Genomic DNA, 72,089 nt, shown 5'->3' with positions numbered 1-72,089 from the left:
TATATAATATCACTCAGTTATATAAGTTTTCTTTTATGTAAAATTTAACTATACAAAGATTTATTAGATCTTTATATACAAAGATTAACAATTGATCTTTTTAATTGTGGTAAAAGAAACAAATTCTCTCTTTCTTAAGAAAGAATTCACATTAATGAGAGAAGTGACTTTACATGTGCTTATAAGTGGTTCGTCTATTCCTTATATTACTAATTAGTTTTATGGTGGAACTGTTAGAGTAGAACCTCAACTTTCTTTATAGTATCAGAGCTGATTATCCCACGTGTGAAGTCCAATGGCTACACGTACTCTACGTCACCCGAGTTGTATTGTCCACATGTTAAGCTTGAAATTTCACAAGTGAGAAAGCGTGTTAAGAATCAAACTCACATTGATGAAAGCAGGGATTTTTCATTTCATCAAACCTTTTGAAAGCCATTGAAAGTCAAGGGCCCAAGCACACACCCAACCATGTGGCCTATATAAAACAATTCGCGGCTCTCAATTCGTTTCCCTTTCGTTAATTATTTCCATTTCATTAAACCTCTTGAAAGCCATTAAAAGCCAGGGGTACCTAACAATGGGCTACATAAAAGGTCGAAGGGAACCAACTAATGCATGAGAATATATGTGATTAGAAAGCATTGTAAACACTAGTCTCTCCTTTCTCTAAAAAGTTTCCCATTTTCTGTAACGACCCGTCCCTAATTATTACATTTTTTTTTTTACTATTAAGGTGAATTTACGAAAATGGCCTTCGAGGCATCTTCTCAAGGTAGGACCTATTCCGTTGTTCATATCTTTTATAATAATTCTTTCACATTATTCTTGATTAGTTGTATGCTCTGAACACGATTCTGCTTTGTGATGTGATATAAAATAGCACACAAACTTAAACCCTCATTTTGATAGTTGTAGTATATGGAATTATGGATCGTTCTAGGTTGAGGACCATGAGGGCTGCTAATCTACACTAATTAGACTCAAAAACATAAAACTAAGCTAAACTAACTCAAAACAAACTAAACTATCTCAAATAACTCAAAACGAGCACTAAGGGGTGATTTGGACGAAAATCTAACTAAATTGACTCAAAACATGAAAAGGGGGTTTGTTTGGACAAAAATTGACTTAAAACTAATAAGTTGCAGAACTAAGTAAAGGTTGCACGAAATTAAGATGACTTAAGGGGTGAAAGGCTAGGTAGAGGGTCATTCTCCACACATGACACATATGCATACAAATCGATTTCCAGTTATTATTCCTATAAACCATGAATGACAATACTCCAAGTTAACCGTGAACTGCACAAATTAACCATTAGATTTTCCTAAATTCATTGAATTGGACTCAGCGATGCAAACAAATTATTCTTATCAAGTTCCCTATATGAACTGCATGATAGAAATACATATCAAAGATCATTAAGTTCGGTGAAAATCATAAGCATTGACATGGCATTCGTAACTATGAACTGCATGATACTCCTACCAGGAATTTACTTAACGCGATCATGACTAGCAACCTCCACTACTTGTAAATATAAGTTCATAACTATTAGGTGAAATTCCCTTATATTTTAGCATCAAATTGAAAACCAAATTAAAACAAACATTGAACTAAAATTAAGGATAGAATACACCTAGAAACGCTCCAGCAATCCCAAAGGCTTTGGATGGCAGGCGCGGCTCCAAACTCTCATTCCTTACAAAGCTATACTTTTCGGGGAGATGTTTGAGAAATAGAATTGAAAGTTACTGATCCCTACGGGGACAACAACCAGAAGCATTCCTTGATTACATGACTATGAGAATTTTTTTGGTAGCCTCTTGGAAGATAAGTGAAAACTCTTTTTATTAGAGGCTCAAATAAAGAATTCAATGAGTGTTTGGTGGAAAAATTCCATCAAAGTACTTATGCAACCATTAAAAACCCGCTGATTCTTTAGCTTGGCAACAAAACCTCACTTCTATACATGAATATATTTTGGATATCTATGTCCAGATTTCTTATCAAATTGAAGAAGAGTGTGACAAGAGATGCTCCATTACAGATTCATGAGAAGGAAAAGTCTATAGTTAAAATTAATGTGTGCCTGTGTATTGTGCATATAGAGTACAATGTTTGTACAAATACAACATATGCACCCATACCTTTAAAGTGTTTTCACCTTTGGCCCAGCTTCTTTCCAAAAAGAGATACTCAGAAAACCACATTGACCACCCTATGACCTGCATGTATAAAGGCATTCCATTTGGTGACAAGGAGTAAACCCTCAAAAACAAGGCAAATGGTAATGCTTAAGTATGATGGGGCCACAAGACAATGTTTGTGGAAAAACCAAAATCACCAATTAATTCATGAAATATGGATTAAATCAAATAAGAACAATAAAAATAAAAAATCTGTACTATTAGAATAAGATCTGAAATTAAATATTGATAGTCCCAACTGGTAATAACTAATGGCCTTAACAGACTAGCAAACTCTAAATTTTTAAATCTTAACTAAGCTGTTAAGGTTCTAAATTACTCTCATTTGATTAAAGATATATATATATATATACACCGCCCTCCAATTTTCTTGCGGATGCTGCTCCAGAATCCGAACCATTTGTTGTTTTTAGTCTCCATTCAAGAATCATCTCTGTCAAATCAGCCAAATCAAAAACCACCTAACCACTTGATTATCATTTACAATCAATTGGGGTTTACCAGAAACATTGTGTTGGTTTATTTATTTGATCATGATTAGATGCCTTAATAATCAATGCTTAGGCTAAGTTTCCCCAGCCATTTCTGTACATTCAATGATCTACAGGATGATTCTTAAATGGATTGTATAGAAGATAGACAGTTCAGATACTGAACCACATACAGAGTGGGCCCCCAAGGGAACCAACTTTTTGCATTCTTCCATGCAAGGGCCTTGTATATATGGAATATTCTCGTCACGACAAAGTGGCAAATCAATACAAGATGCTTCTGTTGGCAAACTACGATCTAGGCCAAACATTCAAGCAAGAATCAACGTAATCAATGGTCCTGATTCACATTCTATCAAGAATGCATTGCCATAGTTTCTGACAAGAGAATATTCCCGCATATATGAATGCACGTACACGTACACAGATATTATGAACTTAACAGCTGGTGCCTTATAGCTTCATCTACACATTCTGACAAGGCATCTTAGGGTGGAACATACCGGAAGGAACTTTGATGATTTCTTCATTACAGCTAAGGTGCTGCCAAGGCAACCTGACCGCTGCACAAGTAAATTTCATTTAAAAAATCAGTATAAAGAGAATACAACTCCATATGGAACCAAAAATCTAAATTGAAACAGTGGTCTTCTTTTACAAGTACATGTGAATAAGTCTTCAATGTAACTTTTGTGTGCCTCTATGAGTATAAGTAATACAAAAAGCCAAAAACTAAATAAGTATGGGCATTATTTTTTATAAATATACACATTATTTGTCTGGTTAAATGTATTTGTGCATGCATCTGATTAAAGCATGATATATAAACTTTGTACCTGAGCCAGGACCCATCCAACAAGCCAATCAATATCACTTCTATGATTGCATATGACAAGTGCATGTTCTTTACCTAGAAAATAGAAAACATGAATTTAAATAAGTTATCCTGCATAATTTTGAAAAGAGCAATACATACATAGTCCTAATGACAAAGAAACATCAAACAAAAGAGAAGGTTTAATCCTTACCCATTAAACGAAAGGTTTCAGGGTCTGTGTACACTTGGATCTGCAACAAAAAGGGTTAACTAAATCATGACTCAAATTTTCATCTCAAGACACTTAAAGTAAATATTACACCAGGTCATAAGCATTGTCCTTCATTTTATTACTATGATTTAAAGTACTAGGCCTTCCTTTAGCATTTGCTACGCATTTCAGGGGGTTATACAAGCTTATCAGAAGAAAATTTGATATACATGTTTTACTTTCCTCTTTCAGAATTACACCTTCTAGTCTTTCTTGTGGTAACAATAATTGCCGTGAATCTTTCAAAACCCAGAAATAACTTTGACCATTGGTCCATAAGGGTTGTAGCGAAAAATATTTGGTTGAAAAAATACATAGTTAGAAGCTGGCATAATAAGTGGGAATGCACCTAAAAGTGCTCAGTGTACAATAAATCAACTGCATTTAAGGAAGTTAGAGAAATCAAAATATTCACAATCACAAGATATGGGGGATATAACTGGTACCTTGACACCCGCCCACCAATCAATGAGCCAAACGAGTTCGAGCCACAACAATTCTGCCACCACTCTGTTGATCCTTCTGTATGTATTCTTAGACAGCGGCCGAACAAGAATGAAGCAAATCCCCTGAAACAACAGACCAATTAGGCTAAATTGACTAAAACCTCAAAAGAAAAAGTGTGTGAATGGACACACACACACACACACATGTGCATAAATGTACACATACAATTGTATGTGCTAAAAGAACAGAAAGAGATAACAAAAGTAAACTCCAAAATCTCAAATTGGAACTCAGTAAACGAAATGAGCTCAAAGGGTTTGGTGGCATGTAAGATTAAAATAAACATTTTTAAGCTTCGTTTCTTTTCCGAAACGTTCTCCACAATCAAACGAAGCTTGCAGGTTAAAGTACAAAGTCGAAAGAAAACCTAGATTCACAGGCAAGCTTATAGGCATACCCTACCCAAACAACCCACTTGAGAAACAGCAAACCCATGAAACTTAAACGAAAAGAAGCAAAACCCTCGTGGAATTCACGCAGAAATTGAAGAAATCGATGGCAGAAGACACAAAACTGAGCTAAAACAAAACCAAATCTAGGCAATAAGCAAATGAAATCCAGAACCCATGAATGCAAAGAGGCAGAAGAAGGTGCACCTGAATGAGATTGACTACGAGGCCTGATACAAAGAAGAGCAGGCCCAGTGGAACGATGACAGCTGCAGCTGCAATCGCCATGGCGCCCAAAACCCCACAGAGAGAAACGAATCGATTTCTCCACAAATTTCAAAACTTCCTAGTGCCCAAGAGCAACGAAACGAAAATTTTCAAATCAAAGTTGAATTAAATCAGGAACTCAAACGTATTGGACGCACGAGCGAGCCTACGCGGCAGTATATCTGGAACGAACTCAGGCACTGGCTGTGACCGCGCAACGTGTTTGTGAAAATGCGCGAGCGAGAGCGAGAGAGAGAGAGCCGTTGTTGATATACAATTCAAGGGAATGGGGACATTGTGTGAGAAATGGGCTTTTTCTGGATTCGACAGAAAACTGTAAATATAAATTAATTTTGCTGACTTCCTTTCCTTGGGCTGATCACCAAGCGCATCCTCTTGTCGGCATCACACGGTTGGTTCACGTCGGCTTCAATCTGAATGTTGATGGGGATGGTGGGTCCAATGGCCCACATCTATGTCTGTGTTAATCCCAAACGTTCAAATAGGTTTGCCTTGTCACCAAATAAGTTGAACTCCTAAATAGTGTCGGGATATTAATTTGTAAGAGAGGTGCTTGGGAAATACATAAAAGATTTTGGGTTCTTTTCTCTCCGTTGTGGGAGTCGTCCCTTGTGAGTTTCTGCTCTCTCCCTTGTGTGGGAGTGATATTCATACAGTACTTCTGCTTAATTGTTCGAACTGTTCCTTCTGCTGGGATCAGTGATTCGCTTCCTGATTTCTCGTTGGAGTTGGTACTTCCCTTTCTTGGGACAATTCGGGGGTGGAAAGGCCTGGGGACAGGCCGATTATGGAGGAGTTTTGGGACTTGTCCCATCTAGTCTTTACTTGGATTCTAATCTTTGGGTGGGGGGGGGGGGGGGTAAAGGGTATTTAGTGACACACTTTAAACAGAAGGTTGATGGAACTAAGTGTAGGAAGCAGAGTAGTGAATCTAAACATTTAAGAGCAGTTATTGCTATGGTAGAGAGTTTACCTACCATGATAGATACGGATTGAATATTGATCTCTTTCTCAAGATCAGTCAAAGGTGCTTGTTTTAAGTGCACAAGTGAAAGAACTTAACAACAGGAGTTTCAACGAAAAGGTATCCATCTTCCTGTCTTAATCAACACTCTATACAATCAAATCATGAGTAATGTTCAAGAAGATAATCGAGTTAGGGAGCAAGCGGCGGTGGAGGAGTTGGTAGTGCATCTAGAAGAATCGTTGGAATTAACAACTATGGATTAGGGTGTTAAATTGGTGGGGGTTGTGTTAAATGAAAGGTCCCTGAATAAGTGCGGGGTCCGAAACATACTGTGATCTGCTTGGAAAGACTGGGGAGAGGTGCAAATCAAATGGGTGAAAGACAACATCTTTATTATAATTGTTCTAGATGAGAGCTCATAAAGGAAAATCTTATCCCAAGTTCTATAGGCAGTGATGAAGAAAAAATTTTCAATTAGAAGGTGGCCTCAGGAATTAGCTTTGGAGGAAGTTCACTGGGAACTGGTCATGTTATGGGTTCAGATTAGAGGTGTTCCGTTATGTCTTAGTACAGAATCGAACATAAAGAGGATGGCGAAAGAGATAAGGCAGTTGGAGGAGTTGGAAGATCCATCTTTGGCCCGTGGTTTTTTGCGAGTACGTGTGGTATTTGATACTACCAAGCCTCTCATCACAGGATGTTGGTTGCCCAGGAAGCAGAATCAGGACACCTGGATTGAATTTAGGTATGAAAGACTTTAGGATTTCTGTTATAAGTGTGGAAGAATTAGGCATATGAACACGAAGTGTTCCTTTGAACTTGAAATGGGTGGAGGTGCTGGTTTTGGGGAATGGACTAAAGCCGCTCCGATTCGGGAAACACAGGAAAATTGGAGACCTACTCAAAGTAGCCATAGTGAAAAGCGGATGGTTGGTATGATGATGATGGTAGAAAGGGGTGGAGGATCGCAGTGCGTGGGGGACACGAAGGTGAACTCCAGTGGGGAAAGTGATGCTCCAAGTGAGGGACCCATACGCATTGATGCAGCTCGTAGTCCAAGTGCGATGCAGACTTAGGGACAGATTGGAGGATCTAGTAGCATGGGTCAGAAAATGGGGTTTTTTCAATGGGTTGTGGAAGAAAACATGCAAGTTGTCAATCGCCAGTTGGTTTGGGGGTATGGCTTATTGGGCCCTCAAATTTTTAGCTCAATGGGAATGCAAAGCCCGTTGAAATTGGGCCCATCAGGGAATTCAACTAAGATCGATAAGTTTCCACTTTCAGTAAGTGGCGGGTCCAATGTTGGGCTAGTTTTGGTGGCGGAACTTGAAGCCTAGGAACAAATTAATAATAACTCGATTGATACTTGTAGTAATATGAAGGAAGTTATTGTGCAGGACGTCCCTGCTCAATTGTCTAATGTTCCTTGAGAAGTTTCCAGACATATGCGAAATTTGGAGCTGAAACACACAGATTTGGCTCTTTCAGCCCAGAAGAAGATTAAAAAAGGTGATAGTGGTGCATCGAAAAGGGGCAAGGAGCGATTCCGGAATCTCAGTGTTCAGGAAATGTGCTTGGAGGGAAAGCGAGCTATCTATGCGGAGGAAGATTTACATGAGGTTCCTGTTGAATGCCAAGAATACTGGGAGTATCTTGTGGGAATTGGGGAGCATGACAAGAGAGTTATTCAGGCACGGAAGGCGGAAGGTTCCTCCCTAGGCGGTGACGGCTGGCATTCAACAGCCGCAAGGCATCCGTGACGTGGATTTGTATTAAGCATACGTAAACCTTGGGCACCATAGTCGTTTTGTTAATTAGTATTTCAAAGGATGATTACATGGGGAAGAGGATCATCTCCAGACCCAATCTCTCCGTATCCTCCGGATCCCCCTTCTTTTTATGTTTTCTTTGCAGTTTTTCTTCTGCTTCCTCGTCTCTTTCAATTATTCTTCTTCAATTCTAAGTTTTCTTCTTCACCATTTCTTTTGATTTTAGGGAAACTTCAGAACCACGAGTCGTCAATGACTATTATGGCGTTGTCGATAACTAACTTCGGGAAGGCCATGACGCCCATTCCGGGCCGACGCCGACTCTGAGGAAGCACGACTCTGGGGAAGCCACAATGCTAACTCAGCTCTTAAAGAAGAAGGATCAGGAGGATCTGTTGGGATTGGGTCCGGAGAGGATCCTTTCCCATGATATGGAATAATTTTCTAGCCTTTTAGGTCAGAATTTGTTAGGTTGTACAATATTAAAATATATAGTCGTTTAGTACAATAGTTTAGTGATATTTTTCTTCATTTACAAGTATGAGATTTTAAGTGTAGCTCTTTCCAAGTTCTATACTGATAAGTGAGGACACATGACAACATTGTATGAAATATATGCCATGTTAGCAAAACAGTTGGGATTTGTTAAAGATTAGATATTTTGGATAAGATTTGTTAAGCTAAGAAATATTAAGGATCAATTGATTGCTGCTAATGAGTCTGTTTCTGATAATAATTTTGTGGTGGCTGCATTATCTAGTTTACCTAAAGAATATTCAACTATACAAACGGTGATTCTTACTAGAGATACTTCTATCACTCTAAAGGAGTTTCGAGAGTAGTTATTGTGTGTTGAAAGGGAAGCTGACTCCATGGTTAATAGTTTAACTCATAACTTTTCTGGATTGTATATGCGAGGTTTATCTTCTCAATCTGCAAATTCTCAAGGTTCCTCTAGTAATTCTGATGATATTCCTCTTAATACTGGTGAGACAATTACTTGATTATCTAATAGGGGTTCTACTTTAAGTTTACCATTTTAGTCTCCAGGTTCTATTGCAATGCCTTTTTCAGTCACAGGGTTCTTTCTTAGCCGTTCCATATCCATCTAGTGGTCCAATGTATTCTCCTGCTCAGTATTCTCCAAATTTGTATGTCATGCCACAATCTCCACCTCATGTGTATCCTGACTTTACCAATATGTATGGCGTCATAGGTAGTGGGAATGCTCCTAGGCTATTCAATAATTCTAATTCTAGACTGAGGCCTTTCTTTGGACAGAAGTCTAATGGAGGGTATAAAGGTTCTAATTTTGGTAATGGTAGAGGACAGTCATCTGGTACTAAGTCAAATGGCAATAATTGGCAACCTTGGTCAGGAAATACAGATACTAGAACTTATATTGACACACCCCGACCAAAATCAAGGTGTGTTGGTCGTCACGGGAGGGTGACGTAGCCATGTGCACAGTGCAAAAGTAAAAGATAATAATAAATGTACAAATAAATAAAAACCAAACTACTAAATAAACTAGTTAAAGTAACACACTAGTGTGAGACTAAGTGGGATAAACATAATCAGAGCACAGAATGCCTAAGTGCAGTCCAGAATAATGAATACTAATTACACAACACCCAAATGTGATCCTACATTTGTGATGTTCTGTCAGAACCACCGTCAAGTCCTCGTGAACCACCAAAGCTGCTTCTAACTAGAACTTGGAGGGGCGCAAAACAGAAAGTGTGAGTGGGCAAAAACAAAGCTTTTCAAAATCATTTCATTATCAAAAGTTCTAACCCCTCGCCGTAAAACCTGTATAGTTTCCCAGAAAATAGAATATACACATATATCGAAAACATGTTCAGAAATATGCCATGTCGAATGCCTCCACATAAAATGTAAGTAACCCAGGTAATGTCAATCAATACAAGTAACATGTCAGCCGGAGTCACCTAACGTGACCTGTACGGCTGAATCTAGAGCTCAAATCCTCAACTCACTAACTATACCTGCACACGAGTCGGAACCACCTAAAGTGGTCTGTACGATAGGACTGGGTGTAAATAAATACGCTCAAGTGCTACAATCACATGAAGACTGGGAGAATAATCGCGGGTCACCTACGAGTCGGAACCACCTATAGTGGTATGTACGACAGGACTGTGCACCTAACTTGGATCCAAGATGAGCATATGGTGTGGAAGGTGAACATCACGTGAAGTATTGTGCCCTACTCTGGGCAGGAGCACTAACACCAGGGGTGCAGGTTATGAGCTCTCTATGCATCTCACATAACCACTAATTCACAATCATAAACCATAAACTTACCTGACACTTACCTGTGCGTTCGCAGCACTAAACATACATATATACAACTACAAATGCATAAATAAATAGGCAAACGCTATGCATAGCATTTAAAACATATAAACATTCCATTTCATTTTCTGGGAAAAACCACAAGTATATAGGTATATACGGAAAACCAAAAGCCCACTCACTGGTATGTGGAAGGGTCGTAGCCCCTAAGCCTCGAGTGACTGCGCTCATCCTCAGGATAGGTCTCACCTATATGCGAAACAACTATAAAATCGTCAATTTAAAGCACATAACCAAAATTAGGTAATAACTTCTCATACAATGCTCAAATGGGGTGTGTGAATACACCAACGTGATCTACTCAACCTCACAAACATCCCCATATTTTTAAAATAATTTTCCAAGACCCCACGCGCCGCCACGCGACGGCAAGTGCACGGACCTACGTGCCCCCTACGCGCGGCCACGTGTCAGTCACACTGACGGCGTCAGTTAACGCCGTCAGGAATATTCCGTTAAACCCTAACAGATTCCGTTAAATCTGACTGATTGCCTCAGAATATTCTGTCCAAATTGATGGAATATTCCGTCATCTTCTCTGGCGAGTTGCTGGTCGCCGGAAACCTGGAAAAAACTTCAAACCCTTCGTTCTCACTCGTTTCTTCACCAAATTTCATGAAACCAGTACCAAATTGAAGCTCTTAACTTGTAGAAAATTTCCTTACCTATTTAAAGCCCCAAAGATCACGAGATGTTGTCAGAGAAATTCAAGAAAAATAGGCCAAACTTGCAACTCACGATCCCGACGTTCAATTCCACCAAACGAACCACCCCAAGCTTCCTAAGGACCTCACTAAGCTTCCTAAAAGCTTCAAATTCCCTGAAAGTCAATAATTCACATGTGTATGAACAGTGACCAAATCGGAGATTCCTGGTTCGACGTGAAATCGAATGATTCCTTACTTGAAATTGGTATGGTTAAACTCGTATGATCCTCACGAACACAAAGGTACCATTTTCCATTTCGATCCGTCACGTTTGCAAGGGTTTTGAGTCCCGTCCGTACAAGTAAGAAGGAGAGAGAGAGAGAAAGAGAGAGAGAGAGAGAGAGAGAGAGTCAGCGATAGAAAGGGCACGGGAGAAGATGATGTGGGTGTAGGTGTGTGGTCCAGATGTAACCAACAAAACCACAAAACAATCACCCCAAAATGACAAATACTCACCAAAGGTAAAATTGTCATTTCACACCTACGGTACGAATAATTCGGGACGGGCTGTCACACATATTGTTCCAGAATGCCAAATTTGTTCCAAAAGAGGTCATACAACTCCTAAGTGCTAGAAGAGGTCTACTAATTCTAATCAAGTTGGACAAGTAGTTGAGCATCAAATACGTGGGAAACAAGTTCATAATGCCTTGGATTGTCATCATTGGAACAACTTTTCTTATCAAGGCACAACTCCTACACCATCTTTAACATCTATGCAAGCTCAAGGTTGATGCGAGATTTATACGCACACAAATTAAACCCTATTTGTGACAATTGTAGTAATGATGTAAGTAGGGATCGTTCTAACCGGGGATTAACTAGGGGTGCTAATCTACTTTGAATTGACTTGAAAACACAAAAACTAAATGTAAAGACTCTTAACAAGACTACTATGACTCAGAATAGCTTTGAAATACTCAAACTGCCTAAAACAATCAAATTGACTCAAACAGAAACTAGAACTTGATTTAGACGAATTTGAAAGTGTTTATGACTCCAAATGCTTAAAGACACAAAAATAAAACAAATACGAATGATTAAGACTCAACGAAATATGGGGGAAATGTGTTTGGACGATATTAAATTAAATGGACAGAATATAATTAAGGGCAAAATGTAAATATGAATGTGATGAAAATATGGATGATGGAATAGCCAAGGGGTTCTTCTCCACACATGTTACACTTGCATACAAGATTGATTTTCAGTTGGTCTTTCGATAAGTTATGAAACTCAACACCCCGGGTTAATTAGGTCCGCTTAAATTAACCGTCAAGTTCTCCTTAAGTTAATGAATTGGATGGGTTAGCGCAACGCAATTCACCACATTCTCCAAAAGTCCTTTACGTGAAAAGCACAATAAAGATACAATCAAAGATCATTAAGCATTATGAAAACTATAAGTGTTGATGAGGCATTCGTTACTATTGATGAGCATGAAACTCGTGCCAAGAATTCATTTAACGCGATTGTTTATAAGCAACCTCCACTACTTGTGAATATAAGTTCATAACTATTAGGTGAAACTCACTTATATTCTAGCGTCGTATTCATGCATGAAAATTAAGCGTGCACTCTCAATAAACATACATAAATAAGTTATCAATCAAACGGTTAAACAAATTGAATCCACAACTTATGAAATTCCAACCAAAGATAATCAATTCATATTGCAAGCATAAACATGTATTTCGAATCACCCCCTAGCTAAAGGGGGTTTAGTTCCTCATACGTACAAGACAAAGAGAATTGAAATTAAACATTGAAATCAAAGAAACACCTAAACATTCCAACAACTCAAACTTGAATTGTATGAACGTTTAGGTCCTCTTCTCTTCCTCTTTGTTGTGGCACAAAGTCTAAGGAAATGTTTAGGGCTTTAGGTGTATGGAGGAATGGATGTGTGGTGGTAGGATAGTGTTTTGGAGGGATGAAATGGAGGAGAAAAACTGCAGAAAATGGAAGGGGATGCACGGCAAAGAATGGGGAATTTTGTGTTGGTGTGTTGTGTGTTGTGTTATGGTGAATGGAATCAATTGCATGAATGCATTGCATGGTTTTATAGGGAGAGAATGGATGGGAGAACATGTGAATGGCAGCTAGGAATGATTAAAGAAAGGAATGCATGTGAAATGACAACTAGATTGGTTGGTGGAAATCTGAAAATGCAAATGGGAATGCTGGAAATGCTAGGTACCCCACGGCAAGGAATGATTTGGTGTGCATGTGGCTGATTTTTTTCTTGGGAAAGCATGTGAGTGAAGGGTTAAAGATGCATGTGGATGAATTATAGAATGGGAAAGCTTGTGAGTGACAACTAGGGTGAATGGTGGTTGCAATGATGAAGTGTGATGGCTGAAAATGGGATGGATATGCTAGGTACCCCACGGCAAGGAATGGGTTTATGTTCATGTGGCTGAAATTGGTGGGTTATGCATGGGTTAGGCCCTTTTTTTTATGTCCTAAGGTGCAGACAAGGCCTTCAATTTCATCCAACACTTGGGCTCCAAGCATAAGCTATCCATCCTTAGCCCAATAGTGCTCCAAAAGGCCCCAAAATGCTCCACAATGCATCCTTTCGTCAAACACGTCTTATGATCCTGAAAACACACAAAAGAAGCATAAAGGACTAAAATAACTAAAGAAACATAACGTAAATGTACGAGAACAAGCCATTTAAGTCGCATGAATATGCTCCTATCAAAGGTCCTTTTACATTTCTACCTCAAGACTCGTGGATAGTTGAGATTGGTGTTTCTCATCACATTACCACTGATGTGAATTCTCTTCAGCATGTTACACCTTATCAAGGCACTGATAAGATTACTATTGGCAATGGTAAAGGTTTGCCAATTCAGCATATTGGTTTTGCAAAATTACATATTGTGCCTAATTCTTTAATTTAAAGAACTGTTTTACATGTGCCAACTACTGCTGTTAATTTGATATCAATACAACAACTCTGCAAAGATAATTTTTGTTGGTTCATTTGTGATGATCATGAATTCTTTGTGCATGACAAGGTAACCAAAGATGTTCTTTACCAAGGAATAAGTAATAAGGGATAGTTGTTTCAGATACCAGCTCAGTTGTTATCAGGATCTTCTACATCTTCATCAAGAAAATCAATGGCTTTACTTGGACAGAAAGTAAAAACAGCAATTTGGCATCAAAGACTTGAATATCCCAACAATGCAATATTGTCTACAATGTTGAAACAGTTAAATATAGTATGTTCTCTTGATGAGCAACAACACTTATGTGCTAACTGTATTTCTAGAAAAATGTCTAGGTTACCTTTCTATGATAAAACAGAAACTTGTACTTTTCCATTTCAAAAAGTTCATAGTGATCTTTGGGGACCATCACCCACTGGGTTACAAGTATTATGTTAGTTTTGTTGATGAGTTTACCATATTTGTATGGATCTTTCCCTTAATAAATAAATCGGAGGTTTTTGATGTGTTTCAAAAGTTCTATAGTTATATCTTGACTCAATTCAATGTTGGAATTCAATGTTTACAAACTAATGGTGGTGGTGAATATGTTAGTAACAAGTTTGAGGACTTTCTAAAATACAAAGGCATTATGCATATGGTTTCTTGTCCATATACACCTCAACAAAATGGAATTGCTGAGATGAAACATCAACATATTGTGGAAACAGCTATAACTCTTACAATTGTTACCAAGTTGCCTTAAGATCTGTGGTATCATGTTTGTGCTCACTCTGTCTTCTTAATAAATATAATGCCTTGTACAATTTTAAGTATGCAGTCTCCATATCATAAATTATACAATTTAACTCCTCAGTTGCAAGGTCTCAAAGTGTTTGGTTCTACGGTTTATCCATACATCAGACCTTTTAATACCAACGAACTGCAACCTAGAGCTTCATTATGTGTTTTTATTGGATATTCTCTCAGCTATAAATGTGTTATATGTTTTCATCCCCAAACTAGGAAGTTCATTATTTCCAGGCATGTTATTCATGACGAAAGTTTGTTTCCATACAAGACTATCCCTTCTACACAGCATTGTTCTTCTATTCAGGTCCTGAATCTCAATCTTCATATTCTTTAGTTTTGTTTCAAGTTTCGATTCCACCAAGCTTGGTTCCGAATGTGTCTACATCTTCACAGGGTATTGAAGAACATCATAGTATTGATTTTCTGCTTCTAATGTTTCTGATACATCTAGTACTACTTCAAGGGATTTTGATTACAATGTGTCTACATCACCATCTGAAACAACTCATTCCTTTTCTTCAACAGCTTTGGTGTTATCTGTCCTTGATCCTGCACGGCTAGAGGTAATTCTTCCTCTTCTATTTTACATAATGACAATCATGATTCCTCTACTGTGTCAAGAATGCAAACAAGATTGCAAACTGGTGCTATTTCTAGGAAGAACTATACTACTTTTCTTGCCGCCTTACCAGAGTTACAAACTTTGCAATTAGATTCTCATGCTCAGAGTCCTAGTGGCTTTTCTTTTATAGTTGCAATTAATGATTCTTCTAAAACAACTTCATTTCGAACTGCTACAACTAATGTTCATTGGCAAACTGCCATGCAAGAGGAGTTTGAAGCTTTGCAAAGCTGAGGAACTTGGGTTTTGGTTCCTCCACCAACACACCGGTCTCTTATAAGTAGTAAATGGGTGTTCAAACGTAAAAAGAATCCTGATGGGTTTACTTCACGATATAAAGCACGATTAGTAGCCCAAGGATATAATCAAGAGCCGGGTTTGGATTATTGTGAGACTAATAATTTCTCTTGCTGCTCAATACAAATGGGATTTAAGACAGCTTGACATTAAGAATGCATTTTTGCATGAAGAGTTGGAGGAAGAAGTGTATATGAAGCAACCACAAGGTTTTGCGGATCCACATCACCCAGATTTTGTTTGTAAATTAGTCAAATGTTTATATGGTTTAAAATAGGCACCTCGTGCCTGGAATGCTAAATTTACAGGTTATTTAGCCATGGGATTTCAAATGTCTCAGTCTTACACTAGTCTCTTTGTTAAACATGATGGAGTTTATGTTGTGGCTCTTTTACTCTATGTCGATGATATAATCTTGACTGGTTCAAATGCAAGCAAAGTTCAAGCTATTATTCAGGAGTTAGAGGATGTGTTTGAATTGAAGGATATGGGGGGTTGCAGCTTCAATATAAAGATAATGGTGATATTTTTATCAACCAATCTAAATATGCTCGAGACTTGATTCATAAGGCTAGTATGGACACCCATAAACCTGTACCAACACCTTGTAAGCCAAATACTCAACTCTTGGCATCTAAAGGTACACTTTTAGATGATCATACTGCCTATAGAAGCTTGGTGGGTGCCCTGCAATATTTGACTTTCACCAGACCTGATCTCTCTTATTTAGTCAATGTAGCTTGTCAATATATGAATAGTCTTACTGATGTTCATTATGCTCTAGTGAAACGGATTCTTCGATATGTCCAAGGTACTATCCATTGTGGTCTTACATATTCTGCATCTTTAGATCAGTCTATTACTGCATTCTCTGATTTAGACTGGGCAGCTGATCCTAACACTAGAAAAGTTAAGTTTTAAAGAGTGGTCTTGTGAAAGGTTCGATGGTGAGGCAGCGAGAACGGCTGTGGGACGATGCATGTGAGTGTCTACTGTTCTTCTTAGGGTTTTCCTATTGCAGTTGGGGGTGATTTTGTTACTTAAGCATAATCTTGATTTGATTGTAAGAAGGGATTTTGGGAATTAGGATTGGGTTGTAAACACGAAAAATCTATAACGAATGAAATGAGAACACATGTACAGAGTAGATTTGTATTGATGAATTTGTAAGGTTACAATTTTTGTTTACAATTTTCCTTTGATTCAATCTTCAAATTTGATGTAAATGCGTATGTTGTTGATCTAAAGGTCGCGATGACTTGATCTTGGACGAACATTAAACAATTGCTTCAAGTTTTGAGCTTGAAACAATACGTAGATAGTCTTCATCTCAAAGTTGCGGCACGAGTCTTGACGACTTGATCTTGAATCGAACGTCGTTACAAGTTTTAAGCTTGCAACAAAGTCTTGAAGGAATCGACACAAGTGCTTGTTGATTCTTCAAGGGAATGCTTCAACTTTGGTCGAAAGAAAGCTTCGGATTTGGTTGTGTGTTCTTTGAAGAAAGCTTTGGCAACATATTAGTCTTCAAAGATTTGGCAAAGGTTCTTCTCAATGTGAGAATTTCGGCCTTTGAATGTAGATATTGTCGACCTTATGCTTGTCTTGGGACCTTGTATTTATAGACTTCCAAAGTCATGCCTTTGGGTGGATTTGGCTTTGATTTGTGTCTTGATTCGTCCATGGGAGAATTTAGGCATGTTTTGTGTCTTGTTTTTAGCCACTTTCCCTTGCTTTGCCGAAATCTATAGGGCTTTCTTGCCTATTTTTTGAGAAATCTTCAATTCTTGCTTGTTTTGTGAAGATGCTTTAGCTTTCATTCTGGCTTTGGAGCAATTTGAACCCCTTGCCGATTTTAAAGGGTATTCCCCCATTTTGGCCTAATTTTGGGAATGCTTTTGAGTTTCCTTTGCTTGACTTGTGCCACATGTCATTGATGACTTGTCCATTTGTGATGAGTCATATGCCACGTGGAGCTTTGTGATGCATCATTTGCATGCAACGAAATTTACATGTCTACATGGGTATTGTTTGTTAAGATAATACGGTTGGTCTATTTAGTAGTTTGCCATCTCAGCTTTTTCTTGGGAATAAAGGCATTTGATAATCTTAACAATTTTCTTTTTCTATTTGAACCCAAAAAAAAAAAAAAAAAAAAAAAAAAAAAAAAAAAAAAACAAACAAACAATTTTTCTTTTTCTCAAAAACAATCTTGACCATAATTTATTTTGTGATGCAAATCTTTGGAGTGTTGGATACTAAGGCATCAAAAGTAGTCTTAGCATCATTGGGTGAGTTGATCAAAGTTGTGATTAAATTTTGTGTCACCCATATTTTAAGTTCGATCTCACATTTTTCAATAATAATAAAAATTATATTGGAGCCAATATAAAGTACCTTGAAAAGTGAGTAGTGGTAAAAAGTATTACCATGAATTAGTGATGGATGCACATTGGGACCAAAGTGGTCCCAAGACCACCTAGAGTCCAGAAAATATACATGTGAAGGTTTTTCGAGAACTCTTCGAATGTTTGATATGGGTCCCTTTTGTGCCCAATAAATGTTTGATGTAATGCATGCTAGTCATATCTTGGCAGCACTTAGCAGGTTGCGTCAAGAGCACTCGACAAATTCTCTAGATAGCACTCATCAGATTGCTTTGGCATATGTCGATCTATGTTGACATGTGTGCAACATGGTTCAGCTGACGACAATTGTTCAAAGAAATGCCTTTGTGAATAAACTATTTTTTCTTTTTCTTTTCGTGATTCAAATCTTGAATCCACCACTGTTATGAAGACAATGACTAAAACTTAAAACATGTTATCTTCTCGTTCTATATTGAGCGTTCAACTTGTTTAAGAAACAAATCAAGCTTAACTTAGACATGCCCAAATCGTAAAGCACATGGGTAGCTCGTTAATAAGAAGCTTGAAAATGTTATACAAGCAGACCCTCTCATTGTTGTAAATTAGCTCGTGTTCGACTTTTCTTTTTTACCCCGCTTGAGATCGGCTCGAAAATAAACGAGCCAACCAAGTTGAGCTCTTATAAAATTTTAACAAACCCAACTTAAACATGATGAAATTTGCAACATTTATATCCCTAGTTAAATTTGGAGAGGTGATTTTCACACATTCTTTTTATTTTTTTCACACACCCACTTTATGTATGATCATCATATTGCATAAATTAAATGGTAACAAAAAATAAGATTAAACATAGGTGTGAAAGAAGTTAAAAAGAGTGTTTAATTACTATTTCTTTAAACTTAGTAGGGCATCAGGGTGGTTTGGAAAAAATAGCTCAACATGAGATGTCCAGAACTATTGTGGACTTGGACTACGGAGATACATGTTCTTACTTATTAATGTTGCAGCCGAAACTTATTGGGCTTAGTTTATGGTGAATTTAATGGTGACATTTCTTTATTCCAAATTATGGCTCCACTTGTGCATTCCTATTATTTTGGAGGGTGAAGTAGTATAATTCTTTTCTTTATTTTTTATTTTTTATAACAAATAATATTACACTAAAGGAAAACGGGTGGGCTTAGCCTCGTAATGAGCTATCAATAATTTGATTCAAATTCACCTTTGGAAAGAATCGAACCTAAGATCTCTCACTTACAAGTAAAGAGAAATACCATTAGACCATAACACTAAGTGGCAAGTAGTAGAATTCTTAGACAAGAATAAACAGAGTACATCTTTTAGACACCCCTACATTTAATAGTAAAAATGTATGTATATAACGGACACATATATAGGCCATGGCCTTGCTACATGAAAATAATAGAACCAAAAAAATAGAAAATGAGGGAAACTTTGCTACATGAAAATAATAGAACCAAAAAAATAGAAAATGAGGGAAACTAAGGCAGATACTAGGGTAACAGAGAGTGGAATGCTTCCTTTGTCTTTCCTTATAAGCATTCCTTCAATGATAGGGTAGTTCATTACTATGACATAGAAGGGTATGAAAACTTGTATGAACATCTTGTCCAACTCCCCCACAAAGATCCCTCTAGCAATCCCCACAGCAAACGATGCCATGTTCAAGATGATTAGGGCAACCATTGGAACAAGAAATAGTAGTGATGTTTGGAAATCAAATACTCCCATATTGTAACGCTTGAGTTGTTCGACGTCGTCGACTTTATTCGTTGGAAAAAAACTGGCTTCTCTTATTCCAAGTTTCTTCATGAAAGCATCCACACTACCATATAAATGGGATGTGATTGACTTCATCATCCATATCCTCTGCTCATTTACCCAATGTCGAAATGTTGACCCCGTTGCGAGCACCTCATATAAATGTTTAGAATGGGATGATAGGAATATGAACGCAAATACAATGAAATAAGTATTTGAGACCTGCGAAGAACAAGACCGACATACTATCATGTCAAAATCATACTACTAAAGTTGTATAACAACTAATTAAGAGGGTAATGCTTTCTTATATACTATACAAATACTTATATCGACAGACTGTGAGTTTCAATTTTTAACCACACATGTTCATAATCAATAAATGGTTCAGTTTCAATCTTCAGAACATAAAGCAAGTGAACATTTCCCTTGATAGTGAAAGTAATAATATATTTTGAATCATTTATACAAAAGAATTTTTAAAGAAACTTGTAAAAAAAATATAGGTATAATAAGAGAAAATTACCTGAGGGTATAAAGGAATGCCATTGAGTAGGCAGAGTTGAGGAATGGTAGCAAAGCCCCAGAGCGACAAGAAATAGAAAATGGGGAAAAGGGCAAGTTCTGCATAACACATGCTGTGAAGAAAAGTGGGCATTTTGAAAGGGCCATATATAAGAGGATTAAACTTCGAGATAGCAACATCAACCAAGCCGGAAGACCATCTTGTCCCTTGGACCAAAAAATCATCCAAATTGGTGGTGCCACTGCCCAAGAATTGTGGCCTTTTTGGATCACAATACACTGAAATCCAACCTTTGCAATGCAAATGAAACCCCGTGAAGTAATCTTCCACCACTGAACCGTATAAGAAGCCAACCTGCATGCCACAAATAAAAGAAGATCACCATTAGCATAAAGTTGAAGGAATGCTAGGCTCAGTCACCTCCCGAGCGGGTCACTATGAGCGCTTGATACATTGTGCTACTAACACGTATCAACTCCTCACAATTGACTAAGCTTGGCATATTCTTTTTTTGGAAATAAGTAAGGTTTCAATAGTTTAATTGTACTCGCCTCTTTGCCCCATTTGGTGCCATCTTCATAAGCACAAGATGCTAGTAGTTGGGTTTCATTTGGCTGTGCATTATTTCTTTGGACGAACATACGATCAGGCTTGTTTATTTGGCGGAGGGATTTGATGAACTCATTGGATGGACCAAAACATTGTCTAAGTTTCATTGCATCCCCGGCTGATCATTCAATAGTGAAACTAATTTAGTGACCTAAAAAACGTATGAACGCATATATTGCGGACAAGTTCATAATTTTAATATATATGCTTATTAAACCAAATTAAGGTATTTAATTAATTGAATTTGTATTTACCTTCACTAATGGAACTTTCACATAAGGACACCCTCTTGATGTAGTAGCCAGTACCAGACACGCATGGCCCTCCAAGCCCATCATAACCTTTCCATAGCACCTATTTATATACAAGTCCATACCAATTCTAGTCAAAGATTATTATATGCATTTGTACATATGACATATAATTGATTGATGCAAAGTTTGGTCCTTGAGTTCTTATGTACCTTAAATGTTGATCTCAACTGACTGTCATAGATATCGTTGTTACTGATGTTGCAAAATTTTTGAGGAAATTGAACAAATGCTAGAGAGTGTGATATCTTGGGGTCAAGGTGGAAACACATTGCTTGCCGAGCCGAACTTGCATCATGGCAATGCATGTCACAATCTAAACCTAATATGTAAGGCGAATTGCTTATAACTCCCGACTCACGTAGCTGATCAGAACAACGTCAACGTTACTTATCAAATAGTATACTATGTAGGTAATTATGTCAAACTGTCAACCAAAGTTATCAATTAATTGAACGAACTATTTTTTAGGACATAGTGGTTAATTGACAGCTAGCTTGACAATATATAAGTAATACACATATATGGTAAGAGAATATTACTTAAAATCGACACATAAATAGTGAAAAAATTACAAAAAGAGAGATGCATGCATACAAGAACATTGAGCGCTCCGGCCTTGAAATGATGAGGTTGAGAAGGTCTTTTTTCACGAGAAACATAAATAAGAAGAGGCTTATTTTTGGCTTCATTTGCTTGAATTGCATCAACATTATCACTGGACGTTTCTTGTATTACCTGCCAAAATTCCAGATATGATTCTTAGGATGAATTTGTATGTAATTAAAACAATATTTGTCTTTCCTTACAAGAATATTAGGTTCCTTTGTGGTTGAATTCTTATAGCAAGCCTGATGTTGACAAAGTTAATGATATGAATTGTGTGCAGACGACTTTTTTCCCATTTGTTGGATGTATTGGTAAAATAGAAAATAATTTGGAAATTAAGTAGGCATGTCAGTTGTGAGGCACGGGTTATCAACGTTACTATCACTAGGAAAATATTAATTACATGTTAATACAATAAAATCATAATTTTGACACTGATAAATTAAAATTTCATATAACATATCAGTTCAATAATACAATGTCTTGTGATGATAAACTTAAACATAATATTATATTATTGGACTATAACGCCACAGTTATAATAAACTCTTTCTATGTCAGTACTTCTCGTCACCGATCCTACTTTTATTTTATTGGTCTTAAATAAATTTGTCTTTTGTATTGATGAGAATCACCAAAGCTAAAGTACTAATCAACAGAATTGGATCCCATCCGGATCTACTCTTGACCATTCATCATGTATCATGCGGTCAGAAATCATTTGACGTTGTTTATTTAAAATCAAACACAAATAGTATCTGACAAAAATTAATCGCACGATGTACGATAAACGGTTAGAATGTGAAGATCCTTAGAATCCCCACAAAGCGGATCCAGAGAGGATCCCTTTCCCTAACCAGCAAACAATGTCCTATGTAGGGGACATTAATACCTCAATTACCGCAGAGTGATCTCGACGACTATTGCTCCTAGTGTCCCCAATCCTTGCATTTTCTGTCACACTTTTCTTAAACGCCTCGTATTTCTCCTGCGATCAAATCTTCGCCATTAGCTTTGTTGCAGAAAAATATCATTATATATCTTCATGAGGAATTTGCTTTGAGAAATAACCAAAAAAAAAAAGTCAATCTTGCACTTATTCGCTATCATTCTTTTTGTCATTTTAACGGACCATTTTATGTATTTTCTCAAAAATAATAAGCCTCAAACGTATAGACTCGACTTCTATTAAAAAGGTAGTACATGAGAGATGCCCAATTGAATATTTACAACTAATTATATCATTCTGAGAACAGAAATTCTGTACGTTCTCTCACGTTTAACTAGTGAGAAAATGTAAAAGGGAATTTTGGTGTTGATTGACACACAAATACGTACAAAAAAAATAAAGAAATTATAATTAACCTTAATATGCTCTTTCTCTTGTACGAACTCACTGCCCCCAAAACCACCGTTCTCATCCCCGTCATCCTCTCCTGCAGAGAAATAAGCCTCCGGAGCCGTACACTTGATTCCATACCTCTTACAAAACGGAAGCCACCACTTTGCAAACCTCCAAGCCTCTCTCATCCCATTCAAAGTCACGGCAGCACCAGCGTCATCAGAGAGATACACGTGAAGCTTTTCTGGTGGATAGTCCATTGCCATGGCAGATAACACCGTGTTCATTACCCCCACGGTTGGCTCCTTCTCCGGATCCGCGGTGCAAATAAACACGTCAATCGGCGGAAGCTTGTCATCCTCCGGAAGCCTCTCTGGGAACACAGTTCGCGAAACTGTCCGCCATCGGTATGATTGGCTGAGGAGCCATTCGAAGGCAAGGAGGACTTCCGAGGCAAAGACAAGAAGCCATGGTAGGGTTGTGGCTTTGGTTTTGGGGTGTTGGAAGAAGAAAGAGGCTCTATAGGAAATCAAGAAGACTAGAGCGATCGAGTGGACGAGGATATGTGTCCGGTTGATGAAGTTTGAAAGCTTGTGGACGTGGCAGAGATGGAGAGGTACCTTAGAATTCTCCATAGCTTCTTCTGTGGCAATTATATGTGTTCTTGCACTCAAGCATCAACAAGCAACATCCTCCACCTCCTTTTAAAGTACAATATCACTGTCTAGTTATCGTTTAAAATACTGTCTACTAAATGATGAAATTAGGATTCCATTATAAAATTAATTTAATAAGTAATATAGGAAGTAGTCAAAATCAGATAAGTCTTTAACTAATTTAATAAACTAATGGAAAATAGCTGCAAATTTAATAAATTAATGGAAAATAGCTGTCAATTTTTTTTGCCTTTTACTTTGGATGTAACTGAGGATTTATTCAATGAGAACTAGCCGATGAGCACACACTTTGTGTGTGTGAATAATTTTATTTTGTTTTTGGTTTTTTTTATTAAGGAGTGTGATTAGTTTTTAAAATTTTAAAAAGAGTATGAAAAAATGATGGTGGGACAATTTTTCTTAATAAGTACATATTTTATCTTAATAATACATAATTACTGTTTTTTGTCATTCTTATGTAAATATTGTTTATCAAAAGTGAGGGTAAAATAGGAAACATAGGGATATGATTGTCATTTTATCAAAAGGTACAAAATTACTATTTTACCCTTCTGGTGTTAATATTGTGTATTAAAAAATGAGGGCAAAATTGGAAAAAGAGGGGAAAACGTTGACAAAGGCTCTTCTCTTAATAGAATAGATGATTGATATGCCTAAATCATCTATGTTTTATTTTTTATTTTTTTATTTTTTACGAAATAAGAGCTTTTTATGTTTTTATTGATCAACACGATGGCCCCTAACTACCAATGTTGTTTGACTGAAATCTTTGTGATTTTTAGTTTTTGATCGAAGTCCCTGACATTAATGTATGTATTTCTATGTAGGTTATTATATTTTTAACTTAAAAATGAAATTTGTAGTTATTTATATTAATGAGATTTAAAATAAAACCCCATAATTTATGGGATTAAAAATATTAAAGGTAAATTATACTCTTTAATATATTGTGTGTGTGTGTCTATATCTAAACACATGGGTACATTCATAAAAAAACTGACCAAAAAATTATAATACCAAAACATGGGTACATTTTTCAAAAAAAAAAAAAAAAGAAAGAAAAAAAAAAAGATATTAGGCTTAATAACATTATTAAATTTCTTCTATTAAACTTGACATAGATACATTCTCAAATGACACAGTCCGACCAAAATCAAGGCGTGTTGGCCGTCACGTGAGAGTGACGTAACCATTGCACAGTGCAGAAGCAAAATGATAAAGAGAAATACGAATAAATAAAAACCAAACTACTAACAGTACTAGCTAAGATAACATGCTAGTGCAAGAGTAATTGTGAAATACAAAACCAGAGCATAAATAGCCTAAGTGCAATCTGACTGGACAAGTACTAAATAAACAACACCCAAAGGTGATCCTACATTTGTGAAATCTATCAGAACCACCACCATTCGACTCCTAAGCTTGCAAAGAGTCCAAAAATACCAACCACGATCACGATCTGCGATGTTTGAAAGGATTTTGAGGGTTGTCTGTACAGGTTGTATGGAAATGGAAAAAGAATCCGAGAGGGAGGAGAAAGAGAGGGTCAACGGGGAAAGGGATTGGTGTGTGTGAGTGTGTGTGTGGTCTAGCTGAGTCACCAACCAAAAACAAATCACCCACGACCCCAACTAATGTTCAAGGGCAAAATCGTCATTTCACACCATCGATAACATAATTCGGGACGGGCTGTCACATCAAATCAACGAAATAGAATGTACCCATATAAGTTTAAAATGGATTAGAGAAAAGATTGAATGAATTTTATATAAAATGGGTACATTTTATATTAAAAAAAGGTACATTTTTCATATAACAAATTGGTATATTTAAGAATGGGTACATATCAATTTTTTTATAAAAATTTAATGGGTACAAACTTATTCTAATTTTTTTTTTTATATTTTAGAAATGTTTGAATTGAAAATTAATTAGGAGTTTAATTATTAAAACTCTAAATCAATTACTAATTTTAAAAATTATGTAACTTACATGTAATTCATTAATATATTAATGATAGGAACTTTGATCAAAATCTAAAAACTAATAAAGGTCTTAATCAATGAACATTAGAAACTAGGGACCAGATACTAATTTTTCCTAATATTAATGTAATGAGGACGACTGGGTTACTCTATTTACGTTGACAATATACACCTTCGCTACCAACTATTTCACACATATATATACGATACTTAGATATCATCACATAATAACAACAATTCACGTGTTATAACCTGAATAGACCATACGTTTATACAATATATATATATATATATATATATAGAGAGAGAGAGAGAGAGAGAGAGTATTTCACCAACTTTTGCTGATGAAAATCTATGTGTTTGTTCTAGGATTGTTTTGAATATTCTTTTTTCTTTTTTTGTTTTTTGGCTCCACAATATAAATACACCATACTTTTATACTATATATATGGAGTATTCCACCAATTTTGATATGAATTTTTACCTCAATGTTGATTTTTCCTCTGGATTATTACAAATGTGTTGTAGGCCTAATTTACTGAAGTATAATAAGGACAAAGAGATAGGGGGTGCGGCAATAGTAGAGAGAAAGAGAGAGGTGTAATTGTGAGGTGTATTTTATTCCACCCCATTGTGCCTTTATTTATCGTAGTACGGAAGGTTAATTCCTTACCCTAATAGGATTACAACTCTAATAGGATAATATCTAGTCTAAGAGATATGGTAGAATCCCATAACAATATCCTAGATATGTTAGGATTTACATAATCACATTCCTAATCTAATAAGACTGCAACACTCCCCTTGAGTGTGTACATACTCAATTAAATGACGCATCAGGTCTTCAGCGATAGAAGCAAGTACAATTGATGAAGTCGACGGTACAATGAGCAAATGTGAGTCTTAAATCAACGAAAGAATGCATAAAAGGTAAAACTCACAAAACATCGCTATGATAAAACCCAAGGTAGGAGAAAAACCCATAGACTAAGGAGAAAAGTGAGAAGTTGCATTAAGTCAAAACTATACGTCTTCTGGACACAAGTAGTAGAGCTTACAAGGAAATGATCAATCCAGTTGAGTGCCTCGTTAAAACCTAGTTAGGTAGCAAAAACCCAATGGGAAAAATACTCCTAATCGTAGGGAAAAAGAGTAAATTAAGATCAAGTGAGTATACTTCTGGATACTCGCCCTGAGTTTGACAGAACTTCCAAATGAGAACTACAAACATTGCAAATGAATAGTTAGGCATAGCAATTCCTCGAACAAGCTTCTAGAAGGTTGGCTTCGGGAGTGACGTCTTGTAGAAGTCGGCAAGATTGTCTGGGGATTGGCTTGCATGACTTCAATCTCTTAATGCTTTGCTGATGTGATGTAGATGTAATATGTCTTGGGGTTGACTTCGTTGATGTATCATCCCTTGGTCAGGTGGATACATGCATCATAGTCTTCATGTATCATCGTTAGGACTCAACGATGGATGAAAACAACAAGTACTTCAAATATGCTCAACAAGAACTCCTAATCATGTCTCACATGTGGCGTAGTGAAGTGAGGTAAGTCTTGGAATGATTCGAAGATTTCGCAACTAAGGTCATATCGTGGACCTCCAAGATATTGCAATATCCCTTAACGGTAAAGATATAACCATTTGGGGATGTGCTTTGTGTAGGTCTGATAAGTAACCAGCGTTAGTATAACAAGCAAGGTAAGCATCATTCCGAGGATCAAGGGGGTCGGATCCGCTCGAGATGCGTTAGGATTAGCCCAAATCTGTAGTACCTTTCAGGGTAGCGGAAAAAACGTCTTTAATACCAATTTAATGGTTACGCTTAGGCACGGTGCTGCATCTTTACCAATAAATCAATAGCGAATGAGATGTTTTATCTAATGCAGTGAACTAAGTACAACAAAGCACAAAGTTGAACTTAGATATGGGATTTCAGATTCTATAACCTCTTCAAGGGTTTCATTTGCATATAGCGTATGGAAGATCATAGGTATACTCAAAGGTAACACCTTCAAGGTGTAGTTCAACTGGTAGACCAAAGTACCGTCAAAACAACACTTGAACTTCAGGTCAAGGCATAAACAAGTTTTTCCAAGATCCTTCATCTCAAATTCCATCTTCAGGTGCGAGACAGTTTTCTCAAGCTCTTCCAGAGTCTTAGTAAGATTCATGTCAACAACATAAACTGTAACTCTAGAAATTCGGAATAAGACTTAATAGTTTAACACATAAGGGCATTCATTCATATCCTTGACTGAACAAATAATCACTTAGACGAGTATACCGCATCAGCCGGATTGCTTTAATCCATAAGTGAACGCCTCAAACAAGTTAAAAGGGTGTTCCGTGGTTTGGAACTATTTGAACTAGTCCATGTAGTTTTTCGGGAAGTTACATGTAAATCTCTGTATCAATATCCCCATGGAGAAACACTGACCACATTCATAATGTTGCAGTCAATCACAGGACGTTTGACAGAAGCCTTGCGCCATAAGGCGTGTATCATATTGCATTATTTCATTCATCTCATTACGCTTCCTTTCCCACTTGTAACACTACAGGATTACCTTGGGCAGTATAGGAACTATGGGTCCAAACACACTTTGGTAAGGAATTTAACCTGGATTATAATTTCAGTTGTCCAATCAGTTCTACGTTGTCACTAATCAACAGAACACAGTTCGATATTGTTACTTTCATTTAAGTCGGTAACTACCATATAAGTGAAAACATCATCAATGATAATCTCATTCCAATTCCATTATCTCATCCAAACTAGTATTTTGGACTAAGAACTTCAAGTCTCGGGAGTAATCCGGATTAATCTCATGAAATGGAAATGATTGGAGACAACGATCGAGTATGGATTCATTGTTGTGTCGTGATCTTCCTCTTATAGAGAAGTGAATCTTATGAACCGAGTGGTTTGTCGTGCTTTAGGTCGAGACAGATTGATTGGTTATCCGCCGGTGTACCGGACCATCCAACAGGGGCTGCACACCCTTCGAGGATGTTGACTCGACGTCCATTAAGTACGTCTATCCTTGCAGGCATGTTTGAAGCTAATATATGATCTCATCATTTTAGCTAGATCAAAGGAATGCGTCTGGGGTAACATTCTAAAAGCTAGAATTCATTGCACTTGCTTATCACACTTGTGTGATATGGGGATCGACATGAGACATAATGGGCAACGTCTACGGAAATTCGCGTCGTTCTACAGGACCGTCGATGTTCTTATCTCCCCTTAATGGCTGAAGACTGTCTCATTGAAGTGACAATCCGTATATGAGCGATAAAGAAATCATAATCGACAAATATTCACTTCCTTATTTGAGGACCCATATTGGTATGTTGTCGTTGCGCAATTGGCACATGAAATGCACAACCAAATGCGTAAATACGATATCAGGTTCATACCTAGTAACCAACTGTAACGTCAAATAAGTTGGGTGGCAATGGGTCTCAAGGCGAACCAACATAGCTGCATACAAGATTGCATAGCCCTAGGAAGAAACCGGAAACTTGGTGCGTTCACCAAGGTCCGGGCAATCATTGAAATTGCGGTTTTATGATCACTCTGCGAGGCTATTTGGGGTGAACATGGGAATTCGATGTTCAATTATAAACCCAAAAGACACGCAATACTTATTGAAAACTATTGATATAAACTCTCGGGCATTTATCCAGTCTCCCAGACTTTATGGGATAATTAGGGTGGTGAACCCTCAGAATCGGCCAGGAAGTTTAGTAGCAATGTGTCTGGACAAACATGTGACTAGTTTGTCGATTCATCAACCAAAATCATAAGTATTTATATGGTCCGCATTTTGGTTGGATTAGTCCACATATATTCCCTTGAATCCACTGTGAAAAAAAAGTTGCTTCGTATCTTTGCGATGGATGATTTAGAAAATCAATTTCCCTAATGAGCAGGCTTGGCAAAATGTGCTTATAGGCATAAGATCCTTACTTAGGGTAAGGAGATGCGTTGTGGCATCATTGTTCAACCTAAGTGTCCCAAAAAGTCGTGCCAAGGCAAGTAAACTGCTCAATCATTAGGTTCCAGGGCGGCTACATGTGGCGTGCTCCTAATTGGGAGACAACCCATTGGCCCCAAAACAAAGCTTCAGGCCCATTTTTGGAGGTGGTGCAAAGATATTCTACTCTATTTTCCATCAATGGTTTCATTCATGATTATTGTCATTTCGAATATCCTTAAGACTCAACGACGTTCTTTCGGAACAGGGAGAATATAAGGTCTCTTAAATGGTAAGTTAGTATCATTCATACAACTAGGAGCATTCCGATGTTCTTAATCAAGTTGGATTGACCTGCAATCGTTGCTAGAGATGTGATATAGGTGTAAAATTAGTGTGCATCGTATCGCATTCATCCAGACAACTAACTTTTCCACATTCGTACCTAATCACGTGTTTAATTAAATTCGGTCATATGTTTTAAGAAACATGATTCAATTAACTCATATTCGAGGACAATATCAATAAGATTATCCATAACTAAAACAAACACCAAACGTGAATCCAAGGACATAGAAAAATGTTCACAAAGTAAATGAAGGGGATTTGACTAACAAGGCCATCTATGTCAAAATTCTGCTCTTCCAATGGTGTCCGATGGAGTAAAATTAGTCTCACATATTGATTACCCGAATAGTACTCCTCAATGACATTAGTATGGGTACAAACAGGTGCATAACCAATGATCTATTCCATCAAGATGGAAATAGATTCTGCAGGATTAAGGTTTGGGAATACTATCCCTTATTCTTGAAATTTTAGGTCTTAAGTGCCAAGGATCATGCTTCGGGCATAATGCCACACCTTGGTAGGCCCTGATTCTACCATATGTTGAAAAAACAAACTCAAAATTGGATTGTGAGAGAGACAGACCTAGACTTGGGTTCGATAGGCTCCAGCCGAAGCTGGACGGCTCTCTTCGATAGGCTTCTGCCAAAGCAGAGCAATACCATTCGATGCATTTCTGCAGAAGTAGGGCACCACCATTTGGTAGGCTTTGACTAAACTGGGGCCATTCGGTAAACTTCAACCGAACTGGGTCTATACCTGTCTCTCACATTTGTGGTAGTAATCAGATCTGAGAATTTGGTAAACTTCCGCTTTCTACACTGCTGCTTCAGGAGCGAGTTAGAAATAAGGAATGAAGAGTATTCTCCAGTCAAAATTTGATCGGATTTATAAACTTCATAATCGTACTCATTCATGGACGTAATTATGGTATGCTTTAGGCAATGTCTTTCATGATTAAGTAGTCTATATGAGCGAGCCAAAGAGCCATAGAATCCTTGTTCGAGAGGTATTTCCATTTGTAATGTTTCGGGCATAAGTCTTCAAATGAAGAGCATGGCAGAGGCTTATTCAGCTCTTTCATGCCATTGTTGGCTACAATGGTTTCTTTGCTACTTGATAGTCAAATAGAGATTCACGTCTTGAACCCACGTAAAGTGGTTTCAGTCAAAAAACATCCAAATCAGTGAAATCGAACTTGTTACAGTTCGGCTATCCATTAAATGGAGGGAACAAGATTATGATTGGTGTTATAGAAAATAAGATATCCATAAGCATCAAAGTTAGAACATTTGGGTTCTAAGACATGTTTTACATGAAAAACGTTGGGTTTTCATAGGAGTATTGTTTTATGAAAACTTCGGGTTTGAAAAGCACTAAATTCGAAACTACAAGTTCGATTTAGTTTATGAACATTCAATTCATATAGGGGTACTTGCAAGAACACAGAATACAGTATACAATAAATTGTAGTGACTTTGTGGATTGCTTCAGGAACCCAAGTATGAGTGCATCGGGACTATGAAAGATAGTCAACGGTTCAAAGAAACAAAATAATTTATTGAATCGTTAATGACAAAAAGTGGACTTCAGGCCAATAATTTTGGATTAATTGTCAAATTAATAGACTGCTGGTCACTTTTAATTAATTCAATAGATCGAGACATTTGGGGTCGATCGTAGAAGCAAAACAAATAAAGTTTTAGGCCATATTTTGGGGTAGACAGCTGCGGGCCATTCGAAAGAAAAAAGAAACCCAAAAAATTGGTTAAGGCCATGAAATTGGGCACCAAAAATATAGGTGCGAGCAGGCTGCAATTGGGCCGCATGAGGCTGCTACAGGCAGCCCATCAAAAAACAAGGTTGCAAGCTTGCTGCACTCACAGGCTGAAAAAAAAAAAATCACAAGCAACAGGCTTTCTATTGCAACGCGGGCCAGGGAGCAAAAGCCCAGCAAGGTTGGCTTCTGATGAAGTGACACATATTGGTGCAAGCTACTGGAGCTACAAGCCCAACATCGACTGCTGCATGGAGAGAGCAGCGATTGGGCCAAGTCACGTGGATCCAGGGATGCAGCTGCAGGCTGCAGAGATAAAAGGGAGGCAGGGCGAGTGTGGGTTGAAGGTAGAAGCCTAGCAAAGCTGACTTCTTATGAGGCTAGCATGGATTGAGGCTGTAAGCCCAATCGTGAAGAACCCAGGCGTTTAGTCTAGTTTGTCATACGCACAGCAAGCCCATATTTTTTCTCTTTTTTTTTTCTTCTGATTTCTAAGGTTTGGAAAAACACAAAATTGTTTCTATTTTCTTTCAATTTTTTGACTCACAAATTCCACATAGCATAATTGCATATTGGATGAACAAATATATATATTGACAAAATATATGAACGTATATACAATATATATAATTGAAAGAAAAATATAAATATAGGGGGTTCATGCATCATGAGGAATGTTTTCATGCTTCATGGTCGTTTCAAATATCTTAATTTATTTTAAAAGAACATGATTGGCAGAAAACAACAGAGCTTTGAATTTGTAGAAGATCCGTCTCTGATAGCCGGAATTACATCTCCAATGCGTTGTATCACGTTCAACACAGAAAAATTAGTAGGACTGACAATTTCTTGAATAAATACCCTAGATACGTTAGGATTTACACAATCACATTCCTAATTTAATAGGACTGACAATTTCTTCAATGAATATTTTTCACTTCCATACGTAAGATTTACTGCCTATTGTCGGAAGACAAAATAACAAAACATCGCATGGTTCCTTCCAGAACCCTCTCTAGGTTTCAGGATCTTTCCTCTATTTGAGGGTGCTTCTCACCTTCTTATGTGAGCGATCCTGATCGGGATCGTGCTTCCCTTTGTTGTCGCTGGTCCTAGCTACGGCTGGGATCGGTGGGTAGCTTTTTGTTTTTGTTTTTTCTTTCTTATCCCCTTCCATTTGCTGCTGGTTCTTCCAATTTTCTTCTATGGCTTTCTCAATTCTTCAACCCCCATGGGTATCCCTTTTCATGGCCCTTCCTTGCTTCATTTTTCAGCCATGTTTTCTGTTGAGTTCGTGTGTAGAGTTCCGGTGTTGTATATATGTGGCTCGGGTGTCTCCCACACCACCACATTCTCCTTGTTGTCTGCCATTTTCGGTGGTGTTGCTTGGGAATTTCTCGAAGCTTCTTTCTGATGGTTGGCTTCTCTCTCGCCGACTGTCTCTTGTTGTTGGCTGTGTGCAGGTAGCGCCTGTGGAGGGGATGATATGCGGTGGATGGAGGATCGGATGGCTGGCTAATTCTCTAATCGACGATGACGACCACAATGGATGATTCTTGGTTGTTCATTTTTGTTTGGGCTTCATTGTTGTTGGGCTCTTTTTCTTTGTTTTCTTTGTTTTTTGACCCGTTCTTTATTTGTTTCTAGGAATAAATTGGGCATTTGTTTGGCTTGTAAGTGTGTTTGTTTTAATAAAAGTTCGTCGTTGGTGATCCTTTTGGGATCCCACTTCCAATAAATAAATAAATAAAATAACAAAACATCGCCGATATTAATTTTGATGATATAAAAAATAAATATAAAATTAACATCCTGAACTTGATTAAAAGTTCGTTTGCTTGCTTTTAAATAATTTAAAGCACATACCAAGTTCTGGTTCTAATTAAGTTGTAAGTTCTAACAAATATTTTCGATTAAAAGCCCTATGTAGATAAGGGTTTTGACAAAAACATACAAAACCGCTCTAGCAATAGAGTAAAATAATTTAAACATGTAAATTTTCTGTCCGAAACCCTAATCAAACCCTAATCCACGGCTATATAGCTAATCACCTTCTAATTATAATAAATTAGTGATTCCTTTGACTTGTCATATGTTTGTCTTTTCTCTTTTGTTTAATTCAAAGGACTTGTCATATATGAAGTAGTATTAATCGAGTTTACGTTTCAAAATTGGCCAAGTACAAGTTGTCATATGTTTGTCTTTTCTCTTTTCTATAATTCAAAGGACTTGTCATATATGAAATAGTATTGATCCAGTTTACGTTTTATAATTGGCTTAAGTACAGAAATCTTTGTCTGTTTTCTGCTTTTTCGGTTTAGGCCACACACTATACATTGAATCTGACCACGACTTCCTGGCTGCAATCTTGAGTCCCAAGTATCAAAGATTAGTCTAACGATTTCCATCCACGTAGTCGGCCGGCAGTATACAGAGTGTTGGACCAGGCAAATCTGACCACGACTTCCTGGCTGCAATCTTGAGTCCCAAGTATCAAAGATTAGTCTAACGATTTCCATCCACCTAGTCGGCCGGCAGTATACAGAGTCTTGGACCAGGCAAATGCCACTTTTCCCTTGGACCAGGCAAATACCACTTTTCCTGGTCCACTTTTCCTTGGACCAAATAAAAAAATTCTTGGAGCGGGACGTAAAATAAAAACTTGATTCACTTAAAGGAGTTTTGCTCCAATAGTACTTACTAGGAGTAGTGCCCGCGCGTTGCTGCGGGATTACAAAATGTGAGTATAATATAGACAGATATGTAAAGAATGATGAAGTTTGAATCAAATGTGTATAAAGGCTTGTGAAAATGATGGTATTCAAATGAAAGTCTATATAAAAGTGAAGGAATAGAAAAAGAAAAATATGACACATACCATTTTTTTTACTTGAAAATTTGGTCTCATTGTTTAGGTATTTTGGTGCGAATGGCAGAATTAAATCAAACATGTTGAAAAGTGAAATGATGTGTAAAAAGATGGATCAGATATATCTAGTTTGGTGTCTCTTTACAATACAGAGACACAGTTTGCTGATGTATTTTAGTTCAATCATCACTTCCATCTTTTCTCTTCAGAGGAATTGGTGCTACCTATTTATACACAATCACTTTCTTCTTTTGACCTATTGTGAACACATGGCTAACCGGTTGTTTGTCCAATGAAAGGTTTAAGCTGGACATATATAAGTATAAATGTAGGTACTCTGATTGAAGATATACTTTATACATATGTCCAACTTAAGTTATCAATGGTCAAGCAAGGAATAAGGCTTGTATTCATATTAGGTAAAAAGAAGACAGTCGGTATATACATTGGTAGTAGCCAATTCCCCTGAAGAGAAAGGTTAGTAAATATTGAATTTAAATGAAAACTCAGCAAGAAAGAAAATTAGGAAAACATACCATTAAATCGTTGTATTGTGATTGAGGATTTAGACGATACCTATAAGAGGTTTTCTGTAAGCTAAACCATACAACGAAGAAGATGAATAGAAATTAGTTTTTTAAGCTGGTTTTTTTGTTTATATTTTTATTTTTTATGCATGAGCAAGAAAAGGGTAATGTATCGTAATATTAGTGGATTAGAGAGTATAATAAGAAAAAGAAACATAACCTTTGTGGAGAGTGATGTAGTCTGTGGTATACCTGCATCAAGGTTGTGTAATCAAATTTAGTTGCGAACATTGGGAAATATAACGTAGCATAGTTAATTGTTGTTGTAGTAGTTGTATAGAGAAAATTGTGCTGCTTCAAGAGTCGATAAGTATTAAAAAGATGCAATTTTTTTCTTATAGTTGGGTAGAAAACATATACCTTAAACTTCTCAATGTGTTCTTTAGGAGTGCATTAAGGATTCAACTGAATTTTACTTCTTTTTTTTTTCAATCTTGCTCTCAGTTGTGCACTCATCTGCCTTCCAATCGTTACCATTTGTTCATTATTTGTATAAATGAAAACTAAAAAGGTATAATACTCTTAAATGAAATCCCAAAATAATTGGGTAAAAGCATTTTAGATCACTTCAATTAAATCTTAAATTGAAAAGAACACTTCAATCTAACTAAAAGTACACAAAGAAAAAAACAAAGACAAAAAAAATGTTTAAACTAATCTAGAAGCCAAAATGATCGCCCAACCTCAGTAAATTAATAATAAAATTGTAAACCCATTTAAATTCACAGGAAAATCAAAAACTTGAAATCGGTAAACATTGTACCTTGAAAGGGGTATATGCACAAAGCTCTTTGAGACTGATCTGAATTCTGACATTGGAGATTAAAGTAGAGTCTGATTATCAAGGTTTTGCAGTAAGGATCGTAAATACATTAGGATAAAACACTTAAAACGCAATTTATATGTTTAGACAAAACGCTATGAAATTAAGGCTTGAAGAAATTTGCCCCTCCTCCGAAGATGGAGGGAGGGTGCAAATAAAATCTAAAGTTATTTCGTTGCGCAACATTGATTGAAACCAATAGTGAAGACAACTGGAAAAAAAATAAGTGGAAATCACACTGAGTTTGTCTTTTTAAAAAACGATTAAAATCTGAAACAATCATATACACCAATCACAACAACTGAAGTTTCCTTTGTTAAACAACGATTAAGATGTAAAGCAACCACAAATACCAATTAGAAGCAACGCAAAAGAACAACAACAACTCAACCTATATCAGATTATGTTTCAAACATGTACAATTGAGGAAAAAAAAATTACTCACATGGAAAACCAATTTATTTGAACCATCATAAAGACAACAGATAAAACCAACTTGGCAAGGCTTATTTCAAATAAACACAAAGTAAGAATTGAAAATTACACATAGTTGTTGTAAACATACCCAAGCTCAATGTGACTGCTTTATTAATAATCTGAAGATGTAGCATATGAGCAGGCTCCAAATTTAACAAAAAAACTTGTCGCAACCTGTAGATTTGCAAAAAAAATAGAAACAAAGATTTGGCATTTTACTTCAAAGGTGAAAAATGCAAAAGAAAGGATTCAATGAAACAAAAGAAATTATAGATGATAAAAGTTTGAATTCCGAATGGAGAAAAATGCTAAATTAAGATAGAATGCATTGAGCAATATCTAGTCTCTGTTACTAAAGTATTTTATACTGATGAAAAGCTTAAACTGGAACAATGGCTTGGTTTCTCATATTTTTTGTTATTTTTGTTTTTGTTCACCAATGTTAATATACAGCTACTTTAATCATGTTGCATAAAAAATATAAGCATTTATATACATCTCACTTAAATAAACAATTTGATCACAAATTTTGCAAGACATCTTTAAAAACTATGTTTGCAGTATAGTTGTTTGCAATATTTTCTCCATCTGGAATCAAAATTTTGAGACCTTCTTTTGATGTAACTCTAGATAATGCTACATATAATTGTCCATGGGTGAAAACAGGTTCTGGAAGATATAAACCAACTTGTTTCAAAGATTGCCCTTGGCTCTTATTAATAGTCATTGCAAAACACGGTCTAATTGGGAATTGACGTCTTTTAAAAATAAAAGGCCACTTATTCTCTATTGCTGTAAGAGTGATTCTCGGAATGAATACTTTGTGACAAATATTGTTTCCAGTAAGTATTTTAACCTCTACAATTCTACTAAATAATTGAGTCATAATTAATCTGGTTCCATTACACAAACCTAAAGACTGATTTAAATTATGTAATAGCATAATTGGCATTCCTATCTTCAAAATTAGGTTATGTGTAGGTAAACCATTGAAAACCAATTTATTCAAAAATTCAACAGGATATAATGTTTCCAAATTTTCAATATTCCCATTTGAAGAACACAAAGAATCATAGCTTAGAAACACATGTTGTTCTCCTGGTAACAAATCTATTATATAATTATTTATATCTGTAACGGTTGTGTTTCGAGGTGTTATAATAGCACGTTCTCTCAAATAGGCAAAATTTTCAAAACAATTTTCAAAATTGGAATAAGTTGCTAAAAAAAATTGATAAAATTGGATTTCCAAAAGAATGAACTATCAAATCTTTAGGTATTTGAATAAAAAATGTGTCTTTATCATATGAACTATTTTCACCAATTTTTCCATCACCTATTTGTAAAATCCAATTTGTGAAATCACTGATTTTTTTTTCTTTTCATCAATGCTTAATCCATTTTTTGATAATCTCATGTTTTCTGTTAAATAAAAAATTTTGAAATGTAACCACAAATAAGAACTATTCAAAGAAGCATTTATTATATCTTCTTTGCTTCCTCCAGGTATAACAGGTAATATTTGGCAAAAGTCACCACCTAATAAAAGAGTTTTACCACCAAAAGGAATATTATTTTGTAATCCATTTAAGTGGGACATAATGTCAGAAAGAGATTTATCTAATGCTTCAAAACAATGTTTGTGATTCATAGGTGCTTCATCCCATATAATTAGATTTGTTTTTTCGATTAATGTAGCAAGGTGGGTTTTACCAGCTGGTAATAACAACGAAGCTATTCCTGATGATGCCATAGCTAAAACAATTTTTCTCTCAGATCTAAACTTACTTATAATAGCATCCCATAAGAAAGTTTTCCCAATGCCTCCATGACCATAAACAAAAAATAGTCCACCTTTTTTCTTGTCTACAACATCTATAACAGAATTATAAATAAGTTTTTGACCTTGATTAAGTTCTGATTTTAAAAGTGTGTGTTTTTTTGACAATTCTTCACAATCATAATTTAATTATTCTCTTAAAAGTTTATTTTTAATTTCTAACATTTTTTTTGCATCAGGCATTGGTAAATGATATTTGGGCAAAGAACTTGATGCATTATTAAAAAGTAATTCTAACTCAAACAATACAGAATTTTTTAATTCATCCTGTGGTATGATCATATCAGGAATTGCAAAAGTTTTTCGCAAATTGTACAAAATGTCATCATACATGTTTTGCCAATGAGTATCAAAAAGAATTTGAGGATTTCCCACATCGCAGAACAAAATTATTGTAACAAATAATTGTCTCAATTGAGGAGAAGAAGCAACATTTACAGCACTTGATAAAGCATCAATCCATTCTTTATCATCTCCTAATAATCCCCATTCTTTATCATCTCGTAATAATCCCAATGATTGACAGGCAGCATGATATGAAGGATGTATAATACCATTAACAGTTCTTATATCATCAAAGCTTAATGCACCTTTTTTCAAATTCAAAAGCATTTGCAAATAATATAATTCACCAAATGCAGAATGCACATATGCTATTCTACCTATTAAACCATTTTGTTTTCTTGGTTTCCAAATTTTTTTCCTCGTATCATATAAAAATTTTGAAGGAATTTGTGCATAAATGAGTGCGCGTGCTTCGCTATAAATTTTATTAATTTCAAACCAACTTGTTAACATTGTATGGTCAGAAGCATTTCGTTTAAGAATTGAATGGATTGATTGATCCCCACTGAAAACAATATTTTGTTCTAATGGTAAATGCACCGGTAATCGTTCCACAGAAGGTTCCCTATGATGTATAGAATATTGGAACAATCTCCAAACAGCTTCATAAGGTGATATGTATCGACAATTTAGATACGTTAATATTTCATCATTTGGATCCTGTTGAATGACTAATCGTGCTCTATCTGAACCTTTATTTACATATTTGAACAAATATTTTATAAGCATTGATTGACAGCAGGATTCAACGTTTATGTGTGCATTATATCTTAAAAGTAATTCAGCGTTATAAGGAACCACAAAACCGTTATCAATTTTGATTCCATTTTTTATGACATATTTTGTATCATCATCACGACGCCTATAAACAGGAAAACCATTGTCTTCAAAAATTGTGTCATTTTTATATGGCTTAGGAAAGTTTTTGGAACACTTATTTTCCCACATGCAAGGAGAATTTTGATTAATATGTCCATATGGCCCATGAATCATAAATTGATTAACAATTTCATAAAGCTGAGGATTGACAAATTTGTCTGGTAATTCAGCAGAAATAATTGAATCTATATCTGATGCCATATAACATTTAAAATCCGATTTCAACCAGATTAACATATGAGAATGAGGCAAACCTCTTTTTTGAAATTCAATTGTACAAACATCTGTTTCCAAAAATAATTGAAACAAGCAAAAACCAAAAAAAAAAAAAAAAAAGGGTTAGCCTGATGAAGCAAAAAAAAGGAAAAAAATTTCAGATAAGGGAAAAAAAAAAGTTTTTAGAAACTTACTTGCCTCAACCTGTCCAAAGGGCTTTCCAGATTTAATGAAATCGAGCATATCATTAAGTTTCATTTTAAATATTCTACAAATTATATCAGGCCTGTCCTCAGGCTTGTATCCTGGTTTTTTTTTCAAATTCTCTTATGATTTCTGACCACTTTACATTGCATGTAAACGTTATGAACAAATCAGGATGACCATATTCTCTACAAATAACCATAGCATCTTGATAATTATTAATCATATATCTAGGATTTCATGTGTATGAAGTAGGTAACACAATTTTTTGGCCTAAATTGTTTGCATCATTGTCACCTCTTGACATTGCATCGTAAATTCCTTTGTAAATTTCACTTCTTAAATTTTTCTGATTTTGTCTAATATAATCCAGCCTATCCTCTTCAAGTGTTTCATAGGAATCTACCAAATATTGTTGAAAAAGTCTACCACCTTTTAACAGTGTAGTTAAGTATGGATCTCTTTCTTGAATCTGGTAAGCTATATAAGCTCTCATAGGTATTCTTTGTCTCTTCGTTTTTGGACCGTTATAATTTCCATTCCATTTCATCATCGTTAACAGGCTCAATCACACAGTGGTTAGTAGAAGATGTACTGGAGGAACATCGATATTCAACTGATGAATATTCGCAAATAAATGTGTCAGTTACAGACATAATAACATCTTCAGAATTATGCATATAACTCGCTCTACACATTCTTTTTCGCTGATGACCATTGTCAACCAATGTATTAGATTCACTGTCAGTAACGCTTTTCTTTCGTTTTATAGCATCATTTGTTTGATCATTTGTACATTTTTCAGACATGATGGAAACAAACAACTGCACAACAGATTAAAAAAAGAATGAAAAAAATCAATAAAAATATAAGATATATATAAAAACAATAAAGATCACACAAAAACTAATGACATGTCTGAATCAAGAGTTTCATTTCAATTTAACAAAATGCAAAAGAAAACTGCATTGTTAAAGTTTTAATAAATAATTTCAGAACTTTAAATAAGTTACCTTGAGGACAAAGCGCCTTGGAAGGTGAGAAAAAATAGCTTTAAATCCAAAATACTCAAGATTTTTCAAATTCTGTTAAAAAAAAAAAACACATCATCAGAAAACTCATCAAAACAAATAAACACTTATTTGTTCACATGAACTATCTATTGTAATATATGATGATAGTGCACAGTTGAGTGTTTAAGTTTATTAAATAACTGAAAGTTGGGGGTGGCTGGGTACATGTTTTCCTTTCTTTTTTTTTTTTTTTTTTTTTTTGGTATTTATTTAATATCTCCAAGTGAACGATAGTAGTTTCTAGGAAAACAAAAGTTGAGTTAATTATTAAAACAAAGAATACCATAGTTTACCAATGTGACAGAGATGCACTGTGTTTGCAAGATTAGAGATGAGCGCGGATATACTTACGCTACCAAAAAATCCAAGTAGAATTGATTACTGCCTTTAACAATTAAAATCAAATACAATTTTTCAAAAATAAATGCAAGGTGATGGGTACAGTTTGTCAATGAAATGATTTGAAGTCATATCTTTACAGGTAGGAGATAGCAAATATTTGCATTGCATATCTTAGTAGAATGAGTGGTTATGAAGGAGAATTAGATTTATTCAATTTCGATACAAAGAGAATTAATTAATGCAGGAACAACATTTGTGCACATTGAGAATGAAATTAACTAATTAACTTACTAACCCCTACTGTAAATTTCACACCTATACTCAAAACAAATTTTGTAACCAATATCCCAAAAAAGAGGCAAAAGGAAAGAAAAAAACCTTTGTATGGTATACTGCGGTGTTATTTGTGTAACCGAACTCAACCCAACAACCTTCTTGTATACTTGGAAATTAGTTACAGATTTTATGGCTGCAAAAGAAAATCAAACAAAAAGTCTTAACTTTCCTAGAAAATTTTACTTCTTCCTAAAAAACAGAAATCCATTTTTAATCCAATTATCAGTGCATCCCCAAACTGGAAAAAAGCAGAAGGATAGAAAACGTACCCAAAATATAACAGTAGCGTCATAGGTGATTCGCAATAGTCACACCTTACTTTCTAACTCATTCGTATACTTGACTTTCTTTTCCTTCTACCTCAGAGCAAATTGTCTATTAGTTAAAGACCACAAAACCAAAATACTGGAAAGCCACAATTTACAACCCAAGTATATAAGATTAAGAAAAATCAGGCAAAAAATAGCTACACATACCAAATAAAATCCACAAAACTAAGCCAAATGTAATCTGTAAAGATCTGGCACAACACAAAGACCAATTTCCCCTAATTTAATTTTGATAAATGCAAAATGATCACAAATAACACACTCAAAAATGGGAAAGCAAAAAGACCTAAAAACAACAAAATCAAAACCTCAAAATCAGAAAAAAAAAATGAAGAACAAAAATCGCAAACCACATAAGCAAAATTATTGAAAATAAAAAATCAACATGCATTAAAGCCAACAATAATCGACACAAGCAAGGAAATCAATTAGGAAAAAAGGTTTTTATTTCGAAACTCACCAATTTGATCCTCTCAGCAACGACCAGTTGGAATCGGCAACGTGGAAACACTGAATTTTGATAATTTAATCTCCAGGGCAGCGACCCAAGGAGCAGAACCAAGCCTCAAAAATTTGACTTCAGCCAGTTTCTATCCTTTCACACACGCAGACAAAGCCAGAATCAGAGAGGCAACACAAAATGAGAGACAGCAGTGGAATGGAAAATAAAAATCCACAGGATAAACTCGAAATAGAGAGAACCTCAACAACCCCTCTCATCTTTTTCCCAAAAACTACAAACCCATATAAACCCAACAATTACAAACCCATGTACCAAGCAGAAAAAACAGAAGGGCAAAAAACATACCCAAAAAATTACAACAACATTGCAAATACCAGAAAATCCGAGATTTGCCAACTGAAGAACAAAAATACAAAATTCTCTTTTAACAGGGAAAAGCCAAGAGAACACCACAATTAACAACAAAAGGAAACGATTAAGGTTTCATCCAAACAAAAAAAACCAAAAAAAAAAAAAACCGAAAGAAAACGATTATAAAATATACCTTAGTCGAATCACACTTGTCCCACAACGGGCTGGAAAGACACCACCCTTGAAAATAGTTGTTAATCAACAAAAAATCCGGCCACAGGCTAGAAATCCCAAACAGAAAAAATGGGCAAACAGCAGGAATTCTTTACCCCAATTAGAGATCTGAAACCCTCGGAACAACGAAAGGAAACGATTAAGGTTTCTCTTTCCCCATCCTCTGCTTCCCCAAATGACGCACCTAGACCTCTCTCGCCACAGGAGTCGACTCCTCTCACAGTTTAAAACCCTAAAATCCATTCGAACCCATTACCTAAACAAGGAACATCACAAAAATTAAACGATGAACTGGAAAAAAAAAAAAAAAAAAAAAAAAAAAAAAAACCAACGAAGTCCACATCTCTTTAAACGCAACAGAAGAAAACCCTTTCACAGTTTAAAACCCTAAAATCCATTCGAACCCATCACCCAAACAAAGAACATCACAAAAATTAAACAATGTACTGAAAAAAACCCAACGAAGTCTAGATCTCTTTAAACGCAACAGAAGAAAACTCGTTTTGCAAACCAACATAAAAATCTGCAAAGGAAAACAAAAATCTAAAAGAAAATCACGCACCACAAAGTTATCGGAAGAAGGAAGCACCTGCAACGTTCTGAAAACCACGGCTGAGAAGAACAAAACACAAAAGCGCACCAAAGAGAAGCACACAACGGGAACCAAAAGAAAAGAGAAGCTGAGAGCGATAGAAAACCACCAATGCAAGTGAGAAACGGAAACAAAAAGCAAGCAAAATAAACCCCAAAAGAGAATAGCACGATGACCGACACGTGTCACACACAATTCCCAACTTGTCCCTGCACGAACCACCAAAAACAATAAGGCATGAAAAAGCTGAAGGGCAATTCGGCCACTTGAAAAGCACCCACCCAGCGCGGGCAAAGAAGGAATTTTACTATAGAAAAGGAAGAAACCAGCGCCAAAACCCAAACAAACCAGGGGCAGATCTGTCCGGACACTATTGCTGAACAGTGCCAGAACCCAACTGGGTTTTAGTATATATAATATCACTCAGTTATATAAGTTTTCTTTTATGTAAAATTTAACTATACAAAGATTTATTAGATCTTTATATACAAAGATTAACAATTGATCTTTTTAATTGTGGTAAAAGAAACAAATTCTCTCTTTCTTAAGAAAGAATTCACATTAATGAGAGAAGTGACTTTACATGTGCTTATAAGTGGTTCGTCTATTCCTTATATTACTAATTAGTTTTATGGTGGAACTGTTAGAGTAGAACCTCAACTTTCTTTATAGTATCAGAGCTGATTATCCCACGTGTGAAGTCCAATGGCTACACGTACTCTACGTCACCCGAGTTGTATTGTCCACATGTTAAGCTTGAAATTTCACAAGTGAGAAAGCGTGTTAAGAATCAAACTCACATTGATGAAAGCAGGGATTTTTCATTTCATCAAACCTTTTGAAAGCCATTGAAAGTCAAGGGCCCAAGCACACACCCAACCATGTGGCCTATATAAAACAATTCGCGGCTCTCAATTCGTTTCCCTTTCGTTAATTATTTCCATTTCATTAAACCTCTTGAAAGCCATTAAAAGCCAGGGGTACCTAACAATGGGCTACATAAAAGGTCGAAGGGAACCAACTAATGCATGAGAATATATGTGATTAGAAAGCATTGTAAACACTAGTCTCTCCTTTCTCTAAAAAGTTTCCCATTTTCTGTAACGACCCGTCCCTAATTATTACATTTTTTTTTTTACTATTAAGGTGAATTTACGAAAATGGCCTTCGAGGCATCTTCTCAAGGTAGGACCTATTCCGTTGTTCATATCTTTTATAATAATTCTTTCACATTATTCTTGATTAGTTGTATGCTCTGAACACGATTCTGCTTTGTGATGTGATATAAAATAGCACACAAACTTAAACCCTCATTTTGATAGTTGTAGTATATGGAATTATGGATCGTTCTAGGTTGAGGACCATGAGGGCTGCTAATCTACACTAATTAGACTCAAAAACATAAAACTAAGCTAAACTAACTCAAAACAAACTAAACTATCTCAAATAACTCAAAACGAGCACTAAGGGGTGATTTGGACGAAAATCTAACTAAATTGACTCAAAACATGAAAAGGGGGTTTGTTTGGACAAAAATTGACTTAAAACTAATAAGTTGCAGAACTAAGTAAAGGTTGCACGAAATTAAGATGACTTAAGGGGTGAAAGGCTAGGTAGAGGGTCATTCTCCACACATGACACATATGCATACAAATCGATTTCCAGTTATTAATCCTATAAACCATGAATGACAATACTCCAAGTTAACCGTGAACTGCACAAATTAACCATTAGATTTTCCTAAATTCATTGAATTGGACTCAGCGATGCAAACAAATTATTCTTATCAAGTTCCCTATATGAACTGCATGATAGAAATACATATCAAAGATCATTAAGTTCGGTGAAAATCATAAGCATTGACATGGCATTCGTAACTATGAACTGCATGATACTCCTACCAGGAATTTACTTAACGCGATCATGACTAGCAACCTCCACTACTTGTAAATATAAGTTCATAACTATTAGGTGAAATTCCCTTATATTTTAGCATCAAATTGAAAACCAAATTAAAACAAACATTGAACTAAAATTAAGGATAGAATACACCTAGAAACGCTCCAGCAATCCCAAAGGCTTTGGATGGCAGGCGCGGCTCCAAACTCTCATTCCTTACAAAGCTATACTCTTCGGGGAGATGTTTGAGAAATAGAATTGAAAGTTACTGATCCCTACGGGGACAACAACCAGAAGCATTCCTTGATTACATGACTATGAGAATTTTTTTGGTAGCCTCTTGGAAGATAAGTGAAAACTCTTTTTATTAGAGGCTCAAATAAAGAATTCAATGAGTGTTTGGTGGAAAAATTCCATCAAAGTACTTATGCAACCATTAAAAACCCGCTGATTCTTTAGCTTGGCAACAAAACCTCACTTCTATACATGAATATATTTTGGATATCTATGTCCAGATTTCTTATCAAATTGAAGAAGAGTGTGACAAGAGATGCTCCATTACAGATTCATGAGAAGGAAAAGTCTATAGTTAAAATTAATGTGTGCCTGTGTATTGTGCATATAGAGTACAATGTTTGTACAAATACAACATATGCACCCATACCTTTAAAGTGTTTTCACCTTTGGCCCAGCTTCTTTCCAAAAAGAGATACTCAGAAAACCACATTGACCACCCTATGACCTGCATGTATAAAGGCATTCCATTTGGTGACAAGGAGTAAACCCTCAAAAACAAGGCAAATGGTAATGCTTAAGTATGATGGGGCCACAAGACAATGTTTGTGGAAAAACCAAAATCACCAATTAATTCATGAAATATGGATTAAATCAAATAAGAACAATAAAAATAAAAAATCTGTACTATTAGAATAAGATCTGAAATTAAATATTGATAGTCCCAACTGGTAATAACTAATGGCCTTAACAGACTAGCAAACTCTAAATTTTTAAATCTTAACTAAGCTGTTAAGGTTCTAAATTACTCTCATTTGATTAAAGATATATATATATATACACCGCCCTCCAATTTTCTTGCGGATGCTGCTCCAGAATCCGAACCATTTGTTGTTTTTAGTCTCCATTCAAGAATCATCTCTGTCAAATCAGCCAAATCAAAAACCACCTAACCACTTGATTATCATTTACAATCAATTGGGGTTTACCAGAAACATTGTGTTGGTTTATTTATTTGATCATGATTAGATGCCTTAATAATCAATGCTTAGGCTAAGTTTCCCCAGCCATTTCTGTACATTCAATGATCTACAGGATGATTCTTAAATGGATTGTATAGAAGATAGACAGTTCAGATACTGAACCACATACAGAGTGGGCCCCCAAGGGAACCAACTTTTTGCATTCTTCCATGCAAGGGCCTTGTATATATGGAATATTCTCGTCACGACAAAGTGGCAAATCAATACAAGATGCTTCTGTTGGCAAACTACGATCTAGGCCAAACATTCAAGCAAGAATCAACGTAATCAATGGTCCTGATTCACATTCTATCAAGAATGCATTGCCATAGTTTCTGACAAGAGAATATTCCCGCATATATGAATGCACGTACACGTACACAGATATTATGAACTTAACAGCTGGTGCCTTATAGCTTCATCTACACAAACTGACAAGGCATCTTAGGGTGGAACATACCGGAAGGAACTTTGATGATTTCTTCATTACAGCTAAGGTGCTGCCAAGGCAACCTGACCGCTGCACAAGTAAATTTCATTTAAAAAATCAGTATAAAGAGAATACAACTCCATATGGAACCAAAAATCTAAATTGAAACAGTGGTCTTCTTTTACAAGTACATGTGAATAAGTCTTCAATGTAACTTTTGTGTGCCTCTATGAGTATAAGTAATACAAAAAGCCAAAAACTAAATAAGTATGGGCATTATTTTTTATAAATATACACATTATTTGTCTGGTTAAATGTATTTGTGCATGCATCTGATTAAAGCATGATATATAAACTTTGTACGAGAGCCAGGACCCATCCAACAAGCCAATCAATATCACTTCTATGATTGCATATGACAAGTGCATGTTCTTTACCTAGAAAATAGAAAACATGAATTTAAATAAGTTATCCTGCATAATTTTGAAAAGAGCAATACATACATAGTCCTAATGACAAAGAAACATCAAACAAAAGAGAAGGTTTAATCCTTACCCATTAAACGAAAGGTTTCAGGGTCTGTGTACACTTGGATCTGCAACAAAAAGGGTTAACTAAATCATGACTCAAATTTTCATCTCAAGACACTTAAAGTAAATATTACACCAGGTCATAAGCATTGTCCTTCATTTTATTACTATGATTTAAAGTACTAGGCCTTCCTTTAGCATTTGCTACGCATTTCAGGGGGTTATACAAGCTTATCAGAAGAAAATTTGATATACATGTTTTACTTTCCTCTTTCAGAATTACACCTTCTAGTCTTTCTTGTGGTAACAATAATTGCCGTGAATCTTTCAAAACCCAGAAATAACTTTGACCATTGGTCCATAAGGGTTGTAGCGAAAAATATTTGGTTGAAAAAATACATAGTTAGAAGCTGGCATAATAAGTGGGAATGCACCTAAAAGTGCTCAGTGTACAATAAATCAACTGCATTTAAGGAAGTTAGAGAAATCAAAATATTCACAATCACAAGATATGGGGGATATAACTGGTACCTTGACACCCGCCCACCAATCAATGAGCCAAACGAGTTCGAGCCACAACAATTCTGCCACCACTCTGTTGATCCTTCTGTATGTATTCTTAGACAGCGGCCGAACAAGAATGAAGCAAATCCCCTGAAACAACAGACCAATTAGGCTAAATTGACTAAAACCTCAAAAGAAAAAGTGTGTGAATGGACACACACACACACACACATGTGCATAAATGTACACATACAATTGTATGTGCTAAAAGAACAGAAAGAGATAACAAAAGTAAACTCCAAAATCTCAAATTGGAACTCAGTAAACGAAATGAGCTCAAAGGGTTTGGTGGCATGTAAGATTAAAATAAACATTTTTAAGCTTCGTTTCTTTTCCGAAACGTTCTCCACAATCAAACGAAGCTTGCAGGTTAAAGTACAAAGTCGAAAGAAAACCTAGATTCACAGGCAAGCTTATAGGCATACCCTACCCAAACAACCCACTTGAGAAACAGCAAACCCATGAAACTTAAACGAAAAGAAGCAAAACCCTCGTGGAATTCACGCAGAAATTGAAGAAATCGATGGCAGAAGACACAAAACTGAGCTAAAACAAAACCAAATCTAGGCAATAAGCAAATGAAATCCAGAACCCATGAATGCAAAGAGGCAGAAGAAGGTGCACCTGAATGAGATTGACTACGAGGCCTGATACAAAGAAGAGCAGGCCCAGTGGAACGATGACAGCTGCAGCTGCAATCGCCATGGCGCCCAAAACCCCACAGAGAGAAACGAATCGATTTCTCCACAAATTTCAAAACTTCCTAGTGCCCAAGAGCAACGAAACGAAAATTTTCAAATCAAAGTTGAATTAAATCAGGAACTCAAACGTATTGGACGCACGAGCGAGCCTACGCGGCAGTATATCTGGAACGAACTCAGGCACTGGCTGTGACCGCGCAACGTGTTTGTGAAAATGCGCGAGCGAGAGCGAGAGAGAGAGAGCCGTTGTTGATATACAATTCAAGGGAATGGGGACATTGTGTGAGAAATGGGCTTTTTCTGGATTCGACAGAAAACTGTAAATATAAATTAATTTTGCTGACTTCCTTTCCTTGGGCTGATCACCAAGCGCATCCTCTTGTCGGCATCACACGGTTGGTTCACGTCGGCTTCAATCTGAATGTTGATGGGGATGGTGGGTCCAATGGCCCACATCTATGTCTGTGTTAATCCCAAACGTTCAAATAGGTTTGCCTTGTCACCAAATAAGTTGAACTCCTAAATAGTGTCGGGATATTAATTTGTAAGAGAGGTGCTTGGGAAATACATAAAAGATTTTGGGTTCTTTTCTCTCCGTTGTGGGAGTCGTCCCTTGTGAGTTTCTGCTCTCTCCCTTGTGTGGGAGTGATATTCATACAGTACTTCTGCTTAATTGTTCGAACTGTTCCTTCTGCTGGGATCAGTGATTCGCTTCCTGATTTCTCGTTGGAGTTGGTACTTCCCTTTCTTGGGACAATTCGGGGGTGGAAAGGCCTGGGGACAGGCCGATTATGGAGGAGTTTTGGGACTTGTCCCATCTAGTCTTTACTTGGATTCTAATCTTTGGGTGGGGGGGGGGGGGGTAAAGGGTATTTAGTGACACACTTTAAACAGAAGGTTGATGGAACTAAGTGTAGGAAGCAGAGTAGTGAATCTAAACATTTAAGAGCAGTTATTGCTATGGTAGAGAGTTTACCTACCATGATAGATACGGATTGAATATTGATCTCTTTCTCAAGATCAGTCAAAGGTGCTTGTTTTAAGTGCACAAGTGAAAGAACTTAACAACAGGAGTTTCAACGAAAAGGTATCCATCTTCCTGTCTTAATCAACACTCTATACAATCAAATCATGAGTAATGTTCAAGAAGATAATCGAGTTAGGGAGCAAGCGGCGGTGGAGGAGTTGGTAGTGCATCTAGAAGAATCGTTGGAATTAACAACTATGGATTAGGGTGTTAAATTGGTGGGGGTTGTGTTAAATGAAAGGTCCCTGAATAAGTGCGGGGTCCGAAACATACTGTGATCTGCTTGGAAAGACTGGGGAGAGGTGCAAATCAAATGGGTGAAAGACAACATCTTTATTATAATTGTTCTAGATGAGAGCTCATAAAGGAAAATCTTATCCCAAGTTCTATAGGCAGTGATGAAGAAAAAATTTTCAATTAGAAGGTGGCCTCAGGAATTAGCTTTGGAGGAAGTTCACTGGGAACTGGTCCTGTTATGGGTTCAGATTAGAGGTGTTCCGTTATGTCTTAGTACAGAATCGAACATAAAGAGGATGGCGAAAGAGATAAGGCAGTTGGAGGAGTTGGAAGATCCATCTTTGGCCCGTGGTTTTTTGCGAGTACGTGTGGTATTTGATACTACCAAGCCTCTCATCACAGGATGTTGGTTGCCCAGGAAGCAGAATCAGGACACCTGGATTGAATTTAGGTATGAAAGACTTTAGGATTTCTGTTATAAGTGTGGAAGAATTAGGCATATGAACACGAAGTGTTCCTTTGAACTTGAAATGGGTGGAGGTGCTGGTTTTGGGGAATGGACTAAAGCCGCTCCGATTCGGGAAACACAGGAAAATTGGAGACCTACTCAAAGTAGCCATAGTGAAAAGCGGATGGTTGGTATGATGATGATGGTAGAAAGGGGTGGAGGATCGCAGTGCGTGGGGGACACGAAGGTGAACTCCAGTGGGGAAAGTGATGCTCCAAGTGAGGGACCCATACGCATTGATGCAGCTCGTAGTCCAAGTGCGATGCAGACTTAGGGACAGATTGGAGGATCTAGTAGCATGGGTCAGAAAATGGGGTTTTTTCAATGGGTTGTGGAAGAAAACATGCAAGTTGTCAATCGCCAGTTGGTTTGGGGGTATGGCTTATTGGGCCCTCAAATTTTTAGCTCAATGGGAATGCAAAGCCCGTTGAAATTGGGCCCATCAGGGAATTCAACTAAGATCAATAAGTTTCCACTTTCAGTAAGTGGCGGGTCCAATGTTGGGCTAGTTTTGGTGGCGGAACTTGAAGCCTAGGAACAAATTAATAATAACTCGATTGATACTTGTAGTAATATGAAGGAAGTTATTGTGCAGGACGTCCCTGCTCAATTGTCTAATGTTCCTTGAGAAGTTTCCAGACATATGCGAAATTTGGAGCTGAAACACACAGATTTGGCTCTTTCAGCCCAGAAGAAGATTAAAAAAGGTGATAGTGGTGCATCGAAAAGGGGCAAGGAGCGATTCCGGAATCTCAGTGTTCAGGAAATGTGCTTGGAGGGAAAGCGAGCTATCTATGCGGAGGAAGATTTACATGAGGTTCCTGTTGAATGCCAAGAATACTGGGAGTATCTTGTGGGAATTGGGGAGCATGACAAGAGAGTTATTCAGGCACGGAAGGCGGAAGGTTCCTCCCTAGGCGGTGACGGCTGGCATTCAACAGCCGCAAGGCATCCGTGACGTGGATTTGTATTAAGCATACGTAAACCTTGGGCACCATAGTCGTTTTGTTAATTAGTATTTCAAAGGATGATTACATGGGGAAGAGGATCATCTCCAGACCCAATCTCTCCGTATCCTCCGGATCCCCCTTCTTTTTATGTTTTCTTTGCAGTTTTTCTTCTGCTTCCTCGTCTCTTTCAATTATTCTTCTTCAATTCTAAGTTTTCTTCTTCACCATTTCTTTTGATTTTAGGGAAACTTCAGAACCACGAGTCGTCAATGACTATTATGGCGTTGTCGATAACTAACTTCGGGAAGGCCATGACGCCCATTCCGGGCCGACGCCGACTCTGAGGAAGCACGACTCTGGGGAAGCCACAATGCTAACTCAGCTCTTAAAGAAGAAGGATCAGGAGGATCTGTTGGGATTGGGTCCGGAGAGGATCCTTTCCCATGATATGGAATAATTTTCTAGCCTTTTAGGTCAGAATTTGTTAGGTTGTACAATATTAAAATATATAGTCGTTTAGTACAATAGTTTAGTGATATTTTTCTTCATTTACAAGTATGAGATTTTAAGTGTAGCTCTTTCCAAGTTCTATACTGATAAGTGAGGACACATGACAACATTGTATGAAATATATGCCATGTTAGCAAAACAGTTGGGATTTGTTAAAGATTAGATATTTTGGATAAGATTTGTTAAGCTAAGAAATATTAAGGATCAATTGATTGCTGCTAATGAGTCTGTTTCTGATAATAATTTTGTGGTGGCTGCATTATCTAGTTTACCTAAAGAATATTCAACTATACAAACGGTGATTCTTACTAGAGATACTTCTATCACTCTAAAGGAGTTTCGAGAGTAGTTATTGTGTGTTGAAAGGGAAGCTGACTCCATGGTTAATAGTTTAACTCATAACTTTTCTGGATTGTATATGCGAGGTTTATCTTCTCAATCTGCAAATTCTCAAGGTTCCTCTAGTAATTCTGATGATATTCCTCTTAATACTGGTGAGACAATTACTTGATTATCTAATAGGGGTTCTACTTTAAGTTTACCATTTTAGTCTCCAGGTTCTATTGCAATGCCTTTTTCAGTCACAGGGTTCTTTCTTAGCCGTTCCATATCCATCTAGTGGTCCAATGTATTCTCCTGCTCAGTATTCTCCAAATTTGTATGTCATGCCACAATCTCCACCTCATGTGTATCCTGACTTTACCAATATGTATGGCGTCATAGGTAGTGGGAATGCTCCTAGGCTATTCAATAATTCTAATTCTAGACTGAGGCCTTTCTTTGGACAGAAGTCTAATGGAGGGTATAAAGGTTCTAATTTTGGTAATGGTAGAGGACAGTCATCTGGTACTAAGTCAAATGGCAATAATTGGCAACCTTGGTCAGGAAATACAGATACTAGAACTTATATTGACACACCCCGACCAAAATCAAGGTGTGTTGGTCGTCACGGGAGGGTGACGTAGCCATGTGCACAGTGCGAAAGTAAAAGATAATAATAAATGTACAAATAAATAAAAACCAAACTACTAAATAAACTAGTTAAAGTAACACACTAGTGTGAGACTAAGTGGGATAAACATAATCAGAGCACAGAATGCCTAAGTGCAGTCCAGAATAATGAATACTAATTACACAACACCCAAATGTGATCCTACATTTGTGATGTTCTGTCAGAACCACCGTCAAGTCCTCGTGAACCACCAAAGCTGCTTCTAACTAGAACTTGGAGGGGCGCAAAACAGAAAGTGTGAGTGGGCAAAAACAAAGCTTTTCAAAATCATTTCATTATCAAAAGTTCTAACCCCTCGCCGTAAAACCTGTATAGTTTCCCAGAAAATAGAATATACACATATATCGAAAACATGTTCAGAAATATGCCATGTCGAATGCCTCCACATAAAATGTAAGTAACCCAGGTAATGTCAATCAATACAAGTAACATGTCAGCCGGAGTCACCTAACGTGACCTGTACGGCTGAATCTAGAGCTCAAATCCTCAACTCACTAACTATACCTGCACACGAGTCGGAACCACCTAAAGTGGTCTGTACGATAGGACTGGGTGTAAATAAATACGCTCAAGTGCTACAATCACATGAAGACTGGGAGAATAATCGCGGGTCACCTACGAGTCGGAACCACCTATAGTGGTATGTACGACAGGACTGTGCACCTAACTTGGATCCAAGATGAGCATATGGTGTGGAAGGTGAACATCACGTGAAGTATTGTGCCCTACTCTGGGCAGGAGCACTAACACCAGGGGTGCAGGTTATGAGCTCTCTATGCATCTCACATAACCACTAATTCACAATCATAAACCATAAACTTACCTGACACTTACCTGTGCGTTCGCAGCACTAAACATACATATATACAACTACAAATGCATAAATAAATAGGCAAACGCTATGCATAGCATTTAAAACATATAAACATTCCATTTCATTTTCTGGGAAAAACCACAAGTATATAGGTATATACGGAAAACCAAAAGCCCACTCACTGGTATGTGGAAGGGTCGTAGCCCCTAAGCCTCGAGTGACTGCGCTCATCCTCAGGATAGGTCTCACCTATATGCGAAACAACTATAAAATCGTCAATTTAAAGCACATAACCAAAATTAGGTAATAACTTCTCATACAATGCTCAAATGGGGTGTGTGAATACACCAACGTGATCTACTCAACCTCACAAACATCCCCATATTTTTAAAATAATTTTCCAAGACCCCACGCGCCGCCACGCGACGGCAAGTGCACGGACCTACGTGCCCCCTACGCGCGGCCACGTGTCAGTCACACTGACGGCGTCAGTTAACGCCGTCAGGAATATTCCGTTAAACCCTAACAGATTCCGTTAAATCTGACTGATTGCCTCAGAATATTCTGTCCAAATTGATGGAATATTCCGTCATCTTCTCTGGCGAGTTGCTGGTCGCCGGAAACCTGGAAAAAACTTCAAACCCTTCGTTCTCACTCGTTTCTTCACCAAATTTCATGAAACCAGTACCAAATTGAAGCTCTTAACTTGTAGAAAATTTCCTTACCTATTTAAAGCCCCAAAGATCACGAGATGTTGTCAGAGAAATTCAAGAAAAATAGGCCAAACTTGCAACTCACGATCCCGACGTTCAATTCCACCAAACGAACCACCCCAAGCTTCCTAAGGACCTCACTAAGCTTCCTAAAAGCTTCAAATTCCCTGAAAGTCAATAATTCACATGTGTATGAACAGTGACCAAATCGGAGATTCCTGGTTCGACGTGAAATCGAATGATTCCTTACTTGAAATTGGTATGGTTAAACTCGTATGATCCTCACGAACACAAAGGTACCATTTTCCATTTCGATCCGTCACGTTTGCAAGGGTTTTGAGTCCCGTCCGTACAAGTAAGAAGGAGAGAGAGAGAGAAAGAGAGAGAGAGAGAGAGAGAGAGAGTCAGCGATAGAAAGGGCACGGGAGAAGATGATGTGGGTGTAGGTGTGTGGTCCAGATGTAACCAACAAAACCACAAAACAATCACCCCAAAATGACAAATACTCACCAAAGGTAAAATTGTCATTTCACACCTACGGTACGAATAATTCGGGACGGGCTGTCACACATATTGTTCCAGAATGCCAAATTTGTTCCAAAAGAGGTCATACAACTCCTAAGTGCTAGAAGAGGTCTACTAATTCTAATCAAGTTGGACAAGTAGTTGAGCATCAAATACGTGGGAAACAAGTTCATAATGCCTTGGATTTTCATCATTGGAACAACTTTTCTTATCAAGGCACAACTCCTACACCATCTTTAACATCTATGCAAGCTCAAGGTTGATGCGAGATTTATACGCACACAAATTAAACCCTATTTGTGACAATTGTAGTAATGATGTAAGTAGGGATCGTTCTAACCGGGGATTAACTAGGGGTGCTAATCTACTTTGAATTGACTTGAAAACACAAAAACTAAATGTAAAGACTCTTAACAAGACTACTATGACTCAGAATAGCTTTGAAATACTCAAACTGCCTAAAACAATCAAATTGACTCAAACAGAAACTAGAACTTGATTTAGACGAATTTGAAAGTGTTTATGACTCCAAATGCTTAAAGACACAAAAATAAAACAAATACGAATGATTAAGACTCAACGAAATATGGGGGAAATGTGTTTGGACGATATTAAATTAAATGGACAGAATATAATTAAGGGCAAAATGTAAATATGAATGTGATGAAAATATGGATGATGGAATAGCCAAGGGGTTCTTCTCCACACATGTTACACTTGCATACAAGATTGATTTTCAGTTGGTCTTTCGATAAGTTATGAAACTCAACACCCCGGGTTAATTAGGTCCGCTTAAATTAACCGTCAAGTTCTCCTTAAGTTAATGAATTGGATGGGTTAGCGCAACGCAATTCACCACATTCTCCAAAAGTCCTTTACGTGAAAAGCACAATAAAGATACAATCAAAGATCATTAAGCATTATGAAAACTATAAGTGTTGATGAGGCATTCGTTACTATTGATGAGCATGAAACTCGTGCCAAGAATTCATTTAACGCGATTGTTTATAAGCAACCTCCACTACTTGTGAATATAAGTTCATAACTATTAGGTGAAACTCACTTATATTCTAGCGTCGTATTCATGCATGAAAATTAAGCGTGCACTCTCAATAAACATACATAAATAAGTTATCAATCAAACGGTTAAACAAATTGAATCCACAACTTATGAAATTCCAACCAAAGATAATCAATTCATATTGCAAGCATAAACATGTATTTCGAATCACCCCCTAGCTAAAGGGGGTTTAGTTCCTCATACGTACAAGACAAAGAGAATTGAAATTAAACATTGAAATCAAAGAAACACCTAAACATTCCAACAACTCAAACTTGAATTGTATGAACGTTTAGGTCCTCTTCTCTTCCTCTTTGTTGTGGCACAAAGTCTAAGGAAATGTTTAGGGCTTTAGGTGTATGGAGGAATGGATGTGTGGTGGTAGGATAGTGTTTTGGAGGGATGAAATGGAGGAGAAAAACTGCAGAAAATGGAAGGGGATGCACGGCAAAGAATGGGGAATTTTGTGTTGGTGTGTTGTGTGTTGTGTTATGGTGAATGGAATCAATTGCATGAATGCATTGCATGGTTTTATAGGGAGAGAATGGATGGGAGAACATGTGAATGGCAGCTAGGAATGATTAAAGAAAGGAATGCATGTGAAATGACAACTAGATTGGTTGGTGGAAATCTGAAAATGCAAATGGGAATGCTGGAAATGCTAGGTACCCCACGGCAAGGAATGATTTGGTGTGCATGTGGCTGATTTTTTTCTTGGGAAAGCATGTGAGTGAAGGGTTAAAGATGCATGTGGATGAATTATAGAATGGGAAAGCTTGTGAGTGACAACTAGGGTGAATGGTGGTTGCAATGATGAAGTGTGATGGCTGAAAATGGGATGGATATGCTAGGTACCCCACGGCAAGGAATGGGTTTATGTTCATGTGGCTGAAATTGGTGGGTTATGCATGGGTTAGGCCCTTTTTTTTATGTCCTAAGGTGCAGACAAGGCCTTCAATTTCATCCAACACTTGGGCTCCAAGCATAAGCTATCCATCCTTAGCCCAATAGTGCTCCAAAAGGCCCCAAAATGCTCCACAATGCATCCTTTCGTCAAACACGTCTTATGATCCTGAAAACACACAAAAGAAGCATAAAGGACTAAAATAACTAAAGAAACATAACGTAAATGTACGAGAACAAGCCATTTAAGTCGCATGAATATGCTCCTATCAAAGGTCCTTTTACATTTCTACCTCAAGACTCGTGGATAGTTGAGATTGGTGTTTCTCATCACATTACCACTGATGTGAATTCTCTTCAGCATGTTACACCTTATCAAGGCACTGATAAGATTACTATTGGCAATGGTAAAGGTTTGCCAATTCAGCATATTGGTTTTGCAAAATTACATATTGTGCCTAATTCTTTAATTTAAAGAACTGTTTTACATGTGCCAACTACTGCTGTTAATTTGATATCAATACAACAACTCTGCAAAGATAATTTTTGTTGGTTCATTTGTGATGATCATGAATTCTTTGTGCATGACAAGGTAACCAAAGATGTTCTTTACCAAGGAATAAGTAATAAGGGATAGTTGTTTCAGATACCAGCTCAGTTGTTATCAGGATCTTCTACATCTTCATCAAGAAAATCAATGGCTTTACTTGGACAGAAAGTAAAAACAGCAATTTGGCATCAAAGACTTGAATATCCCAACAATGCAATATTGTCTACAATGTTGAAACAGTTAAATATAGTATGTTCTCTTGATGAGCAACAACACTTATGTGCTAACTGTATTTCTAGAAAAATGTCTAGGTTACCTTTCTATGATAAAACAGAAACTTGTACTTTTCCATTTCAAAAAGTTCATAGTGATCTTTGGGGACCATCACCCACTGGGTTACAAGTATTATGTTAGTTTTGTTGATGAGTTTACCATATTTGTATGGATCTTTCCCTTAATAAATAAATCGGAGGTTTTTGATGTGTTTCAAAAGTTCTATAGTTATATCTTGACTCAATTCAATGTTGGAATTCAATGTTTACAAACTAATGGTGGTGGTGAATATGTTAGTAACAAGTTTGAGGACTTTCTAAAATACAAAGGCATTATGCATATGGTTTCTTGTCCATATACACCTCAACAAAATGGAATTGCTGAGATGAAACATCAACATATTGTGGAAACAGCTATAACTCTTACAATTGTTACCAAGTTGCCTTAAGATCTGTGGTATCATGTTTGTGCTCACTCTGTCTTCTTAATAAATATAATGCCTTGTACAATTTTAAGTATGCAGTCTCCATATCATAAATTATACAATTTAACTCCTCAGTTGCAAGGTCTCAAAGTGTTTGGTTCTACGGTTTATCCATACATCAGACCTTTTAATACCAACGAACTGCAACCTAGAGCTTCATTATGTGTTTTTATTGGATATTCTCTCAACTATAAATGTGTTATATGTTTTCATCCCCAAACTAGGAAGTTCATTATTTCCAGGCATGTTATTCATGACGAAAGTTTGTTTCCATACAAGACTATCCCTTCTACACAGCATTGTTCTTCTATTCAGGTCCTGAATCTCAATCTTCATATTCTTTAGTTTTGTTTCAAGTTTCGATTCCACCAAGCTTGGTTCCGAATGTGTCTACATCTTCACAGGGTATTGAAGAACATCATAGTATTGATTTTCTGCTTCTAATGTTTCTGATACATCTAGTACTACTTCAAGGGATTTTGATTACAATGTGTCTACATCACCATCTGAAACAACTCATTCCTTTTCTTCAACAGCTTTGGTGTTATCTGTCCTTGATCCTGCACGGCTAGAGGTAATTCTTCCTCTTCTATTTTACATAATGACAATCATGATTCCTCTACTGTGTCAAGAATGCAAACAAGATTGCAAACTGGTGCTATTTCTAGGAAGAACTATACTACTTTTCTTGCCGCCTTACCAGAGTTACAAACTTTGCAATTAGATTCTCATGCTCAGAGTCCTAGTGGCTTTTCTTTTATAGTTGCAATTAATGATTCTTCTAAAACAACTTCATTTCGAACTGCTACAACTAATGTTCATTGGAAAACTGCCATGCAAGAGGAGTTTGAAGCTTTGCAAAGCCGAGGAACTTGGGTTTTGGTTCCTCCACCAACACACCGGTCTATTATAAGTAGTAAATGGGTGTTCAAACGTAAAAAGAATCCTGATGGGTTTACTTCACGATATAAAGCACGATTAGTAGCCCAAGGATATAATCAAGAGCCGGGTTTGGATTATTGTGAGACTAATAATTTCTCTTGCTGCTCAATACAAATGGGATTTAAGACAGCTTGACATTAAGAATGCATTAGAGTTGGAGGAAGAAGTGTATATGAAGCAACCACAAGGTTTTGCGGATCCACATCACCCAGATTTTGTTTGTAAATTAGTCAAATGTTTATATGGTTTAAAATAGGCACCTCGTGCCTGGAATGCTAAATTTACAGGTTATTTAGCCATGGGATATCAAATGTCTCAGTCTTACACTAGTCTCTTTGTTAAACATGATGGAGTTTATGTTGTGGCTCTTTTACTCTATGTCGATGATATAATCTTGACTGGTTCAAATGCAAGCAAAGTTCAAGCTATTATTCAGGAGTTAGAGGATGTGTTTGAATTGAAGGATATGGGGGGTTGCAGCTTCAATATAAAGATAATGGTGATATTTTTATCAACCAATCTAAATATGCTCGAGACTTGATTCATAAGGCTAGTATGGACACCCATAAACCTGTACCAACACCTTGTAAGCCAAATACTCAACTCTTGGCATCTAAAGGTACACTTTTAGATGATCATACTGCCTATAGAAGCTTGGTGGGTGCCCTGCAATATTTGACTTTCACCAGACCTGATCTCTCTTATTTAGTCAATGTAGCTTGTCAATATATGAATAGTCTTACTGATGTTCATTATGCTCTAGTGAAACGGATTCTTCGATATGTCCAAGGTACTATCCATTGTGGTCTTACATATTCTGCATCTTTAGATCAGTCTATTACTGCATTCTCTGATTTAGACTGGGCAGCTGATCCTAACACTAGAAAAGTAAAGTTTTAAAGAGTGGTCTTGTGAAAGGTTCGATGGTGAGGCAGCGAGAACGGCTGTGGGACGATGCATGTGAGTGTCTACTGTTCTTCTTAGGGTTTTCCTATTGCAGTTGGGGGTGATTTTGTTACTTAAGCATAATCTTGATTTGATTGTAAGAAGGGATTTTGGGAATTAGGATTGGGTTGTAAACACGAAAAATCTATAACGAATGAAATGAGAACACATGTACAGAGTAGATTTGTATTGATGAATTTGTAAGGTTACAATTTTTGTTTACAATTTTCCTTTGATTCAATCTTCAAATTTGATGTAAATGCGTATGTTGTTGATCTAAAGGTCGCGATGACTTGATCTTGGACGAACATTAAACAATTGCTTCAAGTTTTGAGCTTGAAACAATACGTAGATAGTCTTCATCTCAAAGTTGCGGCACGAGTCTTGACGACTTGATCTTGAATCGAACGTCGTTACAAGTTTTAAGCTTGCAACAAAGTCTTGAAGGAATCGACACAAGTGCTTGTTGATTCTTCAAGGGAATGCTTCAACTTTGGTCGAAAGAAAGCTTCGGATTTGGTTGTGTGTTCTTTGAAGAAAGCTTTGGCAACATATTAGTCTTCAAAGATTTGGCAAAGGTTCTTCTCAATGTGAGAATTTCGGCCTTTGAATGTAGATATTGTCGACCTTATGCTTGTCTTGGGACCTTGTATTTATAGACTTCCAAAGTCATGCCTTTGGGTGGATTTGGCTTTGATTTGTGTCTTGATTCGTCCATGGGAGAATTTAGGCATGTTTTGTGTCTTGTTTTTAGCCACTTTCCCTTGCTTTGCCGAAATCTATAGGGCTTTCTTGCCTATTTTTTGAGAAATCTTCAATTCTTGCTTGTTTTGTGAAGATGCTTTAGCTTTCATTCTGGCTTTGGAGCAATTTGAACCCCTTGCCGATTTTAAAGGGTATTCCCCCATTTTGGCCTAATTTTGGGAATGCTTTTGAGTTTCCTTTGCTTGACTTGTGCCACATGTCATTGATGACTTGTCCATTTGTGATGAGTCATATGCCACGTGGAGCTTTGTGATGCATCATTTGCATGCAACGAAATTTACATGTCTACATGGGTATTGTTTGTTAAGATAATACGGTTGGTCTATTTAGTAGTTTGCCATCTCAGCTTTTTCTTGGGAATAAAGGCATTTGATAATCTTAACAATTTTCTTTTTCTATTTGAACCCAAAAAAAAAAAAAAAAAAAAAAAAAAAAAACAAACAAACAATTTTCTTTTTCTCAAAAACAATCTTGACCATAATTTATTTTGTGATGCAAATCTTTGGAGTGTTGGATACTAAGGCATCAAAAGTAGTCTTAGCATCATTGGGTGAGTTGATCAAAGTTGTGATTAAATTTTGTGTCACCCATATTTTAAGTTCGATCTCACATTTTTCAATAATAATAAAAATTATATTGGAGCCAATATAAAGTACCTTGAAAAGTGAGTAGTGGTAAAAAGTATTACCATGAATTAGTGATGGATGCACATTGGGACCAAAGTGGTCCCAAGACCACCTAGAGTCCAGAAAATATACATGTGAAGGTTTTTCGAGAACTCTTCGAATGTTTGATATGGGTCCCTTTTGTGCCCAATAAATGTTTGATGTAATGCATGCTAGTCATATCTTGGCAGCACTTAGCAGGTTGCGTCAAGAGCACTCGACAAATTCTCTAGATAGCACTCATCAGATTGCTTTGGCATATGTCGATCTATGTTGACATGTGTGCAACATGGTTCAGCTGACGACAATTGTTCAAAGAAATGCCTTTGTGAATAAACTATTTTTTCTTTTTCTTTTCGTGATTCAAATCTTGAATCCACCACTGTTATGAAGACAATGACTAAAACTTAAAACATGTTATCTTCTCGTTCTATATTGAGCGTTCAACTTGTTTAAGAAACAAACCAAGCTTAACTTAGACATGCCCAAATCGTAAAGCACATGGGTAGCTCGTTAATAAGAAGCTTGAAAATGTTATACAAGCAGACCCTCTCATTGTTGTAAATTAGCTCGTGTTCGACTTTTCTTTTTTACCCCGCTTGAGATCGGCTCGAAAATAAACGAGCCAACCAAGTTGAGCTCTTATAAAATTTTAACAAACCCAACTTAAACATGATGAAATTTGCAACATTTATATCCCTAGTTAAATTTGGAGAGGTGATTTTCACACATTCTTTTTATTTTTTTCACACACCCACTTTATGTATGATCATCATATTGCATAAATTAAATGGTAACAAAAAATAAGATTAAACATAGGTGTGAAAGAAGTTAAAAAGAGTGTTTAATTACTATTTCTTTAAACTTAGTAGGGCATCAGGGTGGTTTGGAAAAAATAGCTCAACATGAGATGTCCAGAACTATTGTGGACTTGGACTACGGAGATACATGTTCTTACTTATTAATGTTGCAGCCGAAACTTATTGGGCTTAGTTTATGGTGAATTTAATGGTGACATTTCTTTATTCCAAATTATGGCTCCACTTGTGCATTCCTATTATTTTGGAGGGTGAAGTAGTATAATTCTTTTCTTTATTTTTTATTTTTTATAACAAATAATATTACACTAAAGGAAAACGGGTGGGCTTAGCCTCGTAATGAGCTATCAATAATTTGATTCAAATTCACCTTTGGAAAGAATCGAACCTAAGATCTCTCACTTACAAGTAAAGAGAAATACCATTAGACCATAACACTAAGTGGCAAGTAGTAGAATTCTTAGACAAGAATAAACAGAGTACATCTTTTAGACACCCCTACATTTAATAGTAAAAATGTATGTATATAACGGACACATATATAGGCCATGGCCTTGCTACATGAAAATAATAGAACCAAAAAAATAGAAAATGAGGGAAACTTTGCTACATGAAAATAATAGAACCAAAAAAATAGAAAATGAGGGAAACTAAGGCAGATACTAGGGTAACAGAGAGTGGAATGCTTCCTTTGTCTTTCCTTATAAGCATTCCTTCAATGATAGGGTAGTTCATTACTATGACATAGAAGGGTATGAAAACTTGTATGAACATCTTGTCCAACTCCCCCACAAAGATCCCTCTAGCAATCCCCACAGCAAACGATGCCATGTTCAAGATGATTAGGGCAACCATTGGAACAAGAAATAGTAGTGATGTTTGGAAATCAAATACTCCCATATTGTAACGCTTGAGTTGTTCGACGTCGTCGACTTTATTCGTTGGAAAAAAACTGGCTTCTCTTATTCCAAGTTTCTTCATGAAAGCATCCACACTACCATATAAATGGGATGTGATTGACTTCATCATCCATATCCTCTGCTCATTTACCCAATGTCGAAATGTTGACCCCGTTGCGAGCACCTCATATAAATGTTTAGAATGGGATGATAGGAATATGAACGCAAATACAATGAAATAAGTATTTGAGACCTGCGAAGAACAAGACCGACATACTATCATGTCAAAATCATACTACTAAAGTTGTATAACAACTAATTAAGAGGGTAATGCTTTCTTATATACTATACAAATACTTATATCGACAGACTGTGAGTTTCAATTTTTAACCACACATGTTCCTAATCAATAAATGGTTCAGTTTCAATCTTCAGAACATAAAGCAAGTGAACATTTCCCTTGATAGTGAAAGTAATAATATATTTTGAATCATTTATACAAAAGAATTTTTAAAGAAACTTGTAAAAAAAATATAGGTATAATAAGAGAAAATTACCTGAGGGTATAAAGGAATGCCATTGAGTAGGCAGAGTTGAGGAATGGTAGCAAAGCCCCAGAGCGACAAGAAATAGAAAATGGGGAAAAGGGCAAGTTCTGCATAACACATGCTGTGAAGAAAAGTGGGCATTTTGAAAGGGCCATATATAAGAGGATTAAACTTCGAGATAGCAACATCAACCAAGCCGGAAGACCATCTTGTCCCTTGGACCAAAAAATCATCCAAATTGGTGGTGCCACTGCCCAAGAATTGTGGCCTTTTTGGATCACAATACACTGAAATCCAACCTTTGCAATGCAAATGAAACCCCGTGAAGTAATCTTCCACCACTGAACCGTATAAGAAGCCAACCTGCATGCCACAAATAAAAGAAGATCACCATTAGCATAAAGTTGAAGGAATGCTAGGCTCAGTCACCTCCCGAGCGGGTTACTATGAGCGCTTGATACATTGTGCTACTAACACGTATCAACTCCTCACAATTGACTAAGCTTGGCATATTCTTTTTTTGGAAATAAGTAAGGTTTCAATAGTTTAATTGTACTCGCCTCTTTGCCCCATTTGGTGCCATCTTCATAAGCACAAGATGCTAGTAGTTGGGTTTCATTTGGCTGTGCATTATTTCTTTGGACGAACATACGATCAGGCTTGTTTATTTGGCGGAGGGATTTGATGAACTCATTGGATGGACCAAAACATTGTCTAAGTTTCATTGCATCCCCGGCTGATCATTCAATAGTGAAACTAATTTAGTGACCTAAAAAACGTATGAACGCATATATTGCGGACAAGTTCATAATTTTAATATATATGCTTATTAAACCAAATTAAGGTATTTAATTAATTGAATTTGTATTTACCTTCACTAATGGAACTTTCACATAAGGACACCCTCTTGATGTAGTAGCCAGTACCAGACACGCATGGCCCTCCAAGCCCATCATAACCTTTCCATAGCACCTATTTATATACAAGTCCATACCAATTCTAGTCAAAGATTATTATATGCATTTGTACATATGACATATAATTGATTGATGCAAAGTTTGGTCCTTGAGTTCTTATGTACCTTAAATGCTGATCTCAACTGACTGTCATAGATATCGTTGTTACTGATGTTGCAAAATTTTTGAGGAAATTGAACAAATGCTAGAGAGTGTGATATCTTGGGGTCAAGGTGGAAACACATTGCTTGCCGAGCCGAACTTGCATCATGGCAATGCATGTCACAATCTAAACCTAATATGTAAGGCGAATTGCTTATAACTCCCGACTCACGTAGCTGATCAGAACAACGTCAACGTTACTTATCAAATAGTATACTATGTAGGTAATTATGTCAAACTGTCAACCAAAGTTATCAATTAATTGAACGAACTATTTTTTAGGACATAGTGGTTAATTGACAGCTAGCTTGACAATATATAAGTAATACACATATATGGTAAGAGAATATTACTTAAAATCGACACATAAATAGTGAAAAAATTACAAAAAGAGAGATGCATGCATACAAGAACATTGAGCGCTCCGGCCTTGAAATGATGAGGTTGAGAAGGTCTTTTTTCACGAGAAACATAAATAAGAAGAGGCTTATTTTTGGCTTCATTTGCTTGAATTGCATCAGCATTATCACTGGACGTTTCTTGTATTACCTGCCAAAATTCCAGATATGATTCTTAGGATGAATTTGTATGTAATTAAAACAATATTTGTCTTTCCTTACAAGAATATTAGGTTCCTTTGTGGTTGAATTCTTATAGCAAGCCTGATGTTGACAAAGTTAATGATATGAATTGTGTGCAGACGACTTTTTTCCCATTTGTTGGATGTATTGGTAAAATAGAAAATAATTTGGAAATTAAGTAGGCATGTCAGTTGTGAGGCACGGGTTATCAACGTTACTATCACTAGGAAAATATTAATTACATGTTAATACAATAAAATCATAATTTTGACACTGATAAATTAAAATTTCATATAACATATCAGTTCAATAATACAATGTCTTGTGATGATAAACTTAAACATAATATTATATTATTGGACTATAACGCCACAGTTATAATAAACTCTTTCTATGTCAGTACTTCTCGTCACCGATCCTACTTTTATTTTATTGGTCTTAAATAAATCTGTCTTTTGTATTGATGAGAATCACCAAAGCTAAAGTACTAATCAACAGAATTGGATCCCATCCGGATCTACTCTTGACCATTCATCATGTATCATGCGGTCAGAAATCATTTGACGTTGTTTATTTAAAATCAAACACAAATAGTATCTGACAAAAATTAATCGCACGATGTACGATAAACGGTTAGAATGTGAAGATCCTTAGAATCCCCACAAAGCGGATCCAGAGAGGATCCCTTTCCCTAACCAGCAAACAATGTCCTATGTTGGGGACATTAATACCTCAATTACCGCAGAGTGATCTCGACGACTATTGCTCCTAGTGTCCCCAATCCTTGCATTTTCTGTCACACTTTTCTTAAACGCCTCGTATTTCTCCTGCGATCAAATCTTCGCCATTAGCTTTGTTGCAGAAAAATATCATTATATATCTTCATGAGGAATTTGCTTTGAGAAATAACCAAAAAAAAAAAGTCAATCTTGCACTTATTCGCTATCATTCTTTTTGTCATTTTAACGGACCATTTTATGTATTTTCTCAAAAATAATAAGCCTCAAACGTATAGACTCGACTTCTATTAAAAAGGTAGTACATGAGAGATGCCCAATTGAATATTTACAACTAATTATATCATTCTGAGAACAGAAATTCTGTACGTTCTCTCACGTTTAACTAGTGAGAAAATGTAAAAGGGAATTTTGGTGTTGATTGACACACAAATACGTACAAAAAAAATAAAGAAATTATAATTAACCTTAATATGCTCTTTCTCTTGTACGAACTCACTGCCCCCAAAACCACCGTTCTCATCCCCGTCATCCTCTCCTGCAGAGAAATAAGCCTCCGGAGCCGTACACTTGATTCCATACCTCTTACAAAACGGAAGCCACCACTTTGCAAACCTCCAAGCCTCTCTCATCCCATTCAAAGTCACGGCAGCACCAGCGTCATCAGAGAGATACACGTGAAGCTTTTCTGGTGGATAGTCCATTGCCATGGCAGATAACACCGTGTTCATTACCCCCACGGTTGGCTCCTTCTCCGGATCCGCGGTGCAAATAAACACGTCAATCGGCGGAAGCTTGTCATCCTCCGGAAGCCTCTCTGGGAACACAGTTCGCGAAACTGTCCGCCATCGGTATGATTGGCTGAGGAGCCATTCGAAGGCAAGGAGGACTTCCGAGGCAAAGACAAGAAGCCATGGTAGGGTTGTGGCTTTGGTTTTGGGGTGTTGGAAGAAGAAAGAGGCTCTATAGGAAATCAAGAAGACTAGAGCGATCGAGTGGACGAGGATATGTGTCCGGTTGATGAAGTTTGAAAGCTTGTGGACGTGGCAGAGATGGAGAGGTACCTTAGAATTCTCCATAGCTTCTTCTGTGGCAATTATATGTGTTCTTGCACTCAAGCATCAACAAGCAACATCCTCCACCTCCTTTTAAAGTACAATATCACTGTCTAGTTATCGTTTAAAATACTGTCTACTAAATGATGAAATTAGGATTCCATTATAAAATTAATTTAATAAGTAATATAGGAAGTAGTCAAAATCAGATAAGTCTTTAACTAATTTAATAAACTAATGGAAAATAGCTGCAAATTTAATAAATTAATGGAAAATAGCTGTCAATTTTTTTTGCCTTTTACTTTGGATGTAACTGAGGATTTATTCAATGAGAACTAGCCGATGAGCACACACTTTGTGTGTGTGAATAATTTTATTTTGTTTTTGGTTTTTTTTATTAAGGAGTGTGATTAGTTTTTAAAATTTTAAAAAGAGTATGAAAAAATGATGGTGGGACAATTTTTCTTAATAAGTACATATTTTATCTTAATAATACATAATTACTGTTTTTTGTCATTCTTATGTAAATATTGTTTATCAAAAGTGAGGGTAAAATAGGAAACATAGGGATATGATTGTCATTTTATCAAAAGGTACAAAATTACTATTTTACCCTTCTGGTGTTAATATTGTGTATTAAAAAATGAGGGCAAAATTGGAAAAAGAGGGGAAAACGTTGACAAAGGCTCTTCTCTTAATAGAATAGATGATTGATATGCCTAAATCATCTATGTTTTATTTTTTATTTTTTTATTTTTTACGAAATAAGAGCTTTTTCTGTTTTTATTGATCAACACGATGGCCCCTAACTACCAATGTTGTTTGACTGAAATCTTTGTGATTTTTAGTTTTTGATCGAAGTCCCTGACATTAATGTATGTATTTCTATGTAGGTTATTATATTTTTAACTTAAAAATGAAATTTGTAGTTATTTATATTAATGAGATTTAAAATAAAACCCCATAATTTATGGGATTAAAAATATTAAAGGTAAATTATACTCTTTAATATATTGTGTGTGTGTGTCTATATCTAAACACATGGGTACATTCATAAAAAAACTGACCAAAAAATTATAATACCAAAACATGGGTACATTTTTCAAAAAAAAAAAAAAAAGAAAGAAAAAAAAAAAAGATATTAGGCTTAATAACATTATTAAATTTCTTCTATTAAACTTGACATAGATACATTCTCAAATGACACAGTCCGACCAAAATCAAGGCGTGTTGGCCGTCACGTGAGAGTGACGTAACCATTGCACAGTGCAGAAGCAAAATGATAAAGAGAAATACGAATAAATAAAAACCAAACTACTAACAGTACTAGCTAAGATAACATGCTAGTGCAAGAGTAATTGTGAAATACAAAACCAGAGCATAAATAGCCTAAGTGCAATCTGACTGGACAAGTACTAAATAAACAACACCCAAAGGTGATCCTACATTTGTGAAATCTATCAGAACCACCACCATTCGACTCCTAAGCTTGCAAAGAGTCCAAAAATACCAACCACGATCACGATCTGCGATGTTTGAAAGGATTTTGAGGGTTGTCTGTACAGGTTGTATGGAAATGGAAAAAGAATCCGAGAGGGAGGAGAAAGAGAGGGTCAACGGGGAAAGGGATTGGTGTGTGTGAGTGTGTGTGTGGTCTAGCTGAGTCACCAACCAAAAACAAATCACCCACGACCCCAACTAATGTTCAAGGGCAAAATCGTCATTTCACACCATCGATAACATAATTCGGGACGGGCTGTCACATCAAATCAACGAAATAGAATGTACCCATATAAGTTTAAAATGGATTAGAGAAAAGATTGAATGAATTTTATATAAAATGGGTACATTTTATATTAAAAAAAGGTACATTTTTCATATAACAAATTGGTATATTTAAGAATGGGTACATATCAATTTTTTTATAAAAATTTAATGGGTACAAACTTATTCTAATTTTTTTTTTTATATTTTAGAAATGTTTGAATTGAAAATTAATTAGGAGTTTAATTATTAAAACTCTAAATCAATTACTAATTTTAAAAATTATGTAACTTACATGTAATTCATTAATATATTAATGATAGGAACTTTGATCAAAATCTAAAAACTAATAAAGGTCTTAATCAATGAACATTAGAAACTAGGGACCAGATACTAATTTTTCCTAATATTAATGTAATGAGGACGATTGGGTTACTCTATTTACGTTGACAATATACACCTTCGCTACCAACTATTTCACACATATATATACGATACTTAGATATCATCACATAATAACAACAATTCACGTGTTATAACCTGAATAGACCATACGTTTATACAATATATATATATATATATATATAGAGAGAGAGAGAGAGAGAGAGAGAGTATTTCACCAACTTTTGCTGATGAAAATCTATGTGTTTGTTCTAGGATTGTTTTGAATATTCTTTTTTCTTTTTTTGTTTTTTGGCTCCACAATATAAATACACCATACTTTTATACTATATATATGGAGTATTCCACCAATTTTGATATGAATTTTTACCTCAATGTTGATTTTTCCTCTGGATTATTACAAATGTGTTGTAGGCCTAATTTACTGAAGTATAATAAGGACAAAGAGATAGGGGGTGCGGCAATAGTAGAGAGAAAGAGAGAGGTGTAATTGTGAGGTGTATTTTATTCCACCCCATTGTGCCTTTATTTATCGTAGTACGGAAGGTTAATTCCTTACCCTAATAGGATTACAACTCTAATAGGATAATATCTAGTCTAAGAGATATGGTAGAATCCCATAACAATATCCTAGATATGTTAGGATTTACATAATCACATTCCTAATCTAATAAGACTGCAACACTCCCCTTGAGTGTGTACATACTCAATTAAATGACGCATCAGGTCTTCAGCGATAGAAGCAAGTACAATTGATGAAGTCGACGGTACAATGAGCAAATGTGAGTCTTAAATCAACGAAAGAATGCATAAAAGGTAAAACTCACAAAACATCGCTATGATAAAACCCAAGGTAGGAGAAAAACCCATAGACTAAGGAGAAAAGTGAGAAGTTGCATTAAGTCAAAACTATACGTCTTCTGGACACAAGTAGTAGAGCTTACAAGGAAATGATCAATCCAGTTGAGTGCCTCGTTAAAACCTAGTTAGGTAGCAAAAACCCAATGGGAAAAATACTCCTAATCGTAGGGAAAAAGAGTAAATTAAGATCAAGTGAGTATACTTCTGGATACTCGCCCTGAGTTTGACAGAACTTCCAAATGAGAACTACAAACATTGCAAATGAATAGTTAGGCATAGCAATTCCTCGAACAAGCTTCTAGAAGGTTGGCTTCGGGAGTGACGTCTTGTAGAAGTCGGCAAGATTGTCTGGGGATTGGCTTGCATGACTTCAATCTCTTAATGCTTTGCTGATGTGATGTAGATGTAATATGTCTTGGTGTTGACTTCGTTGATGTATCATCCCTTGGTCAGGTGGATACATGCATCATAGTCTTCATGTATCATCGTTAGGACTCAACGATGGATGAAAACAACAAGTACTTCAAATATGCTCAACAAGAACTCCTAATCATGTCTCACATGTGGCGTAGTGAAGTGAGGTAAGTCTTGGAATGATTCGAAGATTTCGCAACTAAGGTCATATCGTGGACCTCCAAGATATTGCAATATCCCTTAACGGTAAAGATATAACCATTTGGGGATGTGCTTTGTGTAGGTCTGATAAGTAACCAGCGTTAGTATAACAAGCAAGGTAAGCATCATTCCGAGGATCAAGGGGGTCGGATCCGCTCGAGATGCGTTAGGATTAGCCCAAATCTGTAGTACCTTTCAGGGTAGCGGAAAAAACGTCTTTAATACCAATTTAATGGTTACGCTTAGGCACGGTGCTGCATCTTTACCAATAAATCAATAGCGAATGAGATGTTTTATCTAATGCAGTGAACTAAGTACAACAAAGCACAAAGTTGAACTTAGATATGGGATTTCAGATTCTATAACCTCTTCAAGGGTTTCATTTGCATATAGCGTATGGAAGATCATAGGTATACTCAAAGGTAACACCTTCAAGGTGTAGTTCAACTGGTAGACCAAAGTACCGTCAAAACAACACTTGAACTTCAGGTCAAGGCATAAACAAGTTTTTCCAAGATCCTTCATCTCAAATTCCATCTTCAGGTGCGAGACAGTTTTCTCAAGCTCTTCCAGAGTCTTAGTAAGATTCATGTCAACAACATAAACTGTAACTCTAGAAATTCGGAATAAGACTTAATAGTTTAACACATAAGGGCATTCATTCATATCCT

The 72,089-nt window shown here is 36.5% G+C and overlaps 4 protein-coding genes and 1 long non-coding RNA gene across 10 annotated transcripts; all 5 read right to left on the bottom strand.

Annotated features, from left to right (window-relative positions):
- Nucleotides 1-2,084: 2,084 nt before the first annotated feature.
- Nucleotides 2,085-5,126, bottom strand: LOC137744502 (1-acyl-sn-glycerol-3-phosphate acyltransferase 2-like). The gene is made up of 6 exons (XM_068484304.1): nucleotides 4,896-5,126; nucleotides 4,239-4,361; nucleotides 3,733-3,772; nucleotides 3,541-3,614; nucleotides 3,208-3,267; nucleotides 2,085-2,231 (listed from the first exon to the last, which is right to left on the bottom strand). The coding sequence occupies exons 1-6, from the start codon at nucleotides 4,974-4,976 to the stop codon at nucleotides 2,085-2,087; spliced, it is 525 nt and encodes a 174-aa protein (XP_068340405.1). The 5' UTR covers nucleotides 4,977-5,126.
- Nucleotides 5,127-19,164: 14,038 nt separating this feature from the next.
- Nucleotides 19,165-23,748, bottom strand: LOC137744501 (cellulose synthase-like protein G2). Its single transcript, XM_068484303.1, has 8 exons — nucleotides 23,044-23,748; nucleotides 22,571-22,666; nucleotides 21,667-21,807; nucleotides 21,162-21,434; nucleotides 21,013-21,112; nucleotides 20,701-20,876; nucleotides 20,150-20,503; nucleotides 19,165-19,845 (listed from the first exon to the last, which is right to left on the bottom strand). Exons 1-8 carry the CDS (start codon nucleotides 23,653-23,655, stop codon nucleotides 19,300-19,302), a joined length of 2,298 nt encoding a protein of 765 aa, XP_068340404.1. The 5' UTR covers nucleotides 23,656-23,748; the 3' UTR covers nucleotides 19,165-19,299.
- Nucleotides 23,749-33,933: 10,185 nt separating this feature from the next.
- Nucleotides 33,934-45,398, bottom strand: LOC137745225 (uncharacterized). Of its 5 annotated transcripts, none has more exons than XR_011069670.1 (9): nucleotides 43,755-45,398; nucleotides 43,261-43,421; nucleotides 43,125-43,171; nucleotides 42,578-42,712; nucleotides 42,058-42,144; nucleotides 41,831-41,921; nucleotides 41,051-41,122; nucleotides 35,414-35,445; nucleotides 33,934-35,242 (listed from the first exon to the last, which is right to left on the bottom strand). It is a non-coding gene; the product is annotated as an uncharacterized lncRNA (long non-coding RNA). The 5 variants fall into 5 exon arrangements; XR_011069671.1 differs by having other exon boundaries at nucleotides 42,578-42,707; XR_011069667.1 differs by having other exon boundaries at nucleotides 43,125-43,421.
- Nucleotides 45,399-46,196: 798 nt separating this feature from the next.
- LOC137746246 (1-acyl-sn-glycerol-3-phosphate acyltransferase 2-like) lies at nucleotides 46,197-49,442 on the bottom strand. Of its 2 annotated transcripts, XM_068486321.1 has the most exons (6): nucleotides 49,061-49,442; nucleotides 48,404-48,526; nucleotides 47,898-47,937; nucleotides 47,706-47,779; nucleotides 47,373-47,432; nucleotides 46,197-46,398 (listed from the first exon to the last, which is right to left on the bottom strand). In XM_068486321.1, the coding sequence occupies exons 1-6, from the start codon at nucleotides 49,139-49,141 to the stop codon at nucleotides 46,252-46,254; spliced, it is 525 nt and encodes a 174-aa protein (XP_068342422.1). In that variant the 5' UTR covers nucleotides 49,142-49,442; the 3' UTR covers nucleotides 46,197-46,251. The 2 variants fall into 2 exon arrangements, with proteins under 2 accessions (XP_068342422.1, XP_068342423.1); XM_068486322.1 differs by lacking the exon at nucleotides 47,706-47,779 and having other exon boundaries at nucleotides 46,342-46,398.
- Nucleotides 49,443-63,309: 13,867 nt separating this feature from the next.
- Nucleotides 63,310-67,891, bottom strand: LOC137745336 (cellulose synthase-like protein G2). The gene is made up of 8 exons (XM_068485279.1): nucleotides 67,189-67,891; nucleotides 66,716-66,811; nucleotides 65,812-65,952; nucleotides 65,367-65,579; nucleotides 65,158-65,257; nucleotides 64,846-65,021; nucleotides 64,295-64,648; nucleotides 63,310-63,990 (listed from the first exon to the last, which is right to left on the bottom strand). Exons 1-8 carry the CDS (start codon nucleotides 67,798-67,800, stop codon nucleotides 63,445-63,447), a joined length of 2,238 nt encoding a protein of 745 aa, XP_068341380.1. The 5' UTR covers nucleotides 67,801-67,891; the 3' UTR covers nucleotides 63,310-63,444.
- Nucleotides 67,892-72,089: the final 4,198 nt, after the last annotated feature.

Source organism: Pyrus communis, chromosome 9 (genome assembly GCF_963583255.1).
Source record: "Pyrus communis chromosome 9, drPyrComm1.1, whole genome shotgun sequence".
Lineage (NCBI taxonomy): Eukaryota > Viridiplantae > Streptophyta > Magnoliopsida > Rosales > Rosaceae > Pyrus > Pyrus communis.
This window is presented reverse-complemented; position numbering and strand designations above follow the sequence as displayed.

Coding starts and splice junctions, on each gene's coding strand:
- LOC137744502 (XM_068484304.1), bottom strand. CDS start 4,976: ATGGCGATTGCAGCTGCAGCTGTCATCGTTCCACTGGGCCTGCTCTTC. Junction 3,615..3,732: donor TGAAACCTTTCGTTTAATGG/GTAAGGATTAAA, acceptor TCTATTTTCTAG/GTAAAGAACATGCACTTGTC. Junction 3,268..3,540: donor TTGGATGGGTCCTGGCTCAG/GTACAAAGTTTA, acceptor TTACTTGTGCAG/CGGTCAGGTTGCCTTGGCAG.
- LOC137744501 (XM_068484303.1), bottom strand. CDS start 23,655: ATGGAGAATTCTAAGGTACCTCTCCATCTCTGCCACGTCCACAAGCTT. Junction 22,667..23,043: donor AAGAGAAAGAGCATATTAAG/GTTAATTATAAT, acceptor ATTTGATCGCAG/GAGAAATACGAGGCGTTTAA. Junction 21,435..21,666: donor CCGGAGCGCTCAATGTTCTT/GTATGCATGCAT, acceptor TGTTCTGATCAG/CTACGTGAGTCGGGAGTTAT.
- LOC137746246 (XM_068486321.1), bottom strand. CDS start 49,141: ATGGCGATTGCAGCTGCAGCTGTCATCGTTCCACTGGGCCTGCTCTTC. Junction 48,527..49,060: donor TCGTAGTCAATCTCATTCAG/GTGCACCTTCTT, acceptor CTGTTGTTTCAG/GGGATTTGCTTCATTCTTGT. Junction 47,780..47,897: donor TGAAACCTTTCGTTTAATGG/GTAAGGATTAAA, acceptor TCTATTTTCTAG/GTAAAGAACATGCACTTGTC.
- LOC137745336 (XM_068485279.1), bottom strand. CDS start 67,800: ATGGAGAATTCTAAGGTACCTCTCCATCTCTGCCACGTCCACAAGCTT. Junction 65,953..66,715: donor ATCACTCTGCGGTAATTGAG/GTATTAATGTCC, acceptor GAATTTTGGCAG/GTAATACAAGAAACGTCCAG. Junction 63,991..64,294: donor GCATTCCTTTATACCCTCAG/GTAATTTTCTCT, acceptor TGTTCTTCGCAG/GTCTCAAATACTTATTTCAT.